This window comes from Miscanthus floridulus, chromosome 17 (assembly GCF_019320115.1).
Source record: "Miscanthus floridulus cultivar M001 chromosome 17, ASM1932011v1, whole genome shotgun sequence".
Lineage (NCBI taxonomy): Eukaryota > Viridiplantae > Streptophyta > Magnoliopsida > Poales > Poaceae > Miscanthus > Miscanthus floridulus.
Window position 1 is genome coordinate 82,078,315 of NC_089596.1, and position 72,089 is coordinate 82,150,403.

General features: G+C 42.3%; 3 protein-coding genes across 10 annotated transcripts; 2 read left to right on the forward strand and 1 right to left on the reverse strand.

The window, feature by feature from the left end:
• The first annotated feature begins 25,854 nt into the window (after positions 1-25,854).
• LOC136516893 (flavonoid 3'-monooxygenase CYP75B4-like) lies at positions 25,855-37,901 on the forward strand. Of its 8 annotated transcripts, XM_066510394.1 has the most exons (10): positions 25,855-26,841; positions 31,294-33,030; positions 33,201-33,339; positions 33,528-33,609; positions 33,718-33,815; positions 34,785-34,982; positions 35,871-35,948; positions 37,469-37,561; positions 37,642-37,743; positions 37,824-37,901. In XM_066510394.1, exons 1-2 carry the CDS (start codon positions 25,861-25,863, stop codon positions 31,936-31,938), a joined length of 1,626 nt encoding a protein of 541 aa, XP_066366491.1. In that variant the 5' UTR covers positions 25,855-25,860; the 3' UTR covers positions 31,939-33,030; positions 33,201-33,339; positions 33,528-33,609; positions 33,718-33,815; positions 34,785-34,982; positions 35,871-35,948; positions 37,469-37,561; positions 37,642-37,743; positions 37,824-37,901. The 8 variants fall into 8 exon arrangements, with proteins under 8 accessions (XP_066366491.1, XP_066366486.1, XP_066366487.1 ...); XM_066510389.1 differs by having other exon boundaries at positions 34,785-35,948; XM_066510390.1 differs by having other exon boundaries at positions 34,785-35,948; positions 37,837-37,890.
• On the forward strand, positions 34,841-39,328 carry LOC136515868 (probable protein S-acyltransferase 16). Its single transcript, XM_066509336.1, has 5 exons — positions 34,841-34,982; positions 37,837-37,901; positions 38,013-38,111; positions 38,198-38,293; positions 39,221-39,328. Exons 1-5 carry the CDS (start codon positions 34,841-34,843, stop codon positions 39,326-39,328), a joined length of 510 nt encoding a protein of 169 aa, XP_066365433.1.
• A 5,324-nt stretch (positions 39,329-44,652) lies between these two features.
• LOC136518490 (putative laccase-11) lies at positions 44,653-47,132 on the reverse strand. Its single transcript, XM_066512148.1, has 3 exons — positions 46,898-47,132; positions 46,579-46,730; positions 44,653-46,485 (listed from the first exon to the last, which is right to left on the reverse strand). The coding sequence occupies exons 1-3, from the start codon at positions 47,012-47,014 to the stop codon at positions 45,018-45,020; spliced, it is 1,737 nt and encodes a 578-aa protein (XP_066368245.1). The 5' UTR covers positions 47,015-47,132; the 3' UTR covers positions 44,653-45,017.
• Between the last annotated feature and the right edge of the window lie 24,957 nt (positions 47,133-72,089).

A 72,089-nucleotide genomic window follows, 5' to 3' on the forward strand; every position in this document is an offset into this window, starting at 1 on the left:
GAACAGTGGATAGATACTAAGATCAAGCCTGAAGACAAGGAATGGATGTAAAAATTATTGCGATGAGAGGCAGAGGACAAGGAGATGATGGAGAAGAGACGTAGAGAGAAGGCTACAGAAAAGGAGCATAAGGAAGAAGAGGAAAGGAGGCATGTTGCTACGTACAGGGAGGAGGGGGAGAAGAAGCTTGAGCGTGAGAGCCGAGCAAAAGTAGCGATGGAGGAGAATCCTGATGCCCTGAGAAAGGAAAAGTGGCTTCGTTGCACTCAGTAGTCTCCATGACTTGCTATCTCTATGGTTTATTCATGAACAATCTTATCTACTATTAGACTTTTCATTGTGTTGTCATGTAATGCACTTTAAGTATGGGCATACTTAGGTCATGTACCGTGTTATTTAGTTTGTCGGTATGTACTTCTAGTATTATTATGTTGTTTAATGTGTCATAGTATTAGACTTTTCATTGTATTGCTGTTTCCATTATCTGTGGTCATAATATTCAGTTTAATATTGCGTACGTAGTGAAATGAGATCACGTATTATAAATAAAACCTAACAAAGTAGGGCATTATATAATTCAACACACATAACACATGAAATAGCATGTGAGAACATGTACCAAACTAGGGTACAGAGGTCCTGAACTAAACATAATATGCCTTAGGTAATTGAAGCAAACAACAAGCATACAAAATGGCATGTGAGAACATGTACCAAACAAGGGTACATAGTTTCTTTAACTAAACCTAACATGCCTTAGGTAATTAAACCAAACAACAAACACATGAATGTGCCATGTGAATAATATAGGGTCATCCTAGTGTCGACACTAAAATTTCGTCCTATGCCGAGGTCACACGAGCAAGCCGGAAGGGTCCGCTCGATGGAGCTAGAGATCCACCTAGCTTCAGCGTAGGAATGGTCGATCCTACGTGCTCCTCCTGAGACATGCTAGTTAGTTTGACTCTACAATTGACAAGGAGAGAAAGTTTATCAGTAATTTAGGGCAGAACATGTCGGTGTTGCCAGACAATCCCGAATGTGCGGCTCTGAGAGACGATATAAAAGGAGATCGACTAAATAGTCGATTTTAGCATATTTATAAGAATAAATCAGTTAAAGCTCATAAGGTTGTGTAAGAAGAATCGGTTATCATTCAGAATGAATATCATTATTTGGACAAATATCGATCAATGGTAAAAAGATGTCAACAATGATTAAACTATGCTAAGCCAGTGACTGCGAGTAACCGAACCCCTTTTATAAAAGAAACAACTCATTGTCATTCAACTATTTAATAAAGAAAAATATAATGAATATATTAGATCTCATCTATCGCTATGACCAGTGGGGTATGAGGCAGAATCATGCTGGCCGTAGAAACAATAATAGACTCGATGACCCTAACTTATTACCAATATCAGTAGGGCGTGAGGCAGAATCATGCAGGCCATAATGTAATAATAAGATCATGGGGCTAACACATCTTTCAACATATCCCTACTTCAATGATCTCATGATGTGAACTGTTTATGAAAGCGCTCGATATCGGCTAAAACAGCCGATTCAGGCCTAGCGCACAGTTAAGATCATGTCCTATCAGGAATAAGTCTACCGAATAACGATCCCCACTCCACAGTGCTAACAGTGGGGTGTGAGGTAGAATCACACAGGCCGTGATAACGGATCATGGAACAGTTTTTGATAGCCAATAGATCTACTCAAGACCAAACATGCCTTAACCGCACACTATGCGCGATCAAGATTGACATAAAATGGTCGATAAAACATAACTCATCGTTTAAGATGCAGATTAGATCAAATTCAGATTAACAAACGATGGGTTAAAAGGGATATAAGGCCGATCTAGATTAATCCCAATCAGGCGAAGTGATATTGCTGTAATTAAGTAAACAATGGAAGCAATAAGCAATATCGGTAACTTAATGAATCTATCTGAAGGGATGCCACCCTTACATAGAGTCTATAACTTGACCTTAATATAGTTCGAGTAGTGGAGGTCGACCGAATCGATGCAGCCTTACTTGAACTAGACAAGAATCGATAACTAACTTATACCAGAGTCGCAGTGGAGGTCGACCGAATTGATGCAGTCGTACGAACAGAGGTATAAGCCATGACGGTACTTACAGACAAGCAGTGGAGGTCAACTGGATTGATGCAGCCATACTCATTGAAGAACTCATCGAGATCTACTCTACTCCTACTCCTAAGAGGTGGTTGGAGCCAAAAAAGTAAGTAACTTATATTTGATTGATTGTGTGTCTTTTTTATAATAGTCGGGGTTTGATATTTATATCCGGGACCTACACATGACTCCTATCTAAGTACGACTCATCACAATCTTTGGCCCTAGAGAAAATATTTCTAATTTAAGATAACTTGGACTCTAATCTTTCTCTTTTTATAGAGTCCAACATGCTTTGTCCCGGCACCGATCATAGCCTTTGTCGTTATCTGCTGGCGCTACCTAAAGAAAGCTGATTCCAGTGTTGCATTCGAATCAGCTGGTTCTGATCTGCACGCAATTGATTCCTTGATGACATGATCTTGGGAGCTTTTGAGTTCCTATGACTCTTCTTCCAAATTTTGGTGTAAACACCTAGTAGTATGGCCACATAGCAAATTATGTTGCACCTTCTCCATAGTAGACTCCCATTATTGGTGGTGGCGGTGGCAAAGGCCCTTGTTCTTGTGATTAGGGCGGGTGCAATATGGATCATTGCAGAGTGCCTCCTGTGAACCTACACCATTGTTGTTGTTGTCGTCGTCGTCTTAGAAATTCAATACACAATGAAACATAAACTTAGAAATGTATAAGTAATTGACACAATTAGAAACATAAATTGAGACATACATAATTAATAGAATGAATACGATAAATATGAAATAATGAAAACAACCAATAGTCGCACCTCACTAATCTGCCAATGGCAAGTGCATGAATTGTGGCCCAGTCTACCATACTTGCCACACTCGTACTGCTCGGGGTCAGTAAGAATTGGGGTTCCTCTCTCACACCTCGTTCTTCTAGGTATCTGATCCATAACCATCCTGTGCCTCATCCTCTTCCTTGATCCATGTTTGTTCCATCGGTAAGCTGGATCCACAATGTACTTTGGCCGCCATATGGAGGCCACTCTCTAGGGTCCCGAAAAGGCACGAAGCGGGGGCACCATGTGTGCACAAGCATGTCGACACTGAACTCATAAGGTATCCTGCTCTCGATATTATAGTTGCGATAGCTAGTAGCTGCCACCAAATGAGAACATAGAAAGTGGTACTACCTTGGTTTACCATAAGTGCATGTGAAATCTTGGAGGACTACCACATGCATCCTCAACTCTCAGACCTCACCATTGGATGCTGTACCGCCCCTATGCTTGAACTGATAAGTCCTTGTGGTGTGGTCAAAACATGTACCCTCATGTGTGCTAGCCCTTTCATTTGCCTTCTCTAGGTGTGCCTTTGATTTTGGTGCCCATATCTCTCCATCACTCCACAACTTTATTGCATGGACATGTCTATCATTGAACCAGGCAACAAGCTTGTAGAAGGTGAACTGAACGATTGCATTCACGGGCATACCACGTATCCCCAACAACAACTTATTGAATGACTTCGCCATGTTGTTGCACTGAAAGTCATACCTCCATCCACCGGTGTCGTGAGCTCTTGTCCATTTTCCCAAATCCCTTATTAAACCTGTGAGCCAATGCTTACCTTCTACATTTGATGCGGTTCTGACCTGCTCTAACTTTTTATAAAAGTACTTGTCCTCAAGCTGTTGAGTAGCCTCCTAGAATAGATCAAAGTTATCCTTCACACCATCCTTCCAGAATAGATTCTTGGCAAGGTGCCGAGTACACCAACGATGGTGCAAAGGTGCATACCCCTCTATCTGCTCTCGCATGTCATTAAGTATGTCCTGGTGCCTATCAGATATGACAACAACCTCCCTGCTAGGGCCAACCATATGTATCCGGACTAGCCTCAAGAACCATCCCTGTTGGTATAAATTAATGCACACAAAATAATCCACAAGCGCACATATATTATACCGTTGTAGCACTTCACTGAGAGTAACCCAATTTTATATTGAACCCAAAGGAACAGAGGTGAGAGTAATTAATTCTAACTTAACCTAACTTTACAATTAAAGCTAGATAATAGGAGCGTAGAGGAGACTACTAAGGTCTTCTAATTCTAACTTCGGTAAGCTTTGTCTTCTATTATTCAATTATGGAGATATTACTAGAGAAATCACAAGCAAAGTATGTTTTTATATAATAATAAAGTCCTATTAGGCTTAGTAATGGGAGGTGGACTATAGAGGACTCAACGAGGCTATAAGAGTCACCCTCGCGAGCTACCACTGATCCAGAAAATAGGATACATCCACAAGTAATCGAGTCTAAGCACCACGCTTACACTACAAATACTACTTTAACCTAGGAGCTACAAGGATTAAAGTACTCAAAAGAGAGTCACAAATCTAAAGAATAATATGAACAAGATGCTTACTTGAATTAGAAGTCGATTACCAAAGAAATCTCAGAAGTAAGCTCAAGAATAACTTAATTCCACCAGGGTACAAGCCATAGAGAGAGCACCGACAGGCTGGAACTCCTCCAAAACTCTTTCCTCTCACTCTATCTCTCTATCTCTAATATAGGACTAGATCATATCGAGGACTAATCTTCTCTTGATTGCTAGCCCTGATCCTGGTGGACATATGCATGGCATTGATCCAATCCAGATCTTTGAGAGCTTCTTCTACCTTGGTAGGCTCATAGCAAGAGACAAAAGAGTAATGAGCAATAAATGAAGTAAGTTTTTGAGATTGAGTCATTACACCCTTTGATGGACTCCCTATAATGAGATCTTGTGGATGATCTTATAGGAGAGGTGTATTTCTTCTATTGACCACTTGAGGAGGAGATTGTGGAGCATCAACATCTTGTGCTTGTACCACCATTTGCTCATGGGAGATATGAGTATCTTCATTTTCTACTCTCTCATCTTTTTCACCATCTTATGGCACACTTGATGAAGAAGGTTGGTTAATGACTTGTACATCATCTTCATCATCTTTTGGCTTAATGTCTCCTACCGAAATATTCTTCATAGCCTCCCTCAATGGTTCATCACCTACATCATCAAGATTCTCATGTGCTCCTTGGGAGCCATTAGATTCATCAAATTTCACATCATATGTTTCTTCAACCAAGCCAGTGGCATGATTAAATACTCTATATGCTTTGGACTTCAATGAGTAACCAACAAGAAAATCTATATCACAACATCTTTGAAACTTCCCTAGGTGTTTCCGCTTCTTGTAGATGTAGCACTTGCAACCAAACACCCTAAAGAAGGAGACGTCTAGCTTTTTCCCATTAAGCAACTCATACGGTGTCTTGATAAGGAACTTTTGAAGAAATAGGCGGTTGGATGCATAACATGCGGTGTTGATTGCTTCCGCCCATAAAGCTTCAGGGGTGTTGTACTCATCTAGCATTGTCCTTGCAAGAGTGATCAAAGTCCGGTTCTTCCTCTCAACTACACCATTTTGTTGAGGAGTATAGGTTGCGGAGACTTCATGTTTGATTCCAACTTCATCACAATAAGCTTCTATGTTTATGTTGTCAAACTCTTTACTATTGTCACTTCTTATCTTCTTAAGCTTCACTTCAAATTCATTTTGAGCTCTCTTGGCAAACTTCTTAAAATAAGATGCAACTTTGGATTTGTCATGAAGTAAGAACACCCATGTATACCTTGAATAGTCATCCATAATCACAAGACAATAGAGATTTCCTCCCAAACTCTTGTATGTTGTTGGTCCAAATAAATCCATGTGTAGGAGTTCTAGCACTCTTGTGGTTGACATGAAAGCTTTGGTTGGATGAGTGTTTGCAACTTGCTTGCCGGCTTGACATGCACTACAAAGCTTGTCCTTCTCAAACTTCACATCCTTCAACCCTCTCGCCAAATCATTCTTCATAAGCTTCTTGAGTGAGCTCATCCCAACATGAGTAAGTCTTTTATGCCATAGCCACCCAAGTGTTGTTTTAGTGAATAGGTAAGTCTTCAAGTTTGCATCTTCGGAGGTGAAGTCAACTAGATATAAGTTGTTGTATCTAAATCTATTGAATATCACTTGATTGTCTTCTACCTTGGATACAACAACCTCGTTCTCGGTGAATAAGCATTGAAAGCCAAGATCACACAATTGCCCAATAGATAGCAAGTTGAAGCTCAATGAAGCAACATAGAGCATATTGGAGATGGAATAATCATTTGATATTGCCACTTTGCCCAATCCTTTAACCTTGCCCTTTGAATTATCTCCAAATGTTATTTTCTCTTGTCCATCTACCTCTTCATCTAGTGAGGTGAACATACGAGGATCACCGGTCATATATTGAGTGCAACCACTATTAATAACCCAATGACTTCCACTGGTCTTGTAGTTCACCTATACACAAGAGATTCAAGCTTTAGGGATCCAAACTTGTTGAGGGCCCTTCACCTTCTCAACAAGTGACTTAGCCACCCAAATCTTCTTAGGCCTACTCTTGTTGGGGGGTTCTAAGAACATGACTTTCATCTTTTCACTAAAATCTTTTCTAAGCATATAGTGAGCATTGAAAGCAAAGGATCTAGCATGCTTGGGCAAGGGTTGCGGTGGTGGAGTTTGACACTCATGAGCAAAGTGGCCTTCTTGTCCACACTCAAAGCATCTCTTTGGCTTTGGCTTTAGCTTTGATTGTTGGTGTTGAGCTTGGGCCTTCATCTTCTCTACACTTGCCATATATCCAATGCCACTTCTAACCATCTTCATGACGGTATTCATGAGTAGCTCACTTTGGAGATGCTTGCCTCTAGCAAACTTACTCAATCCCACCTTGAGATGCTCTTTCTCCATCTTGAGCTTCTTGTTCTCTTCCTTGAAAATATCATTGTTCTTCTCTTTCTTGAGTTTTTTATTTTCTTCTTTGAGCTTCTCATTTTCAAGGATCAACTCTTTGTCATGATCAAGAGTTTCTAGCACAATGGTGTTGTGACTTTTCATCTCGTCAAGATCTTTCATGAGCTTCTCATTGTCACTCTTGAGCTTGATATACTCATCATAGTCATTACACTCAACCACTTGCTTACCTTTGCTACTAGATCCAAGCTCAATGCTTTTATCAATTAAATCATCACATGAAGTAGCTATATCAATCTTGACAACATGGTTAGTAGCATCATGTGGCTCATTTGGTAAAAATTCTTGAGCAATAACAAGAGTATCATGATTTATCTTAAGAGTAGTGTATTCATCTTTTAGCTTGTTGTGACTAGTGATAAGCTCATTGTGCACCCACTCAAGTTTATTATGTTTGTCTTTAAGCTCTTTCTTAGAAGATTTAAGCTCCTTGAGTTTGGATGATATAGAATCATTTGTTTCTTTGAGCTCATCATTAGCTTTTTCCAAAGTATCACACTTAGCTAAGAGTGAATCATTTTTAGCATCAAGTTTTTCATTTATAGCTCTACTCTTTCTAATGATCTTAGTGTATTTTCTTAGTATTTTGACAAGATCATCATATGTAGGTGAATCATCATCGCTATCGCTATCATCATCACTAGCTTGCTCATTATCACTACTATCATCACTCTTAGTTACCTTGCGTTCACCCTTGGCCATAAGACATAGGTGTGTAGGGGATGATGGCGATGGTGGCGGTGAGGATGCAAGATCAATAGTAATGGTGGCCACCTTCTCATTGTCATTATCATCATCGGATGATCCACTTGATGAATCAATGTCCATAAGCCAATCACCGATAATGTAGGCCTTTCCACCTTTCTTCTTCTTGTAGAAGTCCCTCTTTTTGCCATCTCTCTTCTTGTATGGCTTGTTCTTTTTCTTTTCATCTTCATCTTCATTGCTTTAGTCATCTGTCTTGCCCTTGTTCTTGTTCTTGAACTTGTCTTTCTTGGGCTTTGTACATTGATGAGCTAGATGGCCAAGTTCACCATAATTGTAGCAATCCATCTTGGAGATTGGCTTTCTTCTTGAGTTAGTGAAGAACTTCTTCTTCTTGCCGTCAAACTTGATGCCACTCTTGTTTAGTTTTTTAGCATCTTGGCGGTCTTCTTCACCATGAGAGCAAGGCTTTCTTCATTATCTTCATCACTTGAGCTCTCATACTCAAGTCTTGCTTTGTCCTTATCTTGGCTAGTTTTGAATGATAAGTCCTTCTCTTTCTTTTTTATAGAGGATGAGCCATCTTGTGGGGTGATGTGCATGTACATCTCATGAGCATTGATCTTTCCCAAGATTTGTGTCGGTGTAGCGGTAGAAAGATCACCTTGGTATAGCACGGTCACAATATGGCCATATTTATCAATGGGGAGAACACTCAAAATCTTTCTCACAACGTCGGATGGCGACATTTGAGTAAGTCCAAGCCCATTGACTTCCTCTACAAGAACATTCAAACGTGAATACATCTCATTAGCACATTTTTTGGGAAGCATCTCAAATGAATTTAGCTTTTTAATCACAAGATGGTAGCATTCCTCACGCTCACTCTTAGTTCTCTCATAGAGCGCACAAACGTTCGACCATAGTGTATGGGCATCTTTGTAGTTCCTTACACGATTGAACACATCTTTGCAAAAGCCTCTAAAGATGGTGTTACGAGTCTTTGCATTCCATTTTTCATAATTCACTTCATCGCCTTAAAGTTGTGCGGCATTCTTAGGTGTTGGGAACCCTTGAGAGGCGGCTCTAAGTATTCCAACGTCTAGAGCTTCTAGGTAAGCCTCCATACGAATTTTCCAATATGGAAAATCATCCCCTTGAAGATAGGAGGAGGTCCATCCCCGTGAGACATCTTACTCTAAGCGGTTAAGCTTAAAAACGTGAGCACGAGGCTCTGATACTAATTGAAAGGATCAAGATGCCCAAGAGGGGGGTGAATTGGGCTAATTCTAAATTCTCTTGCAATAATCTAATTCTACGGATAGCCCAATTAATCTCTTGTGCCTTGAAAAGTGTTTCTATCAAACTAATACACAACGAACTCGCAACCTATGTTCTAAACTTACTTTAGCAAGCAATTCTATGGATGTAAAACAAGTATTGAATTGCTTAAAGTAAATACTCAAAGTAAATGCTCAAAGTAAATAGAGAGAGAAAGGAACGCGGCGATGTTTTGCCGAGGTATCGAAGAGTCATCACTCCCCACTAGTCCTCGTTGGAGCACCCGCGCAAGGGTGTAGCTCCCCCTTGATCCGCGCAAGGATCAAGTGCTCTCTACGGGTTGATTCTTCGACACTCTATCACGGCGAATCACCCAAAGTCGCTCACAACTTGAGTTAGATCACCCATAAGCTCCGCCGGATGATCACCAAACTCCCAATCACTATCAAGCCATCTATGTGATGGCGATCACCAAGAGTAATAAGCACGAACTCTCACTTGACCACGCGAAGCCTAATGAGAAGATGAATGCACACTTTACTACTCTTGATTTGCTAGTGAGACTACTCTCTTGGATTTTCAAATCACAAACACCTCACTAGGACCTTGCTCTTCTTGGCACTCACAAACGTGTTTCTCAGCTGTTGGAATGAGCAAAAGTGACTCCACACATAAGTGAAGCTTCTATTTATAAGGCAGCCTGAAAAACGAACCATTATGAGCTTCTACGGGGTGATCGGATGCTCCGATCGTGTTGATCGGACGCTCTGGTTAGTTCAACCTACGAACCAGTAGTAATGAGTCAACCGGACGCTGGTAGGGTCCGGTCAGCACTGACCGAACGCGTCTGGTCGCATAAAACCCTTACTGGAACCTTACTGGACTCGACCGGACGCTGGATACTCAAGGTCCGGCCAGTATTGACCGGACGCGTTTGGTCACACTTTCTCAAGTCTAGACCCTTACTGGAGTCGACTGGACGCTTGCCCTCAACGTCTGGTCACATTGACCTTCCAGCGTCCGGTCACACCAGACTTGATCACCTCGGTCAAATGAACTGACCGGACCCTACGGCCAGCGTTTGGTCGCACCGGAGCCAGCGTCCGGTCAGTATTTGACTCTCCATTCACTTTCAACTCTCGATCAATTATGAATGAAGTTTGCTCCAAAAGATCTTAGACATTTATAGAAGCTACCTAGAGTTAGTTTTAACAAGTGTGTACCACACCTAACTCACTAGACTCAACTAGGTCAAGCTACCTATTTATACCCTCCTTAATAGTATGGCCAAAGGAAAAACAAAGTCCTAAACTACTCTAAGTGTCTCTCCAACTCCAATCGACATTTAGAACTAGTCATCCTTAACCTTGTCGTCAATCCTTTGAAAACCGAAACGATTTTCATCATAGGGGCATGACAACTTTGATTGCCCGATTGATCTCCATTACCATGACCTAACTTTATTGCATCTGCAAAACACACGTTAGTCATATTAATCTTGTATTGTTATTAATCACCGAAATCCAACTAGGGGCCTAGATGCTTTCACACTTAATAAATTAAAATTATCAAACGGATCCAAAAAATTACTAAAATTTCACACGAATCAATCTATGTTCTTTATTGCCAATACAAAAAAAATTTGAAGTCAAACCCCAATTCGACCATCACTTCGATTCCAAATCCTACCGAATCCTTCTCAACGCTACGATTCTTCTTTTGAGATACTTCGGTTTGTAAACATCGTACATGATAGATTGTGCAAAACCTTCTTAATTTTTTACCATGGCCTCCACGTATGATATCATGAGATCTTGATAAATCTCATGTTTTTCAGACTTCGTTTTCTTTTTTTAGAATTTAAAAACCATTCAGTAACACGTTCATGGTCATGTTTCCTAAACAAGAGGTTCAAAATTTCTTTTTATTTCCTGGGTATGGCCTCATACCAAACTCAATAACATAAATATCATTTTTCTACTCATTTTCTTCTATTATTTGACTCACTTGCAGTTCAAATTTGATTTGTACCAAAAAATTACTTAAAATTCAATAAATTAATTAAATATAGCAACCAGATCTAGAAATATATCAAATCTTAACATGGAGTACCACATATTGTATATAGAAAGTAGAAAAAGTTTCAAGGCCAAAAGAGAAAAAACTTATTATTTCATGCAGTTATAGCTCAAATTCAATCTATATCAATTAAATCCTATAATTGCACTTAATAAATTAAAATTATCAAATGGATCCAAAAAATTACCAAAATTTCACATGAATCAATCTATATTCTCTATTGCTTATACAAAAAATTTTGAAATCAATCCCCAATTTGACCGTCACTTTGACTCTAAATCCTACCGAATCCTTCTCAACGCTACGATTCTTCTTCTAAGATACTTCGATTTATAAACATCGTACATGATAGATTAAGCAAAACCTTTTCAATTTTTTACCATGGCCTCCACGTATGATATCATGAGATCTTGATAAATCTCATGTTTTTTAGACTTCGTTTGTTTTTTTTAGAATTTAAAAACCATTCAGTATCACGTTCATGGTCGTGTTTCCTAAACAAGAGGTTCGAAATTTCTTTTCATTTCTCGAGTAAGGCCTCATACCCGACTCAATAACATGAATATCATTTTTCTACTTATTTTGTTCTATTATTCGAATCACTTGCAGTTCAAATTTGACTTGTACCAAAAAATTACTTGAAATTCAATAAATTAATTAAATATAGCAACCAAATCCAGAAATATACCAAATCCTAACATAGAGTACCACATATTGTATGTGGAGAGTAGAAAAATTCCAAGGTCAGAAGAGAAAAAACTTATTATTTCATGCACTTATAGGTAAAATTCAATCTATATCAATTAAATCCTATAATTGCACTTAATAAATTAAAATTATCAAACAGATCCAAAAAATTACCAAAATTTCACATGAATCAATCTGTATTCTCTATCACCTATACAAAAAAATTTGATATCAAACCCCAATTCGATCGTCACTTTGACTTCAAATCCTACCAAATCCTTCTCAACGCTACGATTCTTCTTCTGAGATACTTTGGTTTATAAACATCGTACATGATAGATTATGTGAAACCATCTCAATTTTTTACCATGGCCTCTACGTTTGATATCATGAGATCTTGATAAATCTCATGTTTTTCAGACTTCGTTTGCTTTTTTTAGAATTTAAAAACCATTCAGTAACACGTTCATGGCCGTGTTTCCTAAACAAGAGGTTCGAAATTTCTTTTCATTTCCTGGGTATGGCCTCATACCAAACTCAATAACATAAATATCATTTTTCTACTCATTTTCTTCTATTATTTGAATCACTTATCGTTCAAATTTGATTTGTACAAAAAAATTACTTAAAATTCAATAAATTAATTAAATATAGCAACCAGATCCAGAAATATACCAAATCTTAACATGGAGTACCACATATTGTATATAGAAAGTAGAAAAAGTTTCAAGGCCAAAAGAGAAAAAACTTATTATTTCATGCAGTTATAGCTCAAATTCAATCTATATCAATTAAATCCTATAATTGCACTTAATAAATTAAAATTATCAAATGGATTAAAAAATTACCAAAATTTCCCATGAATCAATCTATGTTCTCTATTGCTTATACAAAAAATTTTGAAATCAATCCCTAATTTGACCGTCACTTTGACTCTAAATTCTACCGAATCCTTCTCAACGCTACGATTCTTCTTCTAAGATACTTCGATTTATAAACATCGTACATGATAGATTAAGCAAAACCTTCTCAATTTTTTACTATGGCCTCCACGTATGATATCATGAGATCTTGATAAATCTCATGTTTTTTAGACTTCGTTTTTTTTAGAATTTAAAAACCATTTAGTATCACGTTCATGGTCGTGTTTCCTAAACAAGAGGTTCGAAATTTCTTTTCATTTCTCGAGTAAGGCCTCATACCCGACTCAATAACATGAATATCATTTTTCTACTTATTTTGTTCTATTATTCGAATCACTTGCAGTTCAAATTTGACTTGTACCAAAAAATTACTTGAAATTCAATAAATTAATTAAATATAGCAACCAAATCTAGAAATATACCAAATCCTAACATAGAGTACCACATATTGTATGTGGAGAGTAGAAAAATTCCAAGGTCAGAAGAGAAAAAAACTTATTATTTCATGCACTTATATGTAAAATTCAATCTATATCAATTAAATCCTATAATTGCACTTAATAAATTAAAATTATCAAACAGATCCAAAAAATTACCAAAATTTCACATGAATCAATCTGTATTCTCTACCGCCTATACAAAAAAATTTGATATCAAACCCTAATTTGATCGTCACTTTGACTTCAAATTCTACCAAATCCTTCTCAACGCTACGATTCTTCTTCTGAGATACTTCAGTTTATAAACATCGTACATGATAGATTATGTGAAACCATCTCAATTTTTTACCACGGCCTCTACGTTTGATATCATGAGATCTTGATAAATCTTATGTTTTTCAGACTTCGTTTGCTTTTTTTAGAATTTAAAAACCATTCAGTAACACGTTCATGGCCATGTTTCCTAAACAAGAGGTTCGAAATTTCTTTTCATTTCCTGGGTATGGCCTCATACCAAACTCAATAACATAAATATCATTTTTCTACTCATTTTCTTCTATTATTTGAATCACTTATCATTCAAATTTGATTTGTACCAAAAAATTACTTAAAATTCAATAAATTAATTAAATATAGCAACCAGATCCAGAAATATACCAAATCTTAACATGGAGTACCACATATTGTATATGGAGAGTAGAAAAAATTTCAAGGCCAAAAGAGAAAAAACTTATTATTTCATGCAGTTATAGCTCAAATTTAATCTATATCAATTAAATCCTATAATTGCACTTAATAAATTAAAATTATCAAATGGATCCAAAAAATTACCAAAATTTCACATAAATCAATCTATGTTCTCTATTGCTTATGCAAAAACTTTTGAAATCAATCCCTAATTTGACCGTCACTTTGACTCTAAATCCTATCAAATCCTTCTCAACGCTACGATTCTTCTTCTAAGATACTTTGATTTATAAACATCATACATGATAGATTAAGCAAAACCTTCTCAATTTTTTACCATGGCCTCCACGTATGATATCATGAGATCTTGATAAATCTCATGTTTTTTAGACTTCGTTTGTTTTTTTTAGAATTTAAAAACCATTTAGTATCACGTTTATGGTCGTGTTTCCTAAACAAGAGGTTCGAAATTTCTTTTCATTTCTCGGGTAAGGCCTCACACCAGACTCAATAACATGAATATCATTTTTCTACTTATTTTGTTCTATTATTCGAATCACTTGCAGTTCAAATTTGACTTGTACCAAAAAATTACTTGAAATTCAATAAATTAATTAAATATAGCAACCAAATCTAGAAATATACCAAATCTTAACATAGAGTATCACATATTGTATGTGGAGAGTAGAAAAAATTCCAAGGTCAGAAGAGAAAAAACTTATTATTTCATGCACTTATAGGTAAAATTCAATCTATATCAATTAAATCCTATAATTGCACTTAATAAATTAAAATTATTAAACAGATCCAAAAAATTACCAAAATTTTACATTAATCAATCTATGTTCTCTATTGCCTATACATAAAAAATTTGATGTAAACCCCAATTTGACCGTCACTTTGACTCCAAATCCTATCAAATTCTTCTCAACACTATGATTCTTCTTCTGAGATATTTCGGTTTGTAAACATCGTACATGATAGATTGTGTGAAACCTTCTCAAATTTTTACCACGACCTCCATGTATGATATCATGTGATCTTGATAAATCTTATGTTTTTTAGACTTTGTTTGCTTTTTTTAGAATTTAAAAACCATTTAGCAACACGTTCATGGTCGTGTTTCCTAAACAAGAGTTTTGAAATTTCTTTTTACTTCCATTGTAAGGCCTCACACCGGACTCAATAACATGAATATCATTTTTCTACACATTTTATTTTATTATTTGAATCACTTGAAGTTCAAATTTGAATTGTACCAAAAAATTACTTGAAATTCAATAAATTAATTAAATATAGCAACCAGATTCAGCAATATACAAAATCTTAACATGAATTACCACATATTGTATGTGGAGAGTAGAAAAAGTTTCATGGTCAGAAGAGAAAAAAACTTATTATTTCATGCAGTTATAGCTCAAATGCAATCTATATCAATTAAATCCTATAATTGCACTTAATAAATTAAAATTATTCAACGGATCCAAAAAATTACCAAAATTTCACATGAATCAATCTATGTTCTCTATTGCCTATACAAAAAGTTATGAAGTAAAACCCCAATTGGACCATTACTTTGACTTCAAATCCTACCAAATACTTCTCAATGTTATGATTCTTTTTTTGAGATACTTTTGAATATAAACATCATATGTGACAGATTGTGCGAAACCTTCTTAATTTTTTACCATGGCCTCCACGTATGATATCATGAGATCTCAACAAATCTCATGTTTTTCAGACTTCATTTGCTTTTTTAGAATTTAAAAACCATTGGGCAACACGTTCGTGGTCGTGTTTACTGAATAAGAGGTTTGAAATTTCTTTTCATTTCCTGGGCAAGGCCTTAAACCGAACTCAATAATATGAATATCATTTTTCTACTCATTCTATTCTATTATTTGAATCACTTGCAGTTCAAATTTGACTTATAACGAAAAATTCCTTGAAATTCAATAAATTAATTAAATATAGCAAACAGATCCAAAAATATACCAAATTGTAACATGGAGTACCACATTTTGTATGAGGAGAGTAGAAAAAGTTTCAAGGTTAGAAGAGAAAAAAAACATATTATTTCATGCAGTTATAGCTCAAATTCAATCTATATCAATTAAAATCCTATAATTGCACTTAATAAATTAAAATTATCAAATGGATCCAAAAAATTACCAAAATTTCATATAAATCAATCTATGTTCTCTATTGCCTATACAAAAATTTTTGAAATCAAACCCTAACTCGACCGTCACTTTGACTCCAAATCCTACCGAATCATTCTCAACACTACGATTCTTCTTAGATACCTCGGTTTGTAAACATCGTACATGATAGATTATGTAAAATCTTCTTAATTTTTTACCATGGCCTTCACATATGATATCATAAGATCTTAACAAATCTCATGTTTTTAGACTGCATTTGCTTTTTTTAGAATTTAAAAACCATTCGGTAACACGTTCGTGGTCGTGTTTCCTAAACAAGAGGGTCAAAATTTCTTTTCATTTCCTGGGTAATGCCTCACAGCGGACTCAATAACATGAATATTATTTTTCTACTAATTTTGTTCTAATATTTGAATAACTTGCAATTCAAATTTGACTTATACCAAAAAATCCCTTGAAAATCAATAAATTAATTAAATATAGCAAATAGATCTAGAAATATGCCAAATCTTAACATAGAGTACCACATATTGTATGTGGAGAGTAGAAAAAGTTTCAAGATCAGAAGACAAAAAAACATATTATTTCATGCTTTTATAGCTCAAATTCAATCTATATCAATTAAAATCCTATAATTTAACTTAATAAATTAAAATTATCAAATAGATCCAAACAATTACCAAAATTTTAGATGAATTAATCTATGTTCTCTATTGCCTATACAAAAAATTTTGAAATCAAACCTCAATTGGACCATCACTTTGACTCCAAATCATGCCGAATCCTTCTCAACGTTACGATTCTTTTTCTGAGATATTTCGGATTATAAACATCATACATGACAGATTGTGCGAAACCTTCTCAATTTTTTACCATGGCCTCCACGTATGATATCATGAGATCTTGACAAATCTCATGTTTTTCAGACTTCATTTGCTTTTTTTGAATTTAAAAACCATTCGGCAACATGTTCATGGTCATGTTTCCTGAATAAGAGGTTTGAAATTTCTTTTTATTTCCTGGGTAAGGCCTCACACCCGACTCAATAACATGAATATCATTTTCTACTCATTTTATTCTATTATTTAAATCACTTATAGTTTAAATTTGACTTAAAAAAAAAATTCCTTAAAATTCAATAAATTAATTAAATATAGCAAACAGATCCAGAAATAAACCAAATCTTAACACGGAGTACCACATATTATATGTGGAGAGTAAAAAAAGTTTCAAGGTCGAAAGAGAAAAAAAAACTTATTTATTTGTTGAGTGCAAAAAAAAACTCGGCAAAATTATTTCTTTGCCGAGTGCTAAATGAAAACACTCGGTAAACTTACTTCTTTGCCAAGTGCTAAAGGAAAAGACTCGGCAAACTTACTTATTTGTCGAGTGCCACTAACGGACACTCGGTAAACTCCTAATGGTAGGCACACTAACTAACGAATGTCCACGTTGTGGTTTTTTGCCACGTGTCTCTGTTTTACTGAGTGTTTTTTTCTAGTTTGACGAGTGGTATTTTTTCAGCACTCAGCAAAGAGTTTGGTATGCTGAGTGCCATTATTTTGTCGAGTGTGGTTTCTGCAGCACTCGGCAAACAACTTTTTTGCCGAGTGCCCAATGAAATGCACTCGGCAAATGTTTTGGCACTCGGCAAATCACCTGTTTTCGGTAGTGATCTTTAGAAACTTCAAAAAAACTAGATTTTATCTAGGAAAATAGAAAAAATATACAATAAAAGATCTAGAAAATTTCTAAGACATTCTAGTCAATGTATAATAAACATGTTTTAAAAACTTTACAGAGCAAAAATATGGGATGCAACCAGCATGAGTGCAACATACTTTAATGCTGAATGCATTCATACTATGCATTAGTGTTGGTTGCATATTATGGTTTTTGTTAAGAAAAATTTCCAAAACACATTTACATATCAATTAGAATATTTTTTGTAATTTCTAGATTTTTTTGATATTTTTCCATTTTCCTAGAGATAAATCTAATTGGTTAAACATCTCGTGATATTTTTATGAGCTTTAAATATTTTCTTTAGTTTTTTTTCATATCATAACCTATCTCTAGTTTTTTTTGAAAATTTTAAAAGCTTATATAGATATTTTTTGTGGTTTAAAATCTTATCTAGTATTTACTAAATTTTTTAACTAGAAAGAAAAAACTACCGTCAAAACTACTCAAAAAAGATAATTAGGTAATTGAACACTTTTGAGAGTTAAGGATATAATAATGTTTGGTTTTAGTGTTTGAGGAGATTATATAATGATAATTCAAAAAGATAGTATATACTTGTTCATAAAATCTTTGGATATGTCGGGTTGTGGTGTTGTGCATGGGCCACGCTATATAGGACCACATTCGGCTACCATTGATGCATCGTGATCCATGTTCTGCATAGCCCAGCTTAGCACAGCCCACGAACAATTGGATGGCAAGCCAAATGGTGCTAGATGGATGCAAGCCTAGTCCTGATGACTCCATGGCTCCACAGCTCCATCGTCGCTGCCTGCCCGCCACCGCCACTACAGATACCGAATTTTTTGTTTTTTGGCCTAGTACCGAGGTATGCTTTGAAAATCTAGACCCTCATCTCAGCGCCGAAGTAATTGGCGCTGAGCTTACACATCTCGGCACCAGAGCATTTGGCTTCGAGCTTCCTCGGCCACGTCGGCGTCAACGCAGATGTGACGGTGACATGACAACCACCTTGGTGCCATGGTAATTAGCGCTGGGATTATTAGCGCCAAGATCTATGGCGCTGAGGTGGTGTTTTAACCTAGCGCCCAACCTTTCTGGCCAAGGCATCTTCCTTTTCTTTCTCCTCCCTCTTGGGTTTTTGCTCTCTCTACTTCGCCCTACCTCATGAATCGGTATATTGAACCTTAGAAGCTTTGATTTGATCCATAGATCTTCGAGAGCAAGGTATCCTCGCTTCTCTCCTAGTTTTTTTCGCATCGATTCGATATATATTAGTTGGATTTTTTAACCTAAGAATTGTCATTACTTAGGGTTTCATGTAATTTTTAATATTTGTATTATACAACTATAGGATGCTAAGGCGTGGAAAAGTTAGCAAATCAAGATAACCTCAACGCATGTTGTTATATTATGGGTTCATTGTTGTGGATCAAATGGGAAACCCTAGGTTTAGGGTTTAATCTTAATTGGTTAAATTATAGTTATGGCCGGATGACCGGAAATGCCTTCAACCCATTACTTTTACCTAGTGGTGTTCTAGTGCCCATATGCTTTTGCGACGATTCTTGCAAGGTAACCAAGTCCGATGAGAAGGACACATATAGGCAGAGGTATTGGATGTGTTTCAATTTTGCGTTTGAGCCTATACTTCATCAGCGCCGCATTAACAAGATGGTGAGAAATTGATGTTTTGTAATAATTATTTTGTGTCATATGAAATCTTGCATAATTTTTTTGTTTTGTAATAATTGCATTTGTTGCAGACCCCTCCACCTGTCTATGATTTTGAACAGTGGATAGATACTAAGATCAAGCCTGAAGACAAGGAATGGATGTAAAAATTGTTGCGATGAGAGGCAGAGGACAAGGAGATGATGGAGAAGAGACGTAGAGAGAAGGCTACAGAAAAGGAGCATAAGGAAGAAGAGGAAAGGAGGCATGTTGCTACGTACAGGGAGGAGGGGGAGAAGAAGCTTGAGCGTGAGAGCCGAGCAAAAGTAGCGATGGAGGAGAATCCTGATGCCCTGAGAAAGAAAAAGTGGCTTCGTTGCACTCAGTAGTCTCCATGACTTGCTATCTCTATGGTTTATTCATGAACAATCTTATCTACTATTAGACTTTTCATTGTGTTGTCATGTAATGCACTTTAAGTATGGGCATACTTAGGTCATGTACCGTGTTATTTAGTTTGTCGGTATATACTTCTAGTATTATTATGTTGTTTAATGTGTCATAGTATTAGACTTTTCATTGTATTGTTGTTTTCATTATCTGTGGTCATAATATTCAGTTTAATATTGCGTACGTAGTGAAATGAGATCACGTATTATAAATAAAACCTAACAAAGTAGGGCATTATATAATTCAACACACATAACACATGAAATAGCATGTGAGAACATGTACCAAACTAGGGTACAGAGGTCCTAAACTAAACATAATATGCCTTAGGTAATTGAAGCGAACAACAAGCATACAAAATAGCATGTGAGAACATGTACCAAACAAGGGTACATAGTTTCTTTAACTAAACCTAACATGCCTTAGGTAATTAAACCAAACAACAAACACATGAATGTGCCATGTGAATAATATAGGGTCATCCTAGTGTCGACACTAAAATTTCGTCCTATGCCGAGGTCACACGAGCAAGCCGGAAGGGTCCGCTCGATGGAGCTAGAGATCCACCTAGCTTCAGCGTAGGAATGGTCGATCCTACGTGCTCCTTCTGAGACATGCTAGTTAGTTTGACTCTACAATTGACAAGGAGAGAAAGTTTATCAGTAATTTAGGGCAGAACATGTCGGTGTTGCCAGACAATCCCGAATGTGCGGCTCTGAGAGACGATATAAAAGGAGATCGACTAAATAGTCGATTTTAGCATATTTATAAGAATAAATCAGTTAAAGCTCATAAGGTTGTGTAAGAAGAATCGGTTATCATTCAGAATGAATATCATTATTTGGACAAATATCGATCAATGGTAAAAAGATGTCAACAATGATTAAACTATGCTAAGCCAGTGACTGCGAGTAACCGAACCCCTTTTATAAAAGAAACAACTCATTGTCATTCAACTATTTAATAAAGAAAAATATAATGAATATATTAGATCTCATCTATCGCTATGACCAGTGGGGTATGAGGCAGAATCATGCTGGCCGTAGAAACAATAATAGACTCGATGACCCTAACTTATTACCAATATCAGTAGGGCGTGAGGCAGAATCATGCAGGCCATAATATAATAATAAGATCATGGGGCTAACACATCTTTTAACATATCCCTACTTCAATGATCTCATGATGTGAACTGTTTATGAAAGCGCTCGATATCGGCTAAAACAGCCGATTCAGGCCTAGCGCACAGTTAAGATCATGTCCTATCAGGAATAAGTCTACCGAATAACGATCCCCACTCTACAGTGCTAACAGTGGGGTGTGAGGTAGAATCACACAAGCCATGATAACGGATCATGGAACAGTTTTTGATAGCCAATAGATCTACTCAAGACCAAACATGCCTTAACCGCACACTATGCGCGATCAAGATTGACATAAAATGGTCGATAAAACATAACTCATCGTTTAAGATGCAGATTAGATCAAATTCAGATTAACAAACGATGGGTTAAAAGGGATATAAGGCCGATCTAGATTAATCCCAATCAGGCGAAGTGATATTGTTGTAATTAAGTAAACAATGGAAGCAATAAGCAATATCGGTAACTTAATGAATCTATCTGAAGGGATGCCACCCTTACATAGAGTCTATAACTTGACCTTAATATAGTTCGAGCAGTGGAGGTCGACCGAATCGATGCAGCCTTACTTGAACTAGACAAGAATCGATAACTAACTTATACCAGAGTCGTAGTGGAGGTCGACCGAATTGATGCAGTCGTACGAACAGAGGTATAAGCCATGACGGTACTTACAGACAAGCAGTGGAGGTCAACTGGATCGATGCAGCCATACTCATTGAAGAACTCATCGAGATCTACTCTACTCCTACTCCTAAGAGGTGGTTGGAGCCAAAAAAGTAAGTAACTTATATTTGATTGATTGTGTGTCTTTTTTATAATAGTCGGGGTTTGATATTTATATCCGGGACCTACACATGACTCCTATCTAAGTACGACTCATCACAATCTTTGGCCCTAGAGAAAATATTTCTAATTTAAGATAACTTGGACTCTAATCTTTCTCTTTTTATAGAGTCCAACATGCTTTGTCCCGGCACCGATCATAGCCTTTGTCGTTATCTGCTGGCGCTACCTAAAGAAAGCTGATTCCAGTGTTGCATTCGAATTAGCTGGTTCTGATCTGCACGCAATTGATTCCTTGATGACATGATCTTGGGAGCTTTCGAGTTCCTATGACTCTTCTTCCAAATTTTGGTGTAAACACCTAGTAGTATGGCCACATAGCAAATTATGTTGCACCTTCTCCATAGTAGACTCCCATTATTGGTGGTGGCGGCGGCGAAGGCCCTTGTTCTTGTGATTAGGGCGGGTGCAATATGGATCATTGCAGAGTGCCTCCTGTGAACCTACACCATTGTTGTTGTCGTCGTCGTCGTCTTAGAAATTCAATACACAATGAAACATAAACTTAGAAATGTATAAGTAATTGACACAATTAGAAACATAAATTGAGACATACATAATTAATAGAATGAATATGATAAATATGAAATAATGAAAACAACCAATAGTCGCACCTCACTAATCTGCCAATGGCAAGTGCATGAATTGTGGCCCAGTCTACCATACTTGCCACACTCGTACTGCTCGGGGTCAGTAAGAATTGGGGTTCCTCTCTCACACCTCGTTCTTCTAGGTATCTGATCCATAACCATCCTGTGCCTCATCCTCTTCCTTGATCCATGTTTGTTCCATCGGTAAGCTGGATCCACAATGTACTTTGGCCGTCATATGGAGGCCATTCTCCAGGGTCTCGAAAAGGCACGAAGCGGGGGCACCATGTGTGCACAAGCACGTCGACACTGAACTCATGAGGTATCCTGCTCTCGATATTATAGTTGCGATGGCTAGCAGCTGCCACCAAATGAGAACATAGAAAGTGGTACTACCTTGGTTTACCATAAATGCATGTGAAATCTTGGAGGACTACCACATGCATCCTCAACTCTCAGACCTCACCGTTGGATGCTGTACCGCCCCTATGCTCGAACTGATAAGTCCTTGTGGTGTGGTCAAAACATGTACCCTCATGTGTGCTAGCCCTTTCATTTGCCTTCTCTAGGTGTGCCTTTGATTTTGGTGCCCATATCTCTCCATCACTCCACAACTTCATTGCATGGACATGTCTATCATTGAACCAGGCAACAAGTTTGTAGACGGTGAATTGAACGATTGCATTCACGGGCATACCACATATCCCCAACAGCAACTTATTGAATGACTTCGCCATGTTGTTGCACTGAAAGTCATACCTCCATCCACCGGTGTCGTGAGCTCTTGTCCATTTTCCCAAATCCCTTATTAAACCTGTGAGCCAATGCTTACCTTCTACATTTGATGCGGTTCTGACCTGCTCTAACTTTTTATAAAAGTACTTGTCCTCAAGCTGTTGAGTAGCCTCCTAGAATAGATCAAAGTTATCCTTCACACCATCCTTCCAGAATAGATTCTTGGCAAGGTGCCGAGTACACCAACGATGGTGCAAAGGTGCATACCCCTCTATCTGCTCTCGCATGTCATTAAGTATGTCCTGGTGCCTATCAGATATGACAACAACCTCCCTGCCAGGGCCAACCATATGTATCCGGACTAGCCTCAAGAACCATCCCTGTTGGTATAAATTAATGCACACAAAATAATCCACAAGCGCACATATATTATACCGTTGTAGCACTTCACTGAGAGTAACCCAATTTTATATTGAACCCAAAGGAACGGAGGTGAGAGTAATTAATTCTAACTTAACCTAACTTTACAATTAAAGCTAGATAATAGGAGCGTAGAGGAGACTACTAAGGTCTTCTAATTCTAACTTCGGTAAGCTTTGTCTTCTATTATTCAATTATGGGGATATTACTAGAGAAATCACAAGCAAAGTATGTTTTTATATAATAATAAAGTCCTATTAGGCTTAGTAATGGGAGGTGGACTATAGAGGACTCAACGAGGCTATAAGAGTCACCCTCGCGAGCTACCACTGATCCAGAAAATAGGATACATCCACAAGTAATCGAGTCTAAGCACCACGCTTACACTACAAATACTACTTTAACCTAGGAGCTACAAGGATTAAAGTACTCAAAAGAGAGTCACAAATCTAAAGAATAATATGAACAAGATGCTTACTTGAATTAGAAGTCGATTACCAGAGAAATCTCAGAAGCAAGCTCAAGAAGAACTTAATTCCACCAGGGTACAAGCCATAGAGAGAGCACCGACAGGCTGGAACTCCTCCAAAACTCTTCCCTCTCACTCTATCTCTCTATCTCTAATATAGGACTAGATCATATCGAGGACTAATCTTCTCTTGATTGCTAGCCCTGATCCTGGTGGACATATGAATTAGGGTTTCTGGCTTCTCAACTCTTAGGATCAAATGAGACATATGCCTAGGGGAGAGGCAAGGGCTAGATTATATAGCCCTGAGGGTCAAACATGAGCCCTTGGATCAAACTGACTTAAGCAACGATGGAGATGCATCCTAGGGGCGGTAGGAAACTGACATAGCGACGAGGCTGATAGGTGGGCCCACAGGGGGCTGGCGGCCTAACAGTGGTTCCAGGCAGCCCACATGTCATCCTCTGGTCCTCTGCTTCGGTGACATGGCTCTTGGATCCTTCTAGAGTCTTTCCACATAGGTACCACAGCGAGATTCCATGTTTTCCTTTGACGATTAGGTCCTCCTGTGTAGTTTTCTAATTAACTCCTGTTGGAAACACAGATTCACAAAACTCGTGGAATTTATCAGTTTAAACCCCTAAGTCTACATTGGTGTTTCATTTATGTCCTTATACATGTTTAATTGACGGTTAAATATGTATGATAACTATCGTCAACAACTCCCCCACACTTAGGCATTTACTCGTCCTCGATAAAAGGGTGGACTACTCAAGATATAACCTTAGGACAAGGCATCGACATAAAACCATTCCAAGTCATACATGTACCGTGGGATTCAAAGTGTCTAGCATGAAACTTTGGGTGGTTGAAGAATGGAACAGCTAGAAACAGATCACCATCTTCCTTCAGTCAAGTCAATTGGAGAAACATTTAAGATTTTTTTAAAACAAAACATAGCTTACCTTCTCCTTTTTGTGGTACTCTTGAATCACTCTGGATATATGGTATTGTTGATCCTCAACAAGGCATCAATGACTTAACTTCTTTTTGCCTACTTCTAAAAGCTTATCACCCTGTTCGTTGGTTGGTGCTGGTGCTGGTTTATTGTGAGAGAAAAACATTGTTAGCTGGTTGAATAAACCTGGCTGAAACCAACAAGCGAACATGGTGTATGTGGAGGTCCGGTAGGGATAAATATGAGAACGTACTTGCATTGCATATATTGTAAAGTCAAAACAAGGATCAAGGAGAAAAATGTCATACTCTTAGATTAAGATGTGTATGTGTGTGGAATATGTATATGGTGGCTAACCTAATTCTACTATGCTCCTTGAAATATATCTCTCTTGTTGGGTTCTCCCTGCACAAAGGCCTAAAGGCCTCGACACACTGAGGGAAGCACCAGAAAGCACAGAAGAATATCTGCCTCCCATCCTTCCATGCATTTGGTTTTGTGATGTACTCATAATGCATGCCTAGATTTACCGCTTTGATTACATTGAAAAGTATTGCCAGCTGCTCATACCCAATATCCCAGTCCCCATATATCATCTTCCACGCTCGCTGCTTAGCCCTTCAAGCTTTATCATAGATCATCACATAACCTCCATACAACGTCTTAATAGTCTTGATAATTATCCTAACCTTTATGTTGGATTCTCCGTGCAATATTCCCATCAATCGTTCGGCAACAAGCATGTAGTACCAATAGTAGGTAAAGACAATGACTTGGCACCTGATTCACCAGTCACTATTCTTCTCCACTACTACATGCCCATGCCCATGCCCGTGCCTTTTATTTCCCGCGCTGCACGCAACGCACGTCGTCAAGCGATCGAACCCATCATGGAGCTCGTGCTCACTACACCTGATCTCCCAACCCCGCTGCTGCTCGCCACCTTGACGATAGTAGTGTCCGTGGCCTTATGCTATGTCCTCTTCGGGACGCAGCAGGCGGCGAGGCGAGCGCCGCTGCCGCCGGGGCCGAGGGGCTGGCCCGTGCTGGGCAACCTGCCTCAGCTGGGCGGGAAGACGCACCAGACGCTGCACGAGATGACCAAGGTGTACGGCTCGCTGCCGCGGCTGCGGTTCGGCAGCTCCGACGTGGTGGTGGCCGGGTCGGCGGCCGTGGCGGAGCAGTTCCTCCGCGTCCACGACGCCAACTTCCGCTGCCGCCCGCCCAACTCCGGCGGCGAGCTCATGGCGTACAACTACCAGGACGTCGTGTTCGCGCCCTACGGGCCCCGGTGGCGCGCGATGCGCAAGGTGTGCGCCGTCAACCTCTTCTCCGCGCGCGCGCTCGACGACGTCCGCGACGTCCGGGAGCGTGAGGCCGCGCTCATGGTGAGGTCGCTCCTCGCGGAGCAGTCCCGCGACGACCGCGATAATAGTGCGCCGGCGCTGGCGCCGGCGGCGCTCGGCAAGGCCGTGAACGTGTGTACGACGAACGCGCTGTCGCGGGCGGCCGTTGGGCGGCGGGTGTTCGCTGCCGCCGGCGCCGGCGACGAGGGCGCGAGGGAGTTCAACGAGATCGTGCTCGAGGTGCTCGAGGTGGGCGGGGTGCTCAACGTCGGTGACTTCGTGCCGGCGCTCCGGTGGCTCGACCCGCAGGGCGTGGTGGGCAGGATGAAGAAGCTGCACCGCCGGTTCGACGACATGATGAATGGGATCATTGCTGATAGTAGGAAGGCCAAGGCTACGCCAGCCGCCGGAGAGGAAAGCAAGGATTTGCTGGGCTTGCTGCTGTCGATGGTGGAGGACGAGCGGCCGTCCGCCGGCGGCGACGAAGTCAGGATCACCGAAACCGATGTCAAGGCACTTATTTTGGTAAGTTGTCCTCGTTTTCAATCGTTTCCAATCGAACCATGTGTTAGCCTTTTGGCCACAAATAGTCGAAGCTAAAAAAAATCTTATAGCTAGTAACGTGAACCTTATCGGCGATTTAAATATAAATAAATAGTTAGATATGCCTAGCTATATGTACGGCAGAATAAAGTCACGGGTACGGTACAGGGTACTTAAAAACGCACGGTACGCGCGCGCGTCTCTCTCTACGAAACAGTTCCCACCTTAAAATCTAAAAAAAAAGTACTAATACCAATCACATCGAATCTTGCGATATATGCATAAAGCATTAAATGTAGGAAAAAAAAAAACTAATTGCACAGTTTGGTTGGAAATTACGAGACGAACTTTTTAAGCCTAATTAGTCCATGATTGAACACTATTTGCCAAATAAAAACGAAAGTGCTACAGTAACCCAAATTCCCAAATTCAAAAAACTAAACACGCTATATATATATATATATATATATATATATAATTGAAGTTTATAAATTCGTGAAAAAGTTTATTGCCAGCTAAGTATTTTATAAACTTGTAACTCTTTTCCCTCTTAATTTCTTTTACAATATGTTATCATTTACTAAAGAATCAATATCATCTCGGAGTTATTTTGAATAAAAATCTATTGATACAGATTTTATGTCCTGAACTAGTCTCAAATTTGACTAATTATTAGTCAAGATTGTAAATTCTAGGATGAAGGGGGTAATAGACAGTATCACTCATGCACATGCACCATAACTAGGGATGAAAACGGTACGGATATTTTCCGACCGTATTTAAAACCGAATCCGTTTAGAGGGGTTAAGATCTGTCCGTATCCGAGTCCGGATATCAATATCCGATACCGTATCCGTATCCGAATACTCAAATCGCATATTTATGATGTCAATATTCAATCGTATCCTATCCGACATAGTTGACACTATCCGTATTCGAATCCAAATCCAAACAGAAATATGAAAACAAATATAATATCGGTGATATCTGTCCGTATCCGATCCGTTTTCGTCCCTAGCCATAACAATAGCCTAACTTCTAGAGGCCGAGAACACTTCTGCGTTTATCATTTTGGAACGGAGGGGGTACAAGATAGTACTGCTTCACGCACAATGACAATAGCCTGACGATGGCCTCGAGAGGGCCGAGAACTCTTCTGTGTTAAAACCGTATTATCATTATAAAATATATAGATTAGTCGTACATGCATTTATAACAGCATAATCGCATACCTACGTGAATAAGACGTCGGCAGCTAGCTGACATGTCTCTTCACTGCCACGTGAAGAAGACACATGATGTGGATGTGACTGCATTCGTTAGGAATGATAATCGATGTCGTGTTTTGGTTAAAAAGTCGTATGAAATAGACTTTGTTTCTTATGAAATGTGACTTTTGCTAAATAATCAATATCAGCTCTAGTCATTTTATTAATCAAAATAGACGAAGCCAAAATCCCAGTCGTGCTAACTTGTGTGTTGAAACTAGCGGTTTCAGACAACGTGGGAGAGACAGAGGCCTCCGCCCGTCAGGCGTCGCTCTCGGGCGGAGGCTCGAGATAGGCACGTCAGGTGGGCGTGTAGGAAGCTGGCACGGAAAACTAGGGTTTCATTAACTCATTCACCACCTACCCGCACGATTACAAGTGTTCTCTATTTATAGGGCTCAACTACTTCTTGATAGAATTTATTACAATGCCCCTCAACTGCTACAGTACATTCCTAGAATATTCCGCCACTAGTCTCTTGTTTGCGGGGCAATCCTACCACACCGTCTTCAAGTAACGGGCCTCCATGAGCGGCCGGCCCACCGTGCCTCGGTCTTCGGCCCAAAGGCCTGGGTTCCCGACGCTGGCCTCCGTCTTCAGGGGTGCGCCGTTGCCTGGGCGGGTCTCCGCCGGTCCGGTCGGAGACATCATCCGTAGGTCTCCGCCCGGCCGTGCGGGGGCCGTGGTTCCCGACGCTGGCCTCCATCTTCAGGGGCGCGCCGTTGCCTTGGCGGGTCTCCGCCGGTCCAGTCGGAGACATCATCCGTAGGTCTCAGCCCGGGCGCCTGCGCTTGAGTTCAGAGGTAGGGCGGCCTCCGCCCTCATCGCCGGAGACGCCCGTGAGCCGAAGCGGGGCGGCGTCCGCCTGCTCGGTCGGAGATGTCTGTGCCTGGCTCGAGCGGAATCCGCGACAAGCTCGCTGAGCCTCGTGCAGCGCCCTTCGAACATAGCCAGGAAAGTTCCTTTAGTCAGCGCCAGGTCTCCGCCCTAAGACGGTCGAAGACGCCTTGGCGACACCTCGTTGTCGGAGGCCTTCGCCACCCACCGAACGTCTAGAGGTCTAACCCCCGCCCACCCCCGCCCTGGCCTCTGTCTTCAGGGGCGCGCGGTTGCCTTGGCGGGTCTCCGCCGGTCCGGTCGGAGACATCATCCGTAGGTCTCTGCCCGGGCGCGTGGGGGCCATGCTGGCGCGCTCGCGCGGACCACGGGCGCCTGCGCTTGAGTACCTGCACACACTTAGGCAAGATTGTTTGTTTGATTAGTTCAGAGGTAGGGCGGCCTCCGCCCTCATCGCCGGAGACGCCCGTGAGCCGAAGCGGGGCGGCGTCCGCCTGCTCGGTCGGAGATGTCTGTGCCTGGCCCGGGCGGAATCCGCGACAAGCTCGCTGAGCCTCGTGCAGCGCCCTTCAAACATAGCCAGGAAAGTTCCTTTAGTCAGCGCCAGGTCTCCGCCCTAAGACGGTCGAAGACGCCTTGGCGACACCTCGCTGTCGAAGGCCTTCGCCACCCGCCGAACGTCTAGAGGTCTAACCCCCGCCCACCCCCGCCCTAGCTCGGCCGCCTCTGCCACCACCAGGCCCTAACCGCTCGGCACCTACTAGGCCCGTCGGAGTTGGGCAAGAAGAAGACGGCTCGCCGAAACCCTAGCACCTCCTTCTCCGCGCGAGGTCGTGGTCACGGGGGAGAAGGAAAGGGTGCACAAGGGCGCGTAGGAGAGGGAGCGTGGGGCCGCGTTGCGTTGGAGAGGAAAAGGGAGAGGCGGTCGCGCCATCACGCCAACGAGCGTCGGCCCCGTGTTAGATTTTGCGAATTAGAGCAAAGTATAATAGCAGGCTATAAGCCGGCTGAATGCTGAAGTGGAGGAGAGAGAAGAGAAGCAGGTTGTAAGCTTACGGCCAGTTTAGACACAAGAACCGAGAAACTTTATGAGAGAGACTAGTGAGCCTTGTATTAATAGTAAAGAACTAACTATTATATGTGTGGGTTGAAAGAAGACTACAAAGATGCTTACAGCTGGCATGCCGACTGTATTATTAGTCTTGCTCTTACGTGAGAGGTAGCTATGCTGTTGAATTTAATTGGCCTTAACTGAACCTTATTCAATTAAATCAATTGTATGTTACAAGGTCCATAATTACTTGGCAGCTTCGGCCACCCTCTGATCCTGGCCTCCTCACCACGCACAAGCACAAGCACCATAACAATAGCCTAACGTCTAGAGGCCTATCCTTTTGGAACGGAGGGGGTACAAGACAGTACTGCTTCACGCACAATGACAATAGCCTGACGATGGCCTCGAGAGGGCCGAGAACTCTTCTGTGTTAAAACCGTATTATCATTATAAAATATATAGATTAGTCGTACATGCATTTATATCAGCATAATCGCATACCTACGTGAATAAGACGTCGGCAGCTAGCTGACATGTCTCTTCACTGCCACGTGAAGAAGACACATGATGTGGATGTCACTGCCTTCGTTAGGAATGATAATCGATGTCGTGTTTTGGTTAAAAAGTCGTATGAAATAGACTTTGTTTCTTATGAAATGTGACTTTTGCTAAATAATCAATATCAGCTCTAGTCATTTTATTAATCAAAATAGACGAAGCGAAAATCCCAGTCGTGCTAACTTGTGCCTCTTGCACCTCTGAAGGATATAGGTGCGCATCAGAGAGTTGTTCAGTGTCTATTTCACGGTACCAAAATGACCAGCTAGCTACTGCTTTCGTCTGTCGATGATAAATGGCCTATAATCGAGCTTTACCTGATCTGATTGCAACATCCAAACCCAATATATAGCGATGTGACAAGTAGATAACGCGGCATACCATATGTTTTCTTTTTTCTGCCATTATTATGTACTCCCTTCATGAAATTGCAAGTCGCTTTTTATTTTGTACTAAGTCAAACTTGTTTATTTGACCGTGTTTATAGAAAAATATACTAATATCTACACTATAAAATAGATGGACTGGCTAAATATAATTCACATTAATAAATCTTATGTGATGTTGAAGATTTTTGTATATTTTTCTATAAATTTGGTCAAAAACTTAGTACAAAGCTAAAACTACTAATAACTTCTAATGAAGCTAAGAGAGTATATAATATAACCTAGTTGCTCATTGTGTCTATTGTTCATGCATGACTCCCGGACACGCCAGAACCTGTTCGTAGCAGGGACCGACACCACATCGACCATAGTGGAGTGGTCGCTGGCCGAGCTGATCCGCCACCCGGACATCCTCAGGCAGGCACAAGAGGAGCTGGACGCTGTCGTGGGCCGCGGAAGGTTGGTCACCGAGTCAGACCTCCGACACCTCACCTTCTTCAACGCGGTCATTAAGGAGACGTTCCGTCTGCACCCATCGACGCCCCTCTCCCTTCCTCGCATGGCTGCCGAGGAGTGCGAGGTTGCCGGCTACCGCATCCCCAAGGGCTGCGAGCTGCTAGTCAATGTGTGGGGCATTGCCCGGGACCCGGCCCTGTGGCCTGACCCGCTGGAGTTCCGCCCTGCCAGGTTCCTGCCAGGTGGATCGCATTCGGATGTGGATGTTAAAGGAGGCGACTTCGGGCTTATACCATTCGGCGCTGGTCGGAGGATATGCGCCGGCCTCAGCTGGGGGCTGCGGATGGTCACACTAACTAGCGCCACTCTGGTGCACGCATTTGATTGGGAGTCGCCGGCAGGACAGACACCAGACAAGCTGAACATGGAGGAGGCCTTCACCTTGCTGCTACAGCGGGCCGTGCCGTTAATGGCTCATCCAGTGCCCAGGCTGCTACCATCAGCATATGAGATCGCATAAAAAGGCTCAAGGACCGGTGAAATTGAAGTTGCGAGCTCACGGTCTCACCTCTACTGTATCTATCTACACTACCTATAATACATCAGTTAGAATAAATCTACAGCCACACAATATATGCTTGACCTATGCTACATCCACACCCATAAATGCACCCAGAAAATATAACACCATCAAAATGGATGCACCAGATTATCTCTTAGTCATTCTCTCTCATTACTCATCCAAATCCGACGGCTCATGTTTAGTGTGTCTGCCCTCCATCACCCTCCCGTGGACCTCTCACGCGCATGCGCCTGCAGGTCAGGATCGCATTGATTTCGGTTGCCCCCGTCCACGATCATTTGAATCCTAGGCCGACGGCACATGAAGCGGCGACCGCGAGGGAGACGGCACACTGCAGAGGGCACGACGACCACGAGGGGCACGGCACTGGGCGCGGCGGCGCAGATCGCTGCACGCTCGGCTCTCCCTCTCCCCTGACGCCCCCTCTCCCGCATGCGCGACTCTCTCTCTTCCCCATGCGACTCCGACTCCTCCTCTCCCCTCCCTGTCCCATCGCGTCGCGCGACTCCCTCCTCCTGCCCCATCGCAGCGGCTGCCCGCTGGCTTGCCCCACGCCGCCGCCAGCGCCGACGCCCCCTCCCAGCGCTCGCGCCGTCATAGGGATGCTGTACTCGCGGTGGACACCACTGTACACAGCCGGTGGTTACTCCCGCCGCGGTTGTGTTGGTTGCCCTCGCGGCAGAGGAGCCCAGGGGGCTCAGGGTGGAGGCGGCCACGACGCGGCTGGAGGAAGACTACCACCAGATGCGCCTCGCGCTCGCCATCTCCGTGCCGGACCACGCGGGGCTCGTCGACACGGACTCCGTCTAGACCCGCGCGGCCGAGCTCATCAGCGTCGGCGCCACGGAGGACACGACGACGGGTATAGGAGCGACTGACAAGGTCGCATCGTCGCAGCCCCCGAAGCTGCCAAGGTACGGATCTCTGGTGCCCCTCCATCACCACATCCGTTTTCGATTATGTCGTGTTCCTGATCCCCTGTCGATCTGCCCGTCGCACGGGACGCGGCAACAGGCGATCCCGACACTGGTGAGCACCTCTCCCCTTCTGGCGCTTTCCTTTTTCCCTGACCTCGAGCGCCACCTGCGGCAGACCACCCGGGCAGATTGGGCACAATTACACAGCACGCATGAGAACCACTCCTCTAGCCTCTATTTCCCTACCAAAATCTAATCGCTCTTTCGGTTTGCATGCTGCAGTTGCAGGCACTGGGGCTAGGCATCGACACCTCTGTCATCTCTTCCTGTTGCCGCTGAGGTGGAGTGGCTAAATCACAACATACGGCAGCGCATTGCAGCGCCCAACCCCAATTCTGAACTTCGCAAGGCCAAGCCGAAGGTATGTAAACGCTAATCTGGCGGCTAAAGAAACTAAACTGTAAACAAAGCAACTCAAGGTCTGTGATGTATCCATTTATTACTTACGTTAAATAATCTATATAATTTAATTAGATAATGTTCGACTGAATTATTTGTTCCAATTTCTTAGATTTTGTATTTTTATTTGTCTTGGTGTTTATTTTGTAGAGAACTCATGAAGCGATAGCTACTTCATTAGAAAGGTGAAAACATCCAGACCAGCAAAGTTCTTGTGTCACTAGATCAAGAGGTAAACCACTGATGCCTTCTTTTGTTCTTTGTCACACCAACATGATTATTCCAACAAATAATTTACCTGGCATAGTGCAGATGAATATACTATTCTATTTAACTGAAGGTACCTAGAGGATGTAGATACAAGCTTATTCGTTTCGCTCAGCGCTAGCTTGATATTCTAATGATGCCTGAAACAACAATGGAACAGTTGCGAGCAAGGTTAGGATGCAAAATCCTTCGGTTTTGAACTGTATTTCAGGGCTAACTTATTTTTGGCTCGCTAAAAAAATCACAATATAATATGTATTGACATCGACATCATCCATGCTATGTACTTTCTCACGAATAGAATTTTGCTTTATTTAAAGGGAAGAATAGACCAATATTTCTTCCTAATTAATTGAGGTCATCGTGGAAAGGGCCAAGATAGGTTGTTTGTTTGGGTTTTTTTTTTCTTCTGATGTGTGAAAACTAAAAAGTATGGTTCCTGATCAGTATGGCTTAAGGAGCAAGCCGAGGAAAAATGTCATTGTTTTGTTTCCAGATCTACAATGTTGAAGTTCTTGCTGTATAAATTGCCCATTGTCATTCTTTTGTTTAGCTACTTTTCCATTGTCATTCTTTTGTTTGCCTACTTTTATACTGCGCCTGTTTAACATGGCATCCCAGAACTGCCACGTAATAGCCTCAATGGGCCTCTTTCCATTTCATGTATACCTGGCTACATCTTGGCATTCTAATTGCCAGAACTTGTTGCAGGTGCTCCTGTTGCTACAGCAGTGTTCGCCACAAAATTGACAAGCCAACCTGATAACTATGATTCTAACAGTTCTGCACTTCTATGAGTTAAATTTAAAATCTTATGATAAATCCGGAGAAATAAAAATGGAAGTTATTTGCCAATATGTTAATACCAATTTAGAAGTAAGAAAATTTTATTTTTATTGCCTAGGATTGTTCCGTTTTTTCCCTGTGCGGAAACCGGCTCAAGGAAGAGAGAACACGGCAGTTTGACAATTTATGTTTTAAAAGCTGGCTAAATGTTTCTGATGTATTTTTTTTTTGTTAAATCTTCTCTGTTGCAGTGATTTAATTTTTTTTTACAGTAGAGGTTGCCTGTGGTTGCTTGCATCTTGTGGTTGTGTTTTTTTTCTAAAGAACTGATTCATGCTTTCATTCTTTTTTTAGGTCGATGATGTCTGTTGTGCTTCCTCAATACGACTAATTTGTCCACAAGATGCAAGATGGAGCAGCCAATGGAACCAGCAACATGGAAAAGTAGCATGGAAATACAGCATGCAACAGGAAATACAGCAGACATGTGTGTGCTTGCCGGGTGCGCAGAGCAGGATGGAGTTCAGGTGCATGGAGCTTTATCGGACATCGGTGAGTAAATAAACATGGGATTGGTTTGAGAGTAACTGGATTTTCTTTAGGACTTAGGACTCATGTTAGGGATATGGATGAATGGATCTGTGTTGAATGCACCTTGGTTGCAAAGCGCCAAGAGATGGGTGCTAGCTAACAACCCTATCATATGGTCGAATAGATTTTTTTCTTTTCTTTTTCTCCCTTGATAACCTTTGGAATTTGAACTGATGTAAATACTAATCTGTCTCACTTCCATTACCAAAGATTCTTTGAATTATTTATTTTGTAAGACTAAAATTTGACCACAAGTACCTGCTACTATGTGCAATTGCAAGAAGCAAATCATATTCTTCCTTACTTCATATAGTTAGAACTGCACACAGTTTGTAGGAGAGATCTGGTAAGGGAAATTCCTTTTTTTCTTCCTTTTTTTTCTAACTTACTATGACATGATGAAGCTGACAACCTGTTTTTCTTTTTGCAGGAATATATTCCTTTTATTCTGCATTCCATCTTTCTTAATTTGTAACTGATAAGGGTATAGCAGGAGATCAGTTATCCATAAATATTGTCATGTTATTTATATTAATATACTCAACACATGATTCAGCATTTCTTTCACAAATGTATAAATAGTTATTTTTTCGACTCAGCTTCGTTTTTCATGCTTGGAACTGACTCCATACCTACATTAGTAATCACACTGCCTTAACTTCTGTTCTTACGCGGTAGACTGAGACTTATGCAACCTATGTTGATATAATTATTGGTGTGTTCAAAGAATAAGGTCCTCTTAAATGTAGATGCCTACCTTTTGTCTAAGCTTCTAAGCTTGTCGTTCTTAATTCAACTTCATTCTGTTTTCACTAATCTGTAGTACTGATAGAGTATATACCATTGCAGGTCCAAAAGGTTAGTCGAATGTTTTTGATGTCTGGACATCACCTAAAGCAAGAAGACAACATTGGCAGATCGATAGCGGTAGCTAGAATTGAGAATTTATGTTTTATAGCTGGCTAAATGTTTCTGTTGTTTTTTTGTTAAATTTAGCTGTATAATACACATTATCTGAATGGCGTATGTATATGACAAATTTCTATAATATACTAAAAATGATGCAATGAATTGGAATCTCTTTTAATTGTCTTGATATACTCTATTTATGTGACGAAGTACCACCGTAGTTTGGTTATCTTCATATGCATCCCTGAAATGAAGCCGTGGCGTTAGCACGAGCACTATACTAGTCAAGTAAATTGGCATGAAAGACAAGGTGTTTATGTATTGTTGTTCACTTTGATTGTTGTACTAAATGTTCTTGCTCTAGCTAATATCTGTAATGAAACATTATATTTTGACATGCTTACGCTCCTCTCCTCACTTGTTTAAAGCTCACCTGTGTCTAGTTGAAAGATACGTGTTGTGGTAGTTTGTGTCAATCCATGTTGTTTATGTAAATTTTATTTTCTATTGTACTCTTGTTGAGGTTGTTAGGAAAATATTTGATGATTGTTCTATATAGATAAAAGCCGGACGACCTAGGGCTTCAATAGACTTGTAACATCCTTTTCAGCCGGATCAATCAGCACCATATAACTCACAATTCACATGGAACTTCATCTCTCTTATGTCCTTATTAGCCACAATGTACGAAGTCGAATCATGCCTATCCAGTATCTTGTTGGCTACATAATTGCTTACATCATCTATGCTCCATTTAACCAATGCAACTTAGAGATTGTAGGAGTGAACACTTGTGCAACATCTTTGTCAAGTTTTGTACCATCTAACTCTCTAAATGAAATCGACTACAATGCTACAATGTCCAGTTTCAGCTCATTTATGCACACTCCTAATAGGCAATGCTCATAGTGTTGTAGCATGTATATAGTGATATTTTACCATCAAGATGCCTATGCAATGCAATGTTGAGTTTAGGCCCTCACTCCGCCAATTATTCCTCAATCCCAAGAAAACAATACCTCACTTGAAATGTAGGTTCCTCATCTAATACATCTGATGCAACCATGACTCCTCTCTAGTAAATTTATTCAATCCTCTCTGTAAGAACTCTATCCATTTCTTTTCAGGCTCTTCTATATAGAACAATAATCATATAGAAATGTCCTAAATTCTTTCTAAGATCGTATCATCATGCAAACTATGTACTATATATGTTGTGTTCAGTATGCCATTCGCCCATCATATTATTAGAATTTGGCCAAACGCCCTAATATCGCAAGGACTCCATCAGTGATCACAGGCCCTTAGTAGATGATTGCTCGTTTCTAGCTTCAGTAACTTCAAAGTGAATGCTCACTACAGTGCCATATTAGTTTGTCATAGAAAAGATGAGGAAGGGAGAGGGTAAGCTGAGTTGAGCACATTCTTTTAATTTGGAAAAATCATGGGCCAGCCCATCACTGTGTTAGACTTTCTTGCTTGTATCTGACAAAAGTAGTTTCTCATTAGTATGTTTCACAACATCTCTACTTTTGCAGGGTGGTGACTCGAGATATTGCCAGAAATGTTGCCGCTATAAACCTCCACGTGCACACCATTGCCATGTTTGCAAGAGATGTGTTCTAAAAATGGTGCTGCTAGTGTTAATTCTGTGATTCCATTCTTCTAACTGCTCTCCAATTTCGTATTTTCACCTAATTCACATGCGCAGGACCATCATTGAATTTGGATTAATAACTGCGTTGGACATGGGAACTACAAGATTTTCTTGGTCTTTGTATTGTATGCTGTGGTTGCAAGCTTCTATGCATTGGTAATTGAGTTTCTTTGATTTACTCTAGCAACCACGTTTCCTGAGGCATAGTGCATTATAAAGTTTCATTTTGATATCAGATTCTGATCATAGGGAGCATTTTGTACAGTGTTCCTAAAGATGAGCAGCCAGGCAGCGATTCTTCTCGAACAACCATTGTGAGTACTCTGGGAATGCTACAGAAGTTGCTAGCTTGTTGTATGTTAATCTGAACGATCGCCAGGAATTCCCTTTGAATAATAATTTTGAAGAACTTATCAAATTGGCAGATTATCTGTGGGGTCATTCTTTCTCCATTAGCGTTAGCATTGGCAGTGCTCTTGGGTTGGCATATTTACCTCATATTACAGAATAAAACTACAATTGAGGTTTGTGACTTAAGATTTTTCTCTTTATATCAGACAGTACTCTTGTTTATAGAAGTTTTGACAAGATTGTTATTAATGGCTTGCAGTACCATGAAGGAGTTCGAGCAATGTGGTTGGCAGAAAAAGGTGGAGATATCTATCATCATCCATATGACCTTGGTGTCTATGAGAATCTTATTTCAGTAAGAACTATTTACACTGCTATTCTGTGGTTCTATGAATGTTGCACATATTCAATTTTAAGTGCAAAATGAGAATAGCCCAGTATTTTACTAAGAAATAAGGTTAATGACGATTGACAATCTTCCTATCATCTGTCTAAAGACGTCAACAAATTGGGATTGACCTTTTGCTAGCCATAACTTGGATGTTCAACCCAATCTGTTCAGGAGAAAGAAACAAGATGGAGACATAACATGAAAAATGATTTTATCAATATTTGATATGTTATGCTGCAAGCATTCATTTTAATAGTCAAGTATTTCATACTTTATTTTTCTTTTGCATTTGATATTTAGATTTGTGCATGCTTATTAAGTGGATAAACAAATTGAGACAATATGCCCCTAATACAATTATGGCTCATGCAACCTGTTATGCGCTGGATTGCATATTATGCCCCCATAAACTGTGCTGGTATACTACAGTGCATAGGTTTGGATGAGTTAGTTTGCATGTCATTGTTTATTTTTGTTAGAATGCTTAGAAACTCTTGTCAGGAGCTAACTTCATCTATAGTGTAGCGCTACCCATCCCCTACCCATCCGGATTTAAGCAAGAAGGAATGAATTAACCTTGTATCAAATAATATAAGGATCATGGCACATCGTTAAACTTGTCTGTTCCCTAAACCACCACTTGTGACTGATGAAGGAAGAGGTTTGGACTCTTAAAGTGTTGTAAATATTAAATTGAATAATGAGCATATGCATAACTCTTCTTCAAATATTATAACATCAAATAAAATGATCACTTTGCAGCACCCAAAACATCAAACAAAAAAGAACATGGAGTAACACATTTATGGTATACTACCTTAGTTGCTTTCATCTTACCCACGGTTGGCATCACTTCCTATTAATGTTCCACTGCTTCCTGGTTGTTCGCAGGTTCTGGGGCCTAACATATTTTGCTGGCTCTGCCCTGTATTGAATACTGTTGGAAATGGCCTCCGGTACCGTACATCCTATGATATTCCGATATCTACACCAATGTGATTACAAAAGATAGCAGCAGTCACAATAGGTAGTTGCTAATTTGTGAAAGGATTTTTCATTAAGCTGCTAGAACGTGCTTGGTCTGAACGATTCTGAATTGGGGCAGGTCAGGGTCTTGTAACTCTACAAGATGCAGGAGATGATGACTACCACAGCCTCTCGCCAGGTGTCTATCCTGAGTCGAGACATGAACTCTTAACCATGTGTCTATCCTGATAACATTTTTCAACAGGATAATAAATGAAAGAATAAAACTTACAACATTTTAGCCATTTCTTACATCACTTTCCATGTAACATCAGAGTATAATATTTATTGTTTATAACAGTGGAATATAACCATGTTGTCAGAGTTTTAGCGGAAATAAAATCATTTAATGACAAGTTAAACATTAACATGATGATCCGTTATATACATCATAATAGGTTATAAGTTTTTTCATTGTAACACATTTTGGATGGAAGTTTCAAATAAACTCTATGCCCGCAACATTAAGGAAATCCTCGCTGAGCCCACCAGGAGATTTCCACGCACAAGTGTCAGCTCCACATGTTCCTGTCACCTGCAACAGGGTAGAACAAACCCTGAGTATTCAATTGTACTCTGCAAGACTTACCCGTCAGGAGGAAAGAAAAGACTCCAAGGATATACAAGGCTATCTGGCTTGTGGTTTTATTGCATCTGCAGGAAGCATTACTAAGCGTGCATCCTTATATTCAATTTCATTAACAGTCATCATTAGTTCATTAACTAACCATTCTATGTAAGCACATGTGCTACTTTCAAACAGGTGGTAAGCAATCAGAACTATTTTACCATCTTTCATATTCCAGTTCTTACTACGGTGCTAGATCGTAGCCAAGCCATACTGTATCACAGGATGATTCATGAACCAATGTATCCTAGCTGGGTATCCCAGCTTGTACCCCAGGCACAAGAAGGACCAACCCACCACTCTCCTGTCAAGGGGTCCAGGTCTCTGTCCAAACTTGGACTCCAAGCCTCCACACCTGAGTCCCGGACTCAGTGTGGTGCTTAGACCTCCACCATCCCCGCCTCCAATCAATCGATCCAGAAAGAGCCAGAACCTACGATAAGAGAGCAACGAGCCTTTCCACCCCCATAAGCAAGTATGCACTCAGGATAATAAGTCTGTGACCTGACTAGAATCCAATGCAACGGACGGTCCTTAACCGACACAGGCGGAACAAGTGCAATCCGAGCCTCGCTCGAATGCCAAACCAAGTCCAGATCCAAAGTACCATTCCACCCGGTCTCCAATTATCATTCATATATATTCCATGTGATAGTAATATAATAACAACAATAATATCTTTACTATCTCTCGCGAGTGACAAGCAATCACTCGACTTCTATCGGAGTCCTGTAGCATAGCAATCTACATGATCCTGTCATACTAGTAAAACTCATAGGATATATATATATATATATGCAAGTGGGTTTCATTCAACTCCTTAAACTTAATGCACAAGCATAAAATAAAAGTGCAGAATAACAGGGGTTATGTACCGGGGCTTGCCTGGATAAATTATAACCAAGTTAGCTTTTCATCATGGTGGCATGATCATCAAGTCACCATCTACTTCCGCTACTTCGGTCGACTTCTTGATCCATCGTTATTCCTATTATGATATACATGGATGCAAAGCAGAAACGTAAATGATCATGACAAGCGCAACTCTAAAATATGATTACCCTGCTAAACTAACGAGCTGGCTTTAGCGACTAACGTACAAGGCTACATATCCATGTTGTTGGGTGAGGCATTACTTCCAAATAAGTATTTTAGCTATAAAATCCCCGGATATATCCTTAATTCATTTTATTAATTTAATATACTTTCAAATCAGGGCTTAATAGGTATTCTAGCAAACTAATTATTCTGGAGCTGCAAAAATTACAGAAAGCACATAATATTATTGTGAAGCTACTATAAAATTTTTAAAGCTAACACTATCATTATTTTGCCATAAAAATTCCTACAAGTTCATACTTTAATAATTTTAGAGCATGTTAAAACATTTAAAGCATCCGTGAAATATTTTAGAACCACGTGAACTAAGTACACTAGCAGATAGATCATGATTTTAGAAGCTTATCAAAATTGGTTTTACAATTTTTGGTCCACTGCACAAATTTATATTGAATTTACAATTTGCCTTAGAAACTAAATTAGAAAATACCTAGAAAAGAAAAAGAGGCCGACAGCAACCACATCGGCCCAAGCGGCCCACGCGGACGCGGCGCGTGCGGCAGCTAGCCTAGCAGCGGCCCAAGGCGAGGGAGCCCGCGCCCATACCGTGCTTTTGTAAAATAGCCCCTAGCCTACCTGGATATTATGTGGTGCCTTCGAGTACTATTGCACCAGAGAAACTCTTTGCAGAGAGCACCCCCAACAAACCTATCTTCACAACAAGCCAGTCCTCGACAACCCCCCACGCGCACGGCAACATGGCTCCGGCCGTCGCAGCGTGCCCTCACCGGCCATCAGAGCGAAGCACCCGCCCTACGAGCAAGCCTGTGAGCACCGCGGGGCCAAGACGAAACCTAGGTGATTTAAAGCTAAACGATGACCCCCAGTGTGCTGCCCACACAGGTGGGCAAACCTCCACGGCGGCGCGCCTTCTCCGACAAACTAGGGCTACGACAAGTATAACAGAGCGGGTGAGAGAAACAGGAGCTTACCCCGAGGCTAGCTACGGTGATGGACTGATGGATAAGACGGGGAAGCGATGAGGTGATCAGGCCACGTGCGCTCGCACCGTGCGGCGGCGCTCCAGGCGCGGCATCAACGAGTCAGCCCATCACTGGTGAAGGTTCTAGCCAAGCTGAGGCAAGCACTAGATAGAGGGGTCAACGGTGAGTTTGTACGGCCATCAAATGAACTACAACGATGACAAGAGACTCACCGTAAACCAAACCAAGACACGACGGTGAAACGGATTGGCGGCGAGCAAAACTAGAAATTGGCCAGCAATAAAGCTTGGCTATGCGCTGGTGCGGGATGGGCTATTAGCTAGCTTCCACACCTAGCTACTGGGGAATTGAATCGAGGTGTGGTGCCCCGTGGAGCACGAATTTAACTCGCGGAGTGGTGCGGTTCTGACGGCGGCGATGGTAGGCAGGCAGCGGCTCCGAGACAAAGGGAGCAACGCGACGGGACAACGGAGACAGGCAGCGGCTCGACAGTAGGTGGATTGAGTGGTTGAGATGGGCGCCACGTCGGCTAAAGCTGTGGCTCTTGGCTGATAGTAGCCATCGGGCGCGGCAGCGCACGTGCAGCGGCACCGCAGCGCAGCAGCATGACCCGATGTGCATGGCTCAGGCATGGACACAGCTCAGCACCGAGAGCGGCAGCAACAGTGATAGCCCGTGGCGCGGCGTGCAGCCAGAGCCAGCGAGGGAGGCCAGCGGAGCAGCGGCCACGCCCAGGAGCAGCCAGCCCATGACGGTGTGCTCGCATGGTGACTGGGGTACTCATGCCGATAGCCTGGAATGACATCTTAGCATCCCAAAGTTCACTTACTAGCTCGACAAAAACTCCACCAAGTCCACGAACCCCAAATTGGCACTATCGACTTGCTAACGAAGCAATTACCGTCGCCACTGGATGCCCCGAGAGGAAGTTGGAGAGGCGCCAAGGTAAGTTTGTCGCGCCGAACGACAATTCATGAACGGAGCGGCAATGGCATAGCTAAAACACATTCTGACGTAGTTCGGACACTACTTGCGTGAACATCGCAACTCAAACGCAACCACAACCTTAACCACGCTCAAGTTCACACCTCGATGCACCCAATCGTGCAAAAACATAGGCGTGTCGCTTAACCAATTTTGTTAGAATTTAAATGCCAAAAACGACATTGTCTATATTTTCCGATTTAGAAAAGTTAAGGGTTCAGTTTGATCTACAACTTTTAATACTTTAGTCGTAATTTTCAAATGGTCTAAACCTTGTTAATTTCAACTAACTAACATACCATGACCTAATCCATATTTTGTACTAGTGGATTTAATTTCAATTCGATTTCCGAGCTTTCCAAGAATACTAGCTGACATTATTATTCTCCAAGATTTAAAATTGCATGCCCAACTACGTAACTTGCCCTCAAATATTTATTTCCACACTATACTCCAGTTATAATTGGTCCTTGTTCATAGAAATTATTTTTATGCCAACAATTAACAAAACTCATTCTAACCTTTTTGGTAGGAGTTTTCATCACCACCTCTTTACGCTATGTAAACGAGCTCACTATATTATTAGATCTATCTCTCAAGCCATAATCTCGGTGCTTAACAAGCTCGTAACACCACAACCGTGGTCGCAGCCTCCCTGAAACATCGAGCGTTCCTCTCTTTCCAAATGAGCCAGGAGGTTAGCACGAAGAGGGTATCAATGCCCTTCCTTTGGTTGCCATGCCAGTTCCCCCTTAGGCGTTTCCACCAACTGAGAAACCGAGTTGGCCATGGGTGGCGATGGGCGGCCTAGGGCCTGGCAAACGTGAAACCATACCTCCCTTGCAAATGGGCAGCTGCACAGAATGTGGTCAATCATCTCTGGTGCCTGGTCGCAGAGATAGCATTCTTCCCTGGCCTCGAGGAAGTGCCTTGCGCGGCGGTCATTCGTCCAGTGTCGCCTCCAGAACGATAGCCAAAGGAAGATCTTTACCTTCAACGGCGCCCAAGTCTTCCAGATAAGCGCGTGGCCACGGAACGGGATTGAACCGGAGTGTAGCATCTTGTATGCTGATTTGGCGCTATAGTTGCCGTCCGGGGTCCATCGCCAAACTGTCCTGTCCGGTTGCTCCCGTAATGTCACTTCAGCCGTGGCTTCCCAAAGGTCCAGGAATTCTGCGATGGCTGCCGTGGTCATGCTGCCCGAGATGGCCCGCGTCCACTGCCTGTTGGATAGCCCCTGGCGCACCGTCATGGTTGATCTAATCCTTCTGGAGACCATCTGCAGTTGGTTGGGAGCAATGTCTGCCGGCGCTGTCTGGTGAAGCCATCGATCGTCCCAGAACAGCGAGTTGGAGCCGTCCCCAAGCTCAGTGTACGTGGACGCTCTGAAAAACGCTTGGGCCTCCTTGTCCGCGTTGATTGGCAGTTCGCTCCAGGCTCGCGCGCTGTCTGTCATCTCCATGGGACACTGCCGATGGCTAGTACAACATTGATTTTTAATGAGAGATACATCAGTGATGACCAAGGATCACAGATTGTCAGATTCCACACATGGAAACAATTTGTTGTTGTTGTTGAAAATCGTGGGAGTGTGAAGGTGGCAATTGCAAGGCACACTCTGATGATGATAAAAAGAATCATTAGCTGGTCCAGTGGTTGACTGATACATTATACATGTAATATATATACCTTATACACTGTACACACTTACAATGTCCAGCATGAAAACAAAAGGTGTAATCAAAGAATCGTAAAAAAAGAATAATAACGCAACAACACACACCACCCAATAAACTTATTTTACCGATCTTGTATGTCTCCAAAACAGTGCAGCAACAAAATCAGACATCATCACAAAACGGGGTATTCCACGGGCCAATCGATCGATTGAGTCCATCCCGCTACCGCCACAAAACGAATGCACGTATGTGCGCGTTGCACGGATCAAAACCTCCGCAGATCGATCAATGTCTCGGATCCGAGTGTATCAACACCTGGGGATATCGGACGGCGGAGGCAGCAGCTTCTGGTTCGGCAGCGGCCCGTCGTTGACGAGCCACGCCATTGCCAGACCCCAGCTCAGGTGCACGTCCAGGTGGCAATGCATGATCCACACGCCGGGGTTGTCGGTAACGAAGCGGATGGCGACCCAGCCGGCGGTGGGCACGCTGATGGTATTGCGCTGCACCGGGTCGACGAGGTTGTACTTGTCGGTGTCGTTGTTGGCGTCGTAGTTGCCGAATCCCTGGCCGACGACGAAGAAATCGTAGCCGTGCAAGTGCAGCGGGTGGCTCTCGGCGCCCAGGATGCTGGTGTCCTGCAGCACCACCTCGACGGTGGTGTTGAAGTTGAGCGGCACCACCCTGGTGCCGTGCGTGACGAACGTGTTGTTGGGCGGCGTGCCGGTGTAGTTGAACGGCACCGGCGGCACCGCGGGGAAGTTGGCCGTGAGCACGCCGCTGTACTGCCGCTGGTAGTGCGCCTGGAGGAGCGAGGTCCTGGGCATGGTGAAGGACACGTTGTTCATGGACGCCGCGAACCGGGTGCCGTTGGGGCCCTGGCACGTCCCGTTCACCCGGCTCTGGCACGGGTCCGCGCCGAGCCCGACGGCGAAGAAGAACCTGCGGTCCACCGTCCGCGGCACCAGCGCCGGGTACTGCGCGCTCGCGAGGCTCCGGAACTTAGCCGAGAAGTTGGCCACCGCGCCCGTGTCGTTGTACAGCGGCAGCGCGGGGGGCGGGAGGTTCCGGAGCGCGCTCTGCTGCGGCGCGCCGTCGTACTCGAGGACGGCGATGGCGGTGGTGTTGTCGAACGTGCCGACGGTGTTGGTGTAGGGCGCGACGGCGATGGCGAAGGCCGGCGAGGAAGGGCTGGCGGCGGCGGTGAGGAGCACGTCCATGGTCTGCCCCGGCGAGATGACCAGCGTGTCGGCCGTGAACGGCTTGACGTAGCTGGCGTCCGCCTGCACCACCGTCAGCGTGTGGCTGGCCACCGCGAAGAAGAGCTCGTTGTTGAGCGCCGCGTTCACGAGCCGCAGCATGTACGTCCGCCCCGGCTTCACCCTCAGCTTGAACGTGTCGCTGGCGGCGGAGCAGTTGTAGGTTGGGCCTGGCAGGCCGTTGAAGGTGTAGGCGTCGGAGACGTTCGGCCCCCCGCCCGTCTGCAGCGCCTGCTTGATCACGGCCTCCGGGTCCGCGTTGAACCACTCACCGAGCATGAGGGGGACTTCTCTGTCGGGCTTTGGGAACGGGTAGGGGACGCCGCGCGGCGGGAGGATGAGGAGCGGGCCGTAGAGCGTGGCGCGGAGCCAGGAGAAGTGCGCGTGCCACCACAGCGTGCCGCGCTGCCCCACGATGCGGAAGTCGTAGGCGTAGCTCTGCCCGGGCCGGATCGGGCACTGCGTGATGTACGACGGCCCGTCCGACCACCCGCTGCGCAGCTGCCGGACTCCGTGCCTGCGTGCATGGACCATGGTGGTGCGAGCCAGTAAGCTAGCGCCGGCGGTTGCGTCAAGCAACGATCGGTCACGTACACGCAGATGGACATACCAGTGGAACGTTACGTTGCTGTTGATGTTGTTGTGGACCTGCACCACGAGGCGGTCGCCCTCGCGCACGACGATCCTCGGCCCCGGGAACCGCCCGTTCACCGTGGGGATGCTCTTCGTCACGCACAGCCGCGTCACCGTTGCCATCGTCACCTGCAAAAACCAAAGGCGGCGGCGGCCATTTGTCAATTAACTTAGCTTGTGTGCCTGTAGTACAGCTGCCAGCTGAGTCACGCACTCAAATAAACATTCAGCAAGGAAAGCAGCTAGCGAATTACTAGACTGCATTGCACATTGGACGACACCGGCTGGATGCGTACATTGAACGTGTAGCGGCGGGTGCGGGCAGCGGCGAGCTCCGGCAAGGCGACGAGGACCACGAGGGCGACGGCGAGAAAGAGGCACGCAGGGGAGACACGACGACGACCGCCGGCCATTGCTCTCGTTCTCGCCTTGCTCGATCAGCTAGCTAGCTGTGAACGCGATCTATCGATTAATCTCTGAAGCAAGAAAGATCAGAGAAAGAGAGATCGATCTAACTGGCCTGGTGGTGAGTGGCATGAGTAGGGCTCGCTCGAGGGGCTATATAAACAACGGCCGGTTTGCGCATGCTTGCTCCCTGGCGCCGTGCATGGTGGGAAGTCACAGAGCGATAGTGGTTGGCTGGGGTTGGTGGGCGTACATAGAAAATTTGCGACCGGCCCGGCCACTCTTGCTCGCTCCTTTCCTTCGGCTTCTGTGCGAGTGGTTGCATCCATCGATCGAACGGTGCAATCGACGCAAGTTGTGATTAGATTCAATCAATTTAGAAACATCAGAAACTAACGCTTGGAGAGGTCCAGAGGAATATATGTATGTTTATTCATTAAGCTTTGCATCTGTATGCCTAATTTTACTGTTCTGTTAACTAGCAGTAGCTAGATTAGGTAGCTCTCACCAAAAAACGCAGGCTTCATGTCGTGGAAATATCAATATCGTTCTTCACGTAAAGGCGCGTAGAGTTTCAGTTAAGCATATATAGGTAAAATATGAGATGCTGAGCTCACGCAATATTGTTACTCATCACCAAGTGCCAATGCCCAAACTACAAGTTTTGTTTGTCTGCATGAACACACGACACACTCTTTCCTTTTTCAGAAATTACATGTGCTATTTTATTTAAAAAATCATACTTTTTTTGTTTGTTTTGACCAACAACACATAGAAATTTAGAAAACTAGATCGATATTTCAGATGTGTTTAATCACATTGGTTATGTAGCAACAAATGATGGTACATATCTTGTGAGAAAATAATTATGGTAAAAATATAACTTTGGAGAGCAGCCACAACAAAAGTATGTATTGTATTCTTGAACAGAAAAAGTGTTGTAGCATCCCAATATTAATTGCATGCAAAGATGATCTACCAGGTGGGTCAATACGTATGCCGCAGCATTTTCCCTATCTTTCGAATGTGGACAAACGATTCCAGGTCTTACCCTGTTGCATGCATGTCACGAATCATTGAAAATACACATGATAATCTCATAATTGTGCTGTGCCCCCAACCGATAATAACGCATGCAATGTGGTGGAGTATCACTTCTGAACTGAACATGTGAAAGCTTAACGGGACCTCCAGCACCAGTGTCAAAACCATCTCTGCCCGCTTTTCCTCCTCTCCTTGCTGCCTTGCTGGCCGCTGGCCGCTGGCTGCTGCATGCATCTTTCTGTGTGAACTTCTCAAGCTAACCATGGCCCGCACAGGGTCAATCCATGTCTTTCCTCTGCAGTCTGCACAGCTTTTCTCCCATTATTTATCATTGATCCGTGGGATTTGTCAAACCAGGATTGATTAAAATCACTGTTGGAAAAGAACAGGGGAAAAAATCGAAGTTTTTGTGTGTGGTGCTGGGGTGTTGCTTTTGGATTTGCATGCCACCTTGCGATCTGATAAATCCTTTTTTTTGGCGTCTGGGGCCCCGAGAAAAGCGTCTCACTATGCCTGCTTGCTCTCATGCTCTGTCTTGGGAGGCAAGGGAGGCCATGGAGGTTAGGGGACCAACAACCAGTACGCATCGGAATGGACACTACATCTATTATCTATTATTGCTTTAAGGTGAGAGAACCCCGGCCCCCACCCCTTCTCTCCATGCATGCAGCATGTATGCTTAGTAGTAATATAGATATATTCCCAAAAGTATCTAAGAAGGGTTGTTTGGTAACATATATATTTAATCTATATGCAGCAACTCTTACTTTTGTGAAAGTATTTGTATGATATGAAAAACTCAAATGTAAAAAATGGTTTTCCTCGTGTTGGCCTAATGAAAAACAAAAGATGATTGTTGACAAATTTGATCCACTGGCCTATCAACCAATGCTGCAGCACGGCTTACATTCTTCTCTACCGGAAGGCGGCTGGAAGAATGTTACATAAGTATTAAAACTTTTGTAAATAAATTTATATGTACAACTAATCAAAGCTGATTACCTTTACCCTCTATTTATTTCCTACAATACCAATTTAGATACTTTAAATCTCTCTATGAGGTTGTACTAAATTTGTCAACCACTCTACATGTGTTTTCTTCCTTTGCATTGTACATTTGTGGGTTTTTAATTTGTATTTAGTTGAAACAATAGCTCGGCTCTTGTTGCATCCTATATTGGCTTTTAACATGTGATCTTATTAGTTGTTGTAATTTTTTATCCATGTGTTAAGCTTCAAATCTAGTGTTTATTGTATATTTTATTAAAAAATATACCTTTTATATACTTTCATAAAGAATGGATAAGTCTTGGACTACACTCTTAGTTACTATACTGACATAAATAGTTGTTCCAAAAACCTAAACCATGGAACTATCAAAGAATTATATGTGTAGCAGTATTGTTTTTAAAAAGATACATTCTTACAGATAAACTACCAGTATTGATGTCACAATGTTTCAATACAAATGTATACAATTATCTAAAGTAACAACTTACAAAGTTTATTGTTAGAGATGATTTAAAATGAATTAACTGTGTCATTCCATTGGTATGTGGTTTGTTAAGAAAACATTTTTATGATATATAAACAATAAAAAATATTTATTGCTAATGTATGCATATATATTTGATATAAACGATGACACATAACATTTCTTTTTTACTTCTAGTTTAACATAAATCTTGATACTTTAGGATCATATATAGAGCACTTTATGATTATTTAATTCCTTCTCATAATAGCATAATTTTGGTAATGTCATTTCGAGGATTATTTTAGGATATGTTACAATGGTAGACGTAAATATTTTTTGTACGATTAATAAAGTGTTAACATAAATATTTATCATAATGTGTTCATATTTACTTAGTTTTCATGACGAGACATATTATTTATGTTCATTTTTTCATAGAAGTGTTTAATTTAGAACCTATATTATATATCATACTTTATGTTTATTGAATTATTTTCTATAATAGCTTATATTGGTATGTGTACTTAGATTTGATAGACAACTTAAGTTTATTTTCATAATGATAGATGTGGATAATTAGATAAAAATTAAGGGGTTAGTTTGTATTGTCTTTTGTAATGGTAGTCATGAATAATTTAAAGGAAAAATTTAGGGGCTAAGTTGCATTATCTTTCATAATGGTAGAGGTGAGTAATTCAAATGTAAATTTAGTGGGCTATATAAATTTATCTTTCTCATAGGTGGGATAATTTAGATGCAAATTGATGGGGTTACTTTATGTATTTTTTATAATAGGAGTGGTGGGTAATTTTGTAGTAAATATAATAGATCCAATGAATATTATTGGTGATTATGATTAGAGTCTACCAAATTAAAGGCTAGCGTTTTTATAGTGATATTTCTAGTGTGAGAACTAACATTAAGATTTTGTTGGGGATTTCAATTAGTAATATTAAGATGAATGATATAATCTGACTTTTCTCTTAGTATTTCTCAGATGTAAAGCTTACATGAAAAATATATGTGCTCTTGTCATCATAAGCCTGAATTTTTGAAAAAGAAGGAAATGAAACCATACAAATTTGACCAATCCTCTGTAAGGTTGGTTGTATTGTAGAAGAACTTATTTTAAATTTTGTAGTTGTGAAATACTTTGTTACAAATGTTATAACACGCCAAAAACTAGTTTTAATATAGACACAACCCTTCACATACACATATGTACACTTGAACACATATATGAACACCCTACCCCTTTTGAAGGCCTAATGATGTGTTTGATTCTGAAAAGGACGATGACGGGATGGGGTGGTCTAGTTTTAACCGATGTTTGGTTGTGGTACGAGTGGGGTGGGTTCATCCACACACATACATTTCATGAAGATGCAGGACAAGATCGTCCCTCCAAAACAAGGGACAAACTCGTCCCTTGTTCATGGTGTTGCTCTCCATCATCAACTCTAGGCGCTGAGGCAAGGGCAAGGGAGATGGCAGGGGGCATGCTCCATCATGGGAGAGGGCGGGGCGACGAGCTCGAGCCGGTCCGGCACGAGTGCAGGGCGAGGTTAGGGTGGCCGAGATCGATCCACTTTGGTGTGGAGGGGGTGAGAGCTACGTAGTGAGCCGCTCCCATGTGGGGTTGGGGTGGTGCAGCGAACCACTCTGGCATAGGGAGATGGTGGTGTAGTGTGGTGAGGGCGGTGTGGCTCGTCAGGGCGGAACGATGAGGGTGGAAGTAGGCAGATCCATTAAGAAAGAAGGTGTTTTTTAGATACAAGAGAGGTTGACATGCAGATCCCACAGATAACATGTGTGGAAATGCTATCCCATTTGGTCTCATCCCTTCAACTAAAAAAAACTTAGGATGAATCCATACGTTTGAACCAAACACGAAATAGGATGGTCCCATCCAAAAAAACAGGGACACATGATCCATCTGATCCCACCTTATCCCTATACAAAACACATGCTAAAATACCACATCAACATATTTTGAAATTTACGAAGTCACAAGAGTCTTATTGTCGAATGTCACATTGATCGCCTACCAATGAAATGAAATAGTTGAAAAATGTGAATGCACGTGCTAAGTTGATGAAAATTCCCAATGGGACAAAACAAATACAAGAAGATAGGGTAACCATGGAATCATGCTCATTCAAAGAGATATATTTCTTCTGTTTAAAAAAGAGATTTATTTCTTGCCCGAACAAAAACAGAAATATGTTTATTGAATATTGATAAAAAAAAAACAATCCAGCCAAGGAAATTAAAACGTTCACTGTGTTCGTGGTTTGCACCTCTGGGATCTGCACGTAGTAGCTAGAACAGCGCCAAAGATTCAACGTCGGTTACGATGTGACAAACGTTACAGTCCAGTTGGCTGCAACGTAAACCGCGGGTTGGCTGCCGACCGGCCGGCGTTTGCATTCGATCTGGTGGCTTCAAGCCGAAGCATGGTCTCGTACTCTCGTTAGTCGTTAGGCTAGCCGAGCCAGCCTCACGACCTCGTGGTTTCGGACGGCGGCGGCGTTTGGAGTAATGGAGAGAGCGGTTGGGCACTTGCGCTGCACTTCTCGACCGAGTTGTTCTTGTGGCCATCTGCCGGAGCATGCATCGAGCTAACCAACTCGACGGTTCAGGCGTCAAGCCCAAGCCTTTTACGGCCGGAACCCAGTCAGTACTCCACTAAACTACAATCTTGGCCAGTGTTAAGTTGCCATCAGCTCAGATCATATCCTCGAATTCTCCCCATGCTGTTCATGGAAAGCCTGCTGATAACTGATATGATCGCCCGAGAGATAAGCTGCCATCATCATTAACATAAAGAATGCGAAGAGAACTACGTAGCACCGGCCGGCCGGCCGCGTGGACAGCTACACTTCATTTGCGAGCACAATCACGTTCTAGAAAGAAAACTAACAGTGGTAAATTTTGAGAAATGAGGCTGCGAACCTGCAGATCTCGAGGGGGGAAAAGTACACTAAGCCTGCGCCACACACAGCGTCGTGACATGCAACGGAAAAGTGCGGAACATAGTGGATTTGGAAAGCCGTGTGAATGCAACGATGTGGCATCCGAAAGGGAAACCCAGCTACCAACGCACCGAAACAGACCGTCTACAACTCAAACTTTCGCCGGGTTGGCTTATAAGTCATATTTTTTCAGTTAATAAATATTATTTTTCTCTTACAATAAATCAGTCAATAATACTTTCAGCCAAGCGAACAGGGCATTTAATACTGGTTGTAGGATCTCAAAACCATTCAAATCACTTCACTGACCTGGTCTGAAGTGGGTTTTGAAGGCTGTTTTCCCCTTTTTAGTTAAAAAATCCGGTAAATACTTGATATGGTTTTTAAACCATAGAAAATGCATGTCTCGAATAAGCTTTTAAAAGTTTTGAAAAAAAAATCTAGAGATAGATTGCATTAAGACAAATTCAAATAAAATATTTGGAGCTCCTGACAACATCTTTAGAAACTTCAAAAAACTAGATTTTATCTAGGAAAATAGAAAAAATATCCAACAAAAGATCTAGAAAATTTCCAAGACATTCTAGTTGATGTATAATAAACATGTTTTAAAAACTTTACAGAGCAAAAATATGAGATGCAACCAGCATGAGTGCAACATACTTTAATGCTGAATGCATCCATACTATGCATTAGTGTTGGTTGCATATTATGGTTTTTGTTAAGAAAATTTTCCAAAACACATTTACATATCAATTAGAATATTTTTTTGTAATTTCTAGATTTTTGTGATATTTTTCCATTTTCTTAGAGACAAATCTAATTGGTTAAACATCTCGTGATATTTTTATGAGCTTTAAATATTTTCTTTGTTTTTTTCGTATCACAACCTATCTCTAGATTTTTTTTGAAATTTTTAAAAGCTTATATAGATATTTTTTGCGGTTTAAAATCTTATCTAGTATTTACTAAATTTTTTAACTAGAAAGACAAAACTGTCGTCAAAACTACTCAAAAAAAGATAATTCGGTAATTGAACGGTTTTGAGAGTTAAGGATATAATAATGTTTGGTTTTAGTGTTTGAGGAGATTATATAACGGTAATTCAAAAAGATAGTATATATTTGTTCTTAAAATCTTTGGATATGTCGGGTTGTGGCGTTGTGCATGGGCCATGCTATATAGGACCACATTCGGCTACCGTTGATGCGCCGTGATCCATGTTCCGCACAGCCCAGCCCAGCACAGCCCACGGACAATTGGATGGCAAGCCGAGTGGTGCTGGACGGATGCAAGCCCAGTCCCGACGACTCGGCTCCACAGCTCCACCGCCGCTGCCTGCCCGCCACCACCGCCGTAGATACCATTTTTTTGTTTTTTTGGCCCTTTTTTGAATTTTTTTCACAAATCTGTCCCTGGAGGTATGCTTTCAAAATCTAGACCCTCATCTCGGCGTCGAAGTAATTGGCGTCGAGCTTACACATCTTGGCGTCAGAGTATTTGGTGCCGAGCTTCCTCGACCATGTCGGCGTCGACGCAAACGTGGCGGTGACGTGACAGCCACCTCGATGCCGTGGTAATTGGCACCGAGCTTGGTGTCGGGATTATTGGCGCCAAGATCCATGACGCCGAGGTGGTGTTTTAACCCAGCACCCAACCTTCCTGGCTGAGGCTTCTTCCTTTTCTTTCTCCTCCCTGTCGGGTTTTTGCTCTCCCCACTTTACCATACCTCACGAATCGGCATATTGGACCTTGGAAGCTTTGATTTGATCCATAGATCTTCGAGAGCAAGGTATTCTCGCTCTTCTCTTAGTTTTTTTTGCATCGATTCGGTATATATTAGTCGGATTTTTCAACCTAAGAATCGTCATTACTTAGAGTTTCATGTAATTTTTAATATTTGTATTATACAACCATAGGAGGCCAAGGCGTGGAAAAGCTAGCAAACCAAGGTAACCTCAGTGCATGTTGTTATATTATGGGTTCATTGTTGTGGATCAAATGGGAAACCCTAGGTTTAGGGTTTAATGTTAATTGGTTTCAGTTCTTAGAACGAAATTGGTTAAATTACAGTTATGGCCGAATGACCAGAAATGCCTTCGACCCATTGCCTTTGCCTAGTGGTGTTCCAGTGCCCATATGCTTTTATGGCGATCCTTGCAAGGTAGCCAAGTCCGATAAAGAGGACACATATAGGCAGAGGTATTGGATGTGTTCCAATTTTGCGTTTGAGCCTACACTTCGTCAGCGTCGCATTAACAAGATGGTAAGAAATTGACGTTGTGTAATAATTATTTTGTGTCATATGAAATCTTGCATGATTTTTTTGTTTTATCACAATTGCATTTGTTGCAGACCCCTTCACCGCTATGTGATTTTGAGCAGTGGATCGACACTGAGATCAAGCTTGAAGACAAGGAATGGATGCAGAAACTGTTGCGGTGGGAGGCAGAGGACAAGGAGATGATGGAGAAGAGGCGCAGAGAGGAGGCTGCAGAAAAGGAGCACAAGGAAGAGGAGGAAAGGAGGCGTGTTGCTGCATACATGGAGGAGAGGGAGAAGAAGCTTGAGCGTGCACGTCGAGCGAATGCGGCGATGGAGGAAAATCTCGATGCCCTGAGGAAGGGAAAGTGGCCTCATTGCACTCAGTAGTCTCCATGACTTGCTAGTTCTATGGTTTATTCATGAACAATGTTGTCTACTGTTGGACTTTTCATTGTGTTGTCATGTAATGCACTTTAAGTATGTGCGTACTTAGGTCATGTACTGCATTATTTAGTTTGTCGGCATGTACTTCTAGTATTATTGTGTTGTTTAATGTGTCATAGTATTGGACTTTTCATTGTGTTGTTGTTTTCATTATCTGTGGTCATAATATTCAGTTTAATATTGCGAACGTAGTGAAATGAGATCACGTACTGCAAATAAAACCTAACGAAGTAGAGCATTATATAATTCAACACGCACAACACATGAAATGGCAAGTGAGAACAAGTACCAAACTAGGGTATAGAGGTCCTGAACTAGACCCAACATGCCTTAGGTAATTGAAGCGAACAATAAGCACATGAAATGGCATGTGAGAACATGTACCAAACAAGGGTACATAGTTATTCGACTAAACCTAACATGCTTTAGATAATTAAACCAAACAACAAATACATGGATGTGCCATGTGAATAAGATAGGGTCATCCTAGTAGTGTGGCCACATAGCAAATTGTGTTGCACCTTCTCTATAGCAGCCTCCCATTGTTGGTGGTGGTGGTGGCGGGGGTGACAGCGGAGGCCCCTTGTTCTTGTGATAGGGCAGGTGCAATATGGATTATTGCAGAGTGCCTCCTGTGAACCTGTACCATTGTTGTTATCATCGTCTTTGTCTTTGAAATTCAATATACAATGAAACATAAACTTAGAAATGTACAAGTAATTGACACAACTAGAAGCATAAATTGAGACATGCATAATTAATGGAATGAATATGATAAATATGAAATAATGAAAACAACTAATAGTCGCACCTCACTAATCTGCCAATAGCAAGTGCATGAATTGTGGCCCAGTCTATCGCACTAGCCACACTCATACTGCTCGGGGTCAGTAAGAAATGGGGTTCCTCTCTCATGCCTCGTTCTTCTAGGTATCTGATCCATAACCATCCTGTGCCTCATCCTCTTCCTAGATCCACGCTTGTTCCACCGGTAAGCTGGATCCGCAATGTACTTTGGCCCGTCATATGGAGGCTACTCTCTAGGGTCCTAGAAAGGCACGAAGTGGGGGCTCCATGTGTGCACAAGTGTGTCGACACTGAACTCGTGAGGTATCCTGCTCTCGATATTATAGGTGCGATGCCTAGCTGCTGCCACCAAATAAGAACATAGAAAGTGGTACTGTCTTGGTTTACCACAAGTGCATGTGAAATCTTGAAGGACTACCACATGCATCCTCGACTCTCGGACCTCGCTGTCAGACATTGTACCGCCCCTATGCTCGACTTGATAAGTCCCTGTGGCATGGTCAAAACATATAACCTCATGTGTGCCAGCCCTTTCATTTGCCTTCTCTAGGTGTGCCTTTGGTTTTGGAGCCCATATCTCTCCATCACTCCGCAACTTCATTGCATGGGTGTGTCTATCATTGAATAAGGCAACAAGCTTGTAGAAGGTGAATTGAATGATTGCATTCATAGGCATACCACATATTCCCAACAGCAACTTATTGAATGACTCCGCCATATTGCTCCACTAAAACTCATACCTCCATCCACCGGTGTCGTGTGCTCTTGTCCATTTCTCCAAATCCCTCATCAAACCTATGAGTCATTGCCTACCTTCTACATTTGATGCGATTCTAACCTGCTCCAACTTTTTCTTAAAGTACTTGTCCTCAAGCTATCGAGCAGCCTCCTAGAACAGATCAAAGTTATCCTTCACACCATCCTTTCAGAGTAGATTTTCGGCAAGGTGCCAAGTACACCAACGATGGTGCAAAGGTGCATACCCTCTATCTGCTCTCGCATGGCATTAAGTATACCTTGGTGCCTATCAGATATGACGTCAACCTCCCTGCCAGGCCTAACCACATGTATCTGGACTAGCCTAAAAAACCATCCCTGTTGGTATAAATTAATGCACACAGAATAATCCGTAAGCGCATAGATATTATAACGTTGTAGCACTTCATCGAGAGTAACCTAGTTTTATATTGAACCAAAAGGAATGGAGGTGAGAGTAACTAATTCTAACTTAACCCAACTTCACAATCAAGGCTAGATAATAGGAGCATAGAGGAGACTGCTAAGCTTTGTCTTCTATTATTCAATTCTGGGGACATTACAAGAAAAAACACAAGCATAGTATGTTTCCTATAATAACAAAGTCCTGCTAGGCCTACTAACGGGAGGTGGACTATAGAGGATTCAATGAGGCTATAAGAGTCACCCTCGCGAGCTACCACCGATCCAAAAAATAGGGTACATCCACGAGTAACCGAGTCTAAGCACCACGCTTACACTACGAATACTACTTTAACCCAAGAGCTACAAGGATTAAAGTACTCAAAAAAGAGTCACAAACCTGAAGAATAATATGAACAAGATGCTTACTTGAATTAGAAGTCGATTACCATAGAAATCTCAGAAGTAAGCTTAAGAAGAACTTGATTCTGCCAGGGTTTAAGCCGTAGAGAGAGCATCAATAGACCAGGACTCCTCCAAAACTCTTCCCTCTCACTTTATCTCTCTATCTCTAATACAAGACTAGATCCTATCGAGGACTAATCTTCTCTTGATTGCTAGCCTGATCCTGGTGGACATATGAATTTGGGTTTTTGGCTTCTCAGCTCTCTAGATCAAATAAGACATATGCCTGAGGGGAGAGGCAGGGGCTAGATTATATAGCCCTGAGGGTCCAACGTGAGCCCTTGGATCAAACCGACTTAAGCAATGACGGAGATGCATCCTAGGAGGCGGTGGGAAACCAACATAGCGATAAGGCTGACAGGTGGGCCCACAGGGGGCTGGGTGGCCCAACATGTCATCCTCTGGTCCTCTGCTTTGGTGATGTGGCTCCTAGATCCTTCTAGAGTCTTCCCACATAGGTACCGCAGCGAGATTCCATGTTTTCCTTTGACGATTAGGTCCTCCTTGGTGGTTTTTTAATTAACTCCTGCTGGAAACATAGATTCACCAAAACTCATAGAATTTGTCTGTTTAAACCCCTAAATCTACATTGGTGATTCATTTATGCCCTTATACATGTTTAATTGATAGTTAAATATGTATGATAACTACCATCAACAACTCCCCCACACTTAGGCTTTTACGTGCCCTCGATAAAAGGGTTGATTACTCAAGATATAACCTTAGGACAAGCATCAACATAAAACCATTTCTAGTCATACATGTACCATGGGATTCAAAGTGTCTACCATGAAATTTTGGGCGGTTGAAGAATGGAACAGCTTGAAACAGATCACTATCTTCCTTCAGTCAAGTCAATTGGAGAAACATTTAAGTTTTTTAAAAAAGAAAACATAGCTTACCTTCTCCTTTTTGTGGTACTCTCAAATCACTCTGTATATGTGGTATTTTTGGATCCTCACCAAGGCATCAATGACTTGCCTTCTTTTTGCCTACTTCTAAAAGCTTATATGGAGCTCCGGTTGGGATAAATGTGAGAACGTACTTGCATTGCATATATTGTAAAGTCAAAATAAGGATCCAAGGAGAAAAATGTTATACTCTTAGATCAAGATGTGCATGTGTGTGGAATATGTATATGGTGGCTAACCTAATTCTACTATGCTCCTTGAAACATATCTCTCTTGTTTTTTTGAAACTTGGGAAACTTTTTGTAAGAAAATATGGGCTATCTTATTCATCTCTCTCTTTTTAGGCGGGCATCCAAGTACCCATTGTTTTAGATATCTTGGACACTTGTCCATTTTTTTGAACACTTTTTTTCTTTTCATGAATAACTTTTGCATAGCCCATGCCTCTTTTTCTGCAATTGAAACTTTTCAAAAGAGACATTTACAAGAACTTAGAGCATTTATCCTATCAAACTTATTTTTTTGTGTCTATGCCCAGTGTAGGAGTAGAACATTTTTGGGTGGATGGAGAACATGTTATTGCGTACTCCCAGTGTAGGAGCAGCAGATATTTGTGGAGTGTACATGATCTTGATCTTGAGAGCATGATAAGTTTCATCAACAAGGGTCACATGGTTTGACCAAACTCAACACCATGACAAGTAGAATATGTAGAAGGTTTTCCTAATCTATATTTGGCTCTGGTGGAATATTTCTTACCACAAAGTAGAGGTGTAGCTATTTTTTTTTACTTTTTGAAGTAAAATTCTCCAATAACGAGACATCAAGAATCAAGTTCTCATTATTCTACTATATCTCATTCCACAACAACTTAAGTAACATGGGGTCCCTAATAATAAGTTCTCAACAGTAGCATGACTTCTAGAAAAAGTATTATGTGAGTCTATCCTTAAGTCATGACTGAAATAATCTTCCCTCATGTTTTAAAGTTGTTTATTAATGGATTTTTAACTAGGTTTGAAACAAAACATATAAAAATAGAGTGTATTGGGCTCATACCTGACCGTGGATGAAGCGCGAGGCGAGGTGGCACTATGGTGGGCTAGGCGGCCCATATAGGAGGTCGGGCGGCCCGCTCTTGGGCCCATCTCAGTCCAACTTTGGTGAGTGTGGTTCTTGGTCCATTGCTTTCTGAATTTCATGACTTTCATGATTGAATCTCGTCTTGCAGTTGTGGTGTGTCTCCCCCACACTTGTTTTCCTGTATACCTTTATCCACAACATGTGGAGACAAACACATATCCAAAATAAATAGCGAGCAAATAATATGACTCCATTAATTTTAATAAGGCACTTTATTACACAAGTACAAACTAAGCACAAACTTTTATCTAGCTAACACAAACTTTTAACCATCTGAGCTAAGCAACAAACCTGAACATACGATAACAATAAACCTAACACTCGTGCCTTATCACTCGACCTATTACTTAATTTTGCTTCTTATCCCTAAGACAACGAGGAAAGAATAGAGATTTTGCTTTTTAAATTCTTTCGCTGGAGATGTTCTAATTCCCTCCTATTATGCATGGCTTCGATAGTCCTGGTGAGGAGATGGGTCTTTTCTTGGAGGGTTGTGACTGCCTGAGTAAGGAGATCAACTCTCTTCTCAAGGGCTACCATGGTCATCCTCTGATACTTCTCTTCCCTCTCTAGTGGAGCTAGGACAGACCTCTTTGGTGTCTCCTTCGGTGGAATGATCTTGATCTACCCTAGTGCAGGTCGGACTCCATCAAAAGCAACTCGGGGTGTGGCCATAGTATACTTGGCACATGTGACATCCTCAAACTTGTTGGTCTTCATACTCGTCAGCGTCTCATTAGGCCTCGAGGGAAGGAGCTTGATGTCCTTCTACACTTGAATCGTCGGGCCCTTCATCTGCTGTGGCTTGTCCTTTAGGAGCAGGCGCTCATGCGACGGAGGGAGTGCCTCTTGACAAACTTGGGCATAGTAGGACTACTCATAGCTTCTTCTTGGAGGAACCAGAGCTACATGCTTGGGAGGAACAATGGCTAGGGGGAGAGGTTCTCCTACAAGGATTATGGCTAAAGACTTATCTATAGGAGGTGGCTTCCTTGGGTTGGTCCCAGAGGGGATGATTTGCTTGTCGGCCATTGTGGGGGTATGGCCCCCGGTATCCACAAGACAAGACATGGGCCACACCATCAGAGGTGGCCCAGCCCACAAGACCAAGGCATGCACAGCGCTGCTCGACGCGCACCGCAAGCTATTATATAGTACCAAATAGATTACTTTCCTTGTAACCCTACCCCTCTAGAGTATATAAGGAGAGACAGGGGTCCCCTAGTAGACAAGATACATACATCTACAGTCACACGATATCTATGATAGCTAATACAAACCAACAGACCATAGGAGTAGGGTATTATGTCATACTAATAGCCTAAACCTGTCTAACTTGTGTGTCTCTGTTGCCTTCTTGTTTTTGATCTCACGCTCCTCTACCGATCAATCTACCTTTGTAGGATACCCCTCGGAGGACTACCGACAATATTCTATCGACAATTGGCATGCCAGGTAGGGGCTTGCGTGCTATTTCCTTGTCTAACAAGATGGCTTTTTCCGTAGGCTCTTTGTTCCTTCCATAGCCCGGCCAGATCTTCACGGTCGGATCGATCTCATGGATCATCAACGCTGACGGAGTCGGAGAGCTCCACGAGCCGGTGTAGATCGATTCTGCGCTGATTACCCCCGCACCTATGACTATAGATCTGATCTCAGAACCGCCTCTAAGGTCGCCTTCATCAACAACTCGCCACCTACTTTCTTGCTACCAGAGGAGGCAGATCAACAATGACGATCTGATCGCATCCATCGATCAGGTTGGTCTGAAGCTCGTCGATTGCCTCTCCATCGCCGAATTGGCTCTGGATACTCTAGTTAAGCGCCGACCACCCTCTGATCAAGATCTATCGGAGGTTGCTCAGGAAACTCTAGGGGTTACGGCCCTACCCTTTGAGTTCACCAATGCCGCCGCCACTTACCAACATGCCTTGAGGGGCAGATTTGCTGACCAAGTTGAAGACGTCCATCCTCTCGCCAACCAGATAGCGCCATATGCCGCCAACCAAACGTTCTGTCTAAAGCTAAGTCACTCTAATATTTTTCTAAATATTCTCCAATCTTCGTTAATCGCCATAATGTTTTTTCGAGCTATTTTCTCCATGTTTGTTCTCCAAACAATTTTCTGAACCCCTGAATAGTCCTATTGATGCTCAGATGCCTCTAGAGATAGCTCTATCTTTGGCTCCTCCCTACACATGCATGAGCATCTGCCCTCTGCATTATGGGTGGTCGGCAGTAGCTCCTTAGCGACGCTTGTTCCTCCTACACGTGCACGGGCTCCGCGCTCCGCGTTATGGTTAACAGGCTAGCTAGGACTAGAGACTCAGCTACACACTAACTGTTCGGGCGGTTTATATTAAATACATCTTCACGCTAACTAATCGCCGAGCTACTTACGCTATTTCACCACCATTGCTGATTTTTCTCCGGAGTTCATATATTTGTACATCATGTACTACCCATTCTATATATTTGTATTGCAGGATCATCGGACCACCTGGTGCTCGGGCTTCTCCACCAATCAACTAGTCAGACTGCTAGGTCCATAGACTTCATCACCGACCAGTTGATCAGACTATTCGCCGGTCACTTCTACTCAATGTTCACTTCGCTGCCGACCAGTTGACTAGACTGTTCGTCACTCGTGCTTCATCGCCAGCTACACCGGTTACTCCTCGGCCCTCGAATTCTTCATGCTTGAGGATTAAGTGAGCACACTTCACCCCACTTCACCTTGTGGACATCGCTAGCTACGCCGGGGACTCCTCGGTTCTCAGACGTCACCAGCGGCGCCGAGGACTCCTCGGTGCTCTAACATCGCCAGCTACACTAGGAACTCCTCGGTGTTCAGACATCGCCAGCTACATCGGGGACTCCTTGGTGCGCAGACATCGCCACCTATGCCGGGGACTCCACAGTGCTCGGACGTCACTAGTGGCACCAAGGACTCCTCGGTGCTCGAACATCGCTAGCTACGCTGGGAACTCCTCGATGTTTGGACATCGCCAGCTACACCAGCAACTCCTTGGTGCGTGAACATCACCAGCTATGCTAGGAACTCCTTGCTACTCGGACATCGCCAGCTACGTCGGGGACTCCTCGGTGCTCGAACATCGCCGCCTATGTCGGGGACTCCTCGGTGTGTGGACATTGCTGGCTACGTCGAGGACTCCTCGCTGCTCGGACGTCGCCAGCTACACCAGGGACTCCTCACTGCTTAGACATTGCCAGCTATGTCAGGGATTCCTCAGTTGTCGGACGTCGCCAGCTACATCGAGGACTCCTTGATGCTCGGACATCGCCACCTATGTCAGGAACTCCTCGGTGCTCGAACATCACCGCCTACGCTGGGGACTCCTCGGTGCTCGGACATCACCAGCTACATTGGGGACTCCTTGGTTCTCGAACATCGCCACCTACGCTGGGGACTCCTCGGTGCTCGGACATCGCCGCCTACACTAGGGACTCCTCGGTGCTCCGACATCACCAGCTACATTAGGGACTCCTTGGTTCTCGGACATCGCCACCTACGCCGGGGACTCCTCGGTGCTCGGACATCGCCGCCTACACTAGGGACTCCTCGGTGCTCGAACATCGCCGCCTACGCCGAGGACTCCTCGGTGCTTCGACTTCGCTAGCTATGCCTGGGGCTCCTCGGTGCTCAGACGTCGCCAGCTATGCCAGGGGATCCACGGCGCTCATACATCGCTCTTGGTGGTCGGACCTTGCTACGTCTCATCGGTGTGCTATCAAGCTGCTCTATGCTGTTCAGATCAGGGTACTGATCTTGGGCAACACATCTAGGGTCTTGATACGCGTATGTCGGATGACGTCGGCAAAGCTTTTAGATTTCTTTTTCTTTGACCCTGCTACAAGATTCATTCTTCATCTTCCAGCAAGCTCGGGGACTAAGTGGGCACACTTCACCTTGCGGTGAATGTGCGCTTTTCTCATCTCGAGGCTATGCCCGGGGACTGGCTGCCTGCTCGACTAGTCTTCTACTTTCTGACCCTGGCACCACGTGACTACGTCACCTACTGTCAGGCTCGGGGACTAGCTATGGGGGTATGGCCCCTGGTATCCACAAGACAAGACATGGGCCGCACCATCAGAGGTGGCCAAGCCCACAAGATCAAGGTGTGCACGGTGTTGCTTGGCGTGCATCGCAAGCTATTGTATAGTATCAAATAGGATACTTTTCTTGTAACCCTACCCCTCCAGAGTATATAAGGAGAGACATGGGTCCCCTAGCAGACAAGATACATACATCTGCAGTCACACGATATCGTACGATAGTTAATACAAACCAATAGACCACATGAGTAGGGTATTACGTCATACTAACGGCCTGAACCTGTCTAACTCTTGTGTCTCTGTTGCCTTCTTGTTCTTGATCTCACGCTCCTCTGCCAATCAATCTTCCTTCGTGGGATACCCCTCGGAGGACTACCGATGATATTCTATCGACAGCCATGGGAACTAGGAGAGGAGGGGAGCTTCGCTGCTGTTGGAGGAGAAAGCTTTGATGGGATGGCTATGGAGATAGGTAGGGGCTCATTTATATAGGGGGGTTCAACTTATAGCAGGGGTCAAGATCTATCCATATGAGGTCTCATAACGATGAAAAACAAAACTCATCGAAAAACTACTAGATTGCGAAGAGGAAGAATCTAGAAGACATGAGAGAGTTAACGGGATGCAAGAGGTGCTGACAGTGGGCCGAGCGGCCTCTAGGTGGGGCCAACCGGCCCTACATGTTAGGGTCTCAAGGTGATTTTTCTCACGGTGGTTTCTAACTCCTATCTAATCCCAAAAAGTATATGTTTGTGTTACGAAATGTTACAGAGGATGGCAGTGGTGTAAATCTATGGTAAAATCAGAAAATCTACCTCATCCAAATCCTTAGGTGGTTTTTTAGGTTCTAGAAAGATCTTAAGATGCTGGCCATTTAGCTTAAATAACGTACCTTCATCATTTTGAAGTGTTACGGCTCCATGTGACGAAGTGCTTATCACATTGAATGGTACTTCCCATTTGCTCTAAAGTTTTCCGTGCCAAAATAATTTAACCCTGGAATTAAAAAGTAATACCTTATCTCTTGGGGCAAACTCCTTCTTCTTGATCCTCTTGTCATGCCATCTTTTTGTTCTCTCCTTGTAAATCATGGCATTATGATATGCTTTTTCACGCCATTCATCCAACTCAGAGAGTTGCATCTTCCTCTTGGTTCCTACAGCTTCAAAGTCCATGTTCCATCGCTTGATGGCCCGATGAGCTTTGAATTCTAGCTCAACAGTTAGTTGGCAAGTCTTTCCATAGACCAATTGATATGGTGACATCCCCAATGTTGTTTTATAGGCCATTCTATAAGCCCATAGTGCATCGAGTAGTCTATCCTTCCATGCAGTCCCCATCTCATTGAATGTCTTTTGCAAAATATTCTTGATTTATTTATTTGATGTCTCTGCTTGGCCACTTGTCCAAGGGTGATATGGAGTAGCAACATTGTGATAGATCCCATGCCTCGACAAGTAGTTGTGAAAGTTCTTGTCAGTGAAGTGAGTGCCTCCATCACTAATCACCATCCTTGGAACTCCAAATCTTGGAAATATTGTTTCTTCAAACATCTTCTTGGAGTTCTTTGCATCAGTAGCTCTACATGACATGGCTTCAACCCATTTGGAGACATAGTCAACTACCACAAGATGTACTCATAGCCTTTTGACTTTGGAAATGGTCCCATGTAGTCAATTCCCCAGACATCGAAGAGCTCGATCTAGAGGTTGTTGGTGAGTGGCATGACATCGCTTGAATTGATATTCCCATTCCTCTAACATGCTCCACATCTCCTGATGAAGTCCTTCGTGTCTTCATACATGGTTGGCCAAAAGAATCCACTCTGCCAAATCTTTGAATGAGTGCGGAATGCCTCATAATGTCCTCCATATGGTGATGAGTGGCATCGTTTGATAATCTTGATGCCTTTCTCTACTGGTACACATCTTCTAAGTAGGCCATCAGAGCATACTCTGAAGAGGTACAGTTCATCCCATATGTGGAGATGACTTTCATAAATGAGCTTCATTTTGCTCTCCCCTAGCGGTACATAACCTACAACCATAAAATTTACAATATTTGTGTACCAAGGGTCGGATTTCATGACTTTGAAGAGCATGTTGTCTCACAGTGAATCATTGATGGGCAGTCCCTATGAATTCTCAAACTGCATTCTAGACAAGTGATCGACAATATAATTTTCTACTCCCTTTTTATCTTTTATTTTTAAATCAAATTCTTGGAGTAACAAAATCTATCTTATCAATCAAGGTTTAGCATCTTTCTTAGTGGGCAAGTATTTTAAAGCAGCATGATCAGTATAAACAATTACCTTAGCTCCTACTAAGTAAGATCTAAACTTATCAATAGCAAAAACAACAGCCAAGAGCTCTTTTTCAGTTGTTGCATAATTAAGTTGAGGTCCTGTCAAAGTTTTGCTAGCATAAGCAATTATATGATGCTTTTTATCTTTAGTTTATCCCAAAACTGCCCCCATAGTATAATCACTAGCATCACACATAATTTCAAAAGGTAGTGACCAATCAGGGAGTTGAATGATTGGTGCAGAGATAAGTGCTTTCTTAAGAATACTAAAAGATTTTAATCAAGCATCATCAAATTTAAGGGAAATATCCTTAGCCAAAAGATTTATAAGTGGTCTAGCAATATGTGAAAAATCTTTTATAAAGCGGCAGTAAAAACCAGCATGACCAAGAAAACTACGGATCCCTTTGATATTTATGGGAGGAGGTAACTGTTCGATTACTTTAATTTTAGCTCTGTCTACCTCAATCCCTCATTCGGACACCAAGTGTCCAAGCACTATGCCTTCTCTAACCATGAAATGATATTTTTCCCAATTAAGGACTAAGTGCTTCTCTTCACATCTTTGCAAAATCTTGTCTAAATTTTTAAGACAATCATCAAAAGTTTTTCCATAAATAGAAAAATCATCCATAAAAATTTTTATGATTTCCTCCATCATATCAGAAAATATAGACATCATGCATCTTTGGAAAGAAGCTGGAGCATTACATAATCCAAAAGACATTCTACGGTAAGCATAAGTTCCATATGGACATATAAAGATGGTTTTGCTTTGGTCATCTAGATGAATCAGAATATGGTGATAACCTGAATACCCATCAAGGAAAAAGAAAAAGGAGTGGTTCGCCAGTCGCTCTAACATTTCATCAATGAAGGGCAACGGAAAGTGATCCTTCTTTGTTGCCTTGTTAAGTTTTCGGTAATCTATGCACATCCGCCATCCAGTGATGGTTCTTTGGGGGATTAATTTATTCTGTTCATTTTTAACAACAGTCATGCCTCCTTTTTAGGCACAATTTGAATAGGGCTTACCCACTCACTATGCGGCACAGGATAGATAATCCCGACGTGTAAAAGTTTTAAAACCTCTTTCTTAACAACCTCTCTCATGGCATTATTAAGCCTACGTTGGGGCTCCCTAGAAGGTATAGAATTAGGATTTGTAGGGATGCGATCGCTGCAAAGAGCAGGGCTGATACCCTTAAGGTCTTGGAGTGAGTAACCAAAACCAGAACGGTGCTTTTCTAAGACAGTTAGCAAGCGTAGGGATTCTTCTAGAGAGAGTTTATCACTTATGATCATAGTAGATTCCTGATCATTATTGAGAAGAGCGTATCTAAGACTAGATGGCAAGAGTTTAAGCTCAATGGAGGGCTTAGGTGGTTCCAGTAATTCATCTAGAGGTTCAGGGTCTATAGGATTTTTGTCTTCTTCGATGAAGAACTGGGCATGATCTTCAAGATTAGGTTCGATCAAATCATCAAGAGATGCAACTTTAACCTCTTCCATTGGGTCTTTCTCGAGAATTGGCTCACTCTCAGCATTTAGAGAATGAGTAATGGGTATAGAAAGCTTGAAGCTTTTTCTAAGTCTTATATTCAACTTTCCTGTTTGTCCTTCTTGGATAAGTCTTTCAATTGGTTGTCCTATCAATAGGTCAAACTCCATAATATCAAAGATATAGAAGCTCAGATGAACTTTAGTTCCTTTTACCTAGATAGGAAGGACATAAAGAATTCCCAAAATTAGGAGAATATGTCCTGAAAGACCTTTCAATAACTTAGTTGTTGGTGTTAATGACATGTGTTTCAATAAATCATGAGCAAAAGATGTAGACATGATTTAACACCCCCAACTAGATTGTAAAGAGCATCGAAAGAAGCTATATTAATTTGGCAATAAATGGAAATAGAAGGTGAATCTAAGCAAATCACATCAGAGGAAAGCTCTGATTCTTCTAACCATTCATCACTTATAATAGACACTAGCTCTTTTGTAGTCTTTTTAAGAAAAGCTTCCTCAGAAGGGTCTAAAGGTTCTTCATAAAATGATGATTTCCTATACTTCTAGGGTCTCCTCATAGTATGATAATTTAAGGTATTTCTATATTCATCAAAAAGTCCATGCTCAAATTTAAGAATAAAATCTGAAATTGGAGTTTCCTCCTTTTTCGGTGGTTTAGGATCTAAGATAGTTGAAGTTGGTGATGGGTTTTCTATGGATTAAGATTCAACTGTCTGGGATTCCTCCTCTAATGGCTTCTCTTCTACTTCTTTAGGGGCGTCCTCTAAGATTTTAGTAAGAATGCTTCTCCCCGTATTGATGGAGACATGCAAGAACGAGCCTCCTAAGGCCGTATTAAGATGTCTCGAGGTTTTCCTATTAAGACCCATATAAAAGTGTTGAATAAGAATAGGGTATTGAATGACAAGGTTAGGGCCAGTTTTAATGAGAGTATTAAAACATTCCCATGCCATGCCTAGAGATTCTTTTTTCTTTTATCTAAAAGATAGAACCTCTAAACAAAGTCTGACTACCCTAGAGATGGGAAAGAATTGCAAGCAAAAGCTAGAGCACATGGCTTCCCAATGTCCTTGTCTACTCTCAATGGTGAGATTGTACCAACGTTTAGCTTTTCCCATCAAAGAGAAGGGAAAGAGCTTCCATCATAAGGTTTCATCTGATATGCTCTCAATGCGTAGGCATGCACAGGTTTGCTCAAACTCATTTAAGTGAGAATAGGGGTTTTCATCAACTTCACCTGAAAAGGGTTGATCCTGAACCATGTTGATTAACTGTAGGCATAGCTCATAGCCAGGTGTTACGATAGGCTTTGAAGATTCTTGTGGCTGTAGGCTTGTGCCCATGGGTGCACCATATTGGTAGATAGGGGTCGATTCTAGATCCATGGTAAAAAGGAAAGAAAAGATAAAAGGATAAAAGTATAATACAAGGTTAAGCTAGACTCAAAGTTAACTCAGCAATCGTTCCCCGGCAACAGCACTAGAAATGCTTCTTGGTATAAATTAATGCACATAGAATAATCCGCAAGCGCACAAATATTATACCATTGTAGCACTTCACTGAGAGTAACCTAGTTTTATATCAAACCCAAAGGAACAAAGGTGATAGTAACTAATTCTAACTTAACCCAACTTCACAATCAAGGCTAGATAATTGGAGCGTAGAGGAGACTGCTAAGGTCTTCTAGTTCTAACTTTAGTAAGCTTTGTCTTCTATTATTCAATTATGGGGATATTACAAGAAAAAACACAAGCAAAGTATGTTTCCTATAATAACAAAGTCCTACTTGGCCTACTAACGGGAGATGGACTATAGAGGATTAAACAAGGCTATAAGAGTCACCCTCGTGAGCTACCACCGATCCGGAAAATAGGGTACATCCATGAGTAACCGAGTCTAAGCACCACGCTTACACTATGAATACTACTTTAACCTAGGAGCTACAAGGATTAAAGTACTCAAAAGAGAGTCGCAAACCTAAAGAATAATATGAACAAGATGCTTACTTGAATTAGAAGTCGATTACCAGAGAAATCTCAAAAGCAAGCTCAAGAAGAACTTGATTCTGCCTGGGTACAAGCCATAGAGATAGCACCGTCAGGTTGGGACTCCTTCAAAACTTTTCCCTCTCACACTATCTCTCTATCTCTAATATAAGACTAGATCCTATCGAGGAATAATCTTCTCTTGATTGCTAGCCCTGATCCTGGTGGACATATAAATTATGGTTTTTGGCTTCTCCGCTCTCAGGATCAAATGAGACATATGCCTGGGGGAGAGGCAGGGGCTGGATTATGTAGACTTGAGGGTCCAACGTGAGCCCTTAGATCAAACTGACTTAAGCAACGACGGAGATGCATCCTAGGAGGCGGTGGGAAATTGACATAGCGACGAGGGTGACAGGTGGGCCCACAGGGGCCTGGGCAGCCTAACAATGGAGCCGAGCAGCCCCACATGTCATCCTCTGGTCCTCTGCTTTAGTGATGTGGCTCCTGGATCCTTCTAGAGTCTTCCCACATAGGTACCGCGATGAGATTCCATGTTTTCCTTTGACGATTAGGTCCTCCTTGATGGTTTTCTAATTAACTCCTGCTGGAAACACAGATTCACCAAAACTCATGGATTTTGTCAGTTTAAACCCCTAAGTCTACATTGGTGATTCATTTATGCCCTTATACATGTTTAATTCATGGTTAAATATGTATGATAACTATCATCAACAATCCCTAACTGTCAATGTTCTCCTTCTCAACCAAAACAAATGCCAAAGGAACCAACTTGTTTGCGTCATAGGATATGGCTATAAGAAGTGTGCCCTAGTATTTGCCAATCAAGAACATACCATCAATGAAGAAGACGGGACGATAGTGCCTAAAGGCCTCGACACACTAAGGGAAGCACTAGAAAGCACAGAAGAATATCTGTCTCTCATCTTTCCATGCATTTGGTTTTGAGATTATGGGGGTATGGCCCCCAAGACATGGGCCGCACTATCGGAGGTGGCCCAGCCCATAAGATCAAGGCATGCACGGCGCTGCTCGGCATGCACTGCAAGACATTGTATAGTACCAAATAGAATACTTACCTTGTAACCCTACCTCCTCTAAAGTATATAAAGGGAGGTAGGGGTCCCCTAGCGGATAGGCTACATCAAGCTACTTGGTCGTCCAGATCAATACAATACACCAAAGACACAGGATGTAGGGTATTATGTTGATCAAATGGCCCAAACCTGTCTAAATCGCTGTCTATGCGCCTTGTGTCACCATCCGGTTCCTGATTATGTGCACCCCCACCAACAAATCTACCATCGCGGGATACCCCTCGGTGGACTGCCGATGATATTCTATCGACAGTTGGCGCGCTAGGTAGGGGTGTGCGCTTGATCCATGGTGAGCTAGATGGACCTCAAATCAATAACATGTTCTCATTGTCAATCTCGTGGAGATCCATGCCGATCGACGATGATGATTCATCGCTGCTACACCAGCCCCCGCGACAGCAGATCCGATCTCAGAACCACCTCCGAGGTCACCTTCACCAACAACTCACCGCTCGCCGGGTCTTCGCCGTCAACGCCAACCAGATAACGCCATACGTCACCGACCAGATGCTCCGTCCAAAGCTAAGTCATGCTTTAATATTTTCCTAAATATTCTCCAATCTTCATATGTCGCCATGATATTTCTCTGGACTGTTTTCTCCATATTTGCTCTCCAAACGATTTTCTGAACCCTCGAACAGTCCTGTTGATGCTCGGATGCCTCCAGAGATGGCCCTGTCTCCGGCTCCTCCCTACACGTGCATAAGTGTCTGCCCTCTGTGTTATGGGTGATCGGCAGTGGCTCCTTGGTCATGCCTGTTCCTCCTACACGTGCATGGGCTCCACGCTCGACGTTATGGACTATGGGCTAGCTAGGGCTGGAGACTCAGCTACTCACTAACTGTTCAGGTGGTTTATATTAAAACATAAATATATTTTCACGCCAACTGATCGCCGAACTATATATGCCATTTCATCACCATCGTTGATTTTTCTCTAGAGTTCATTTATTTTTATATCATGTACTACCCGTTCTACATGTTTGTATTGTAGGATCATCGTCCAGGTGATCGGATCACCTGGTGCTCGGACTTCTCCACCGATCAACTGGTCGGACCGCTTGGTTCATGGACTCCATCGCTGACCAGTTGATCGAACTGTTCGTCGGTTGCTTCTACTCAATGCTCACTTTGCCATCGACCAGTTGACCAGACTGTTCGCCGCTCGTGCTTTATCACCAGCTACGCCGGTTACTCCTCAGCGCTCAGATTCTTCGTGCTCGAGGACTAAGTGGGCACACTTCATGGCACGGACATCGTCAGCTACATCGGTGCTCAGACCTCGCTGCCTATGCCGGGGACTCCTCGGTGCTTGGACCTTGCTGCCTACACTGAGGACTCCTCGATGCTCAAACCTCGCCGCCTACACCGAGGACTCCTC

Bases quoted from the DNA above. Each gene is read 5' to 3' on its own strand.
- LOC136515868 (XM_066509336.1), top strand. From the start codon at position 34,841: ATGGAGCAGCCAATGGAACCAGCAACATGGAAAAGTAGCATGGAAATA. The intron at 34,983-37,836 runs GTGAGTAAATAA...TTCTGATCATAG, and splicing joins TGGAGCTTTATCGGACATCG to GGAGCATTTTGTACAGTGTT. The intron at 37,902-38,012 runs GTGAGTACTCTG...TCAAATTGGCAG, and splicing joins ATTCTTCTCGAACAACCATT to ATTATCTGTGGGGTCATTCT.
- LOC136516893 (XM_066510389.1), top strand. From the start codon at position 25,861: ATGGAGCTCGTGCTCACTACACCTGATCTCCCAACCCCGCTGCTGCTC. The intron at 26,842-31,293 runs GTAAGTTGTCCT...CGGACACGCCAG, and splicing joins ATGTCAAGGCACTTATTTTG to AACCTGTTCGTAGCAGGGAC.
- LOC136518490 (XM_066512148.1), bottom strand. From the start codon at position 47,014: ATGGCCGGCGGTCGTCGTCGTGTCTCCCCTGCGTGCCTCTTTCTCGCC. The intron at 46,731-46,897 runs GTACGCATCCAG...TGGTTTTTGCAG, and splicing joins CCCGCCGCTACACGTTCAAT to GTGACGATGGCAACGGTGAC. The intron at 46,486-46,578 runs GTATGTCCATCT...CCATGCACGCAG, and splicing joins AGCAACGTAACGTTCCACTG to GCACGGAGTCCGGCAGCTGC.